Source organism: Herpailurus yagouaroundi, unplaced genomic scaffold (genome assembly GCF_014898765.1).
Source record: "Herpailurus yagouaroundi ecotype Mexico unplaced genomic scaffold, PumYag 77, whole genome shotgun sequence".
Taxonomy (NCBI): Eukaryota; Metazoa; Chordata; class Mammalia; order Carnivora; family Felidae; genus Herpailurus; species Herpailurus yagouaroundi.
Window position 1 is genome coordinate 47,874,794 of NW_024412388.1, and position 72,089 is coordinate 47,946,882.

Sequence of the window (72,089 nt, forward strand, 5' to 3'; positions counted from 1 at the left end):
ACTTTGGGCAAGGTGCTTTATTTCTGTGGACCTGTTGCCTCGTATTAGAACATAAGACTCTAAACCCGAACATTTCCAGGTCCTTTCCAGCTTGCATATTCTTTGATTTGCGGGGGATACATTTTCCGTTTTCTTTTAATATTAGGGCTCTGGCTTCAAAGAAACTTGATGTCAACTTTTCTTTACGAATCGGAGGCCTCAGACAGTAGTTTAAGGCCCATCTTAAGATGCGTTTGTAACATTTTGTAAAATCAGCTCTAACTATCTGTAGCAGAAATGGCTGGTCATTAATAAAGATTCATGTTCTCCTTCTGTAGGGTAGGATTTTGTGCAGAAGCCTATTTGGCAGTCCTTATTAAATTTTTTTTTTTTTAATTTTAGAGAAAGAGGGAGCATGAGTGAGAAAGAGGGGCAGAGGGAGAGAGAGAGAGAGAGAGAGAGGAAATCTTCAGCAGATGGCATGGGGCTCGATCCCACAACCCTGGGGTCATGACCTGAGCTGAAATCAAGATCTGGATGCTTAACTGACTGAGGCACCCACGTGCCCCTAGCAGTTCCTCTTTGCATCCAGGTGGGACCGTATGACTAGTTTTTGATAAAGAAATCAGAGTGAAAAAGATGTGCGTCCTCCAAGCCAAGGTGGTTAAATACCAAGTGTGCGTTCCCCCGTTCTTTCTCATTCCCCTTGTCCTCAAATAGATGACACTTGAGCCACGTGGAGTCATGAGAAACAGAGCCACCTGGGAAAGTACCCGGGTGCCTGAATGACCTGTTGGAGATGGGCTGCCCCGGAGAGCCACCCAATCAGAACACCTACAATGGACTTTGTGTGAGTGAGAAATAAACTTTTACTATGTTAAGACACTGAAAATTAGGGGTGGTTTGGCATAGCAGCTAGCGTTCATTATCTGAACTTACTCTCCAACTGCATGATGCTGAAATCTAATTGGGAGCATTGTATCAAAGCAAACTGATTCATCAAAGCAAGTTCTCCCTCCCTCTCTCTCTCTCTCTCTCTCTCTCTCTCTCTCTCGGGTGGAGGAGGGGTTAGGAGAGGGAGAGAGAATTCGTTTACTCAATGTTTGTTCCCTGATTAGGAAAATGGTTCTATTCTCAAAAAGGTCTTATCAAGATTTCCTTCGAACTTTGTGACACAAAATGAGCGCGAAGTAGACGATCTCTGGTTGTTCGGGGTGTGGATGGGTATAGACGCTACCATTACCTGCTGAGTCATACCTGTCAGGTGTTTTGGAACAAAACAAAGTTCACCAACTGCTGATCTGGATAAAATTACCTAAGCGGTGAAAGAGTCTTCTGAAACTTTCCAATTTGTCTGCATTTGGAAGTGACCTTGTTAACGGGGGAAGGTGGGAAAGGAATTATACCCAGTAACGGGTATCAGAGTTATTAATCATAAGTCTCGTTTTGATAGTGAGAAAAACAGGGACAAAAACAGGGTTTTTACTCAGCTGTATCTCTCTGCAAACACTGACAATATTTTATTTAAGCTAGCATCCTATGGGAAGATAATTGAGAATCAGTGATGTAGAAACACATCGGCAACAGTAGGAAAAACCATTACGGTACAAATAGGATTGTGGCACGACGCTGGTCTGGAACTATCCGCTGAGCGTGATGATGCTGGTCACAATCCGAAAATTACAGCAAATGTTTAATTAGCAAGCCTCCAGAACAGCTGTAGAGAGGAATGGACTTCCAATGAAATAAATGTCTTGTGGAATTAAAACTCTTAGGGTTTTATTGTACTTTGCCACCTAAATTATATCATTTAGGAGCCTGGAGTTTAAATTGGTTCTGTAAACAAGATGATAAATGTGGCTGTATTACTATGAGGAAAATTAGCTTATAGAAATTGAAGATTTTTCTTCAGATAGTAACAACATTGAAAGGGTACATAGATCTTGATCTGGCAGCTAAGCTTCTAGGAATCTAGTCAGAGAAATATTAAGTGTGCAAGAAAAATTATTTTTCGTAGAAAACTGGAAACCACCTAAAGTTCTTCAATTAAAAACCTGGTTGAATAAACTGCAGCAAATCTGTACCATAGAATGCTAGGTACCTCTTGCAAAGAATGAATAGGTATTTATATGCTGGTGGAGGAAGGAGTCCTCAGTGCAAGGATAGAAATTGAGGCTATATTATACGATCCTGTTGGTCCTTGTTGTTTTTCAAATTGATAGCGTAACTGAGGCCAAGGGTGCAAGATCATCTGGTTCCGGGGACCCCAAACAGACCAGGCTCGGCCACTCCCTGCTGACAAAACCCAAAGGCAGAGAGAGAGTGATGGCAAAACAAGAAAGGAAGTTATTTCTCCGGTCCAACACCAGGAAGACAGTGGACCGAAGTCACAGAGATCGTCTCCAAAGTGCTGAAAATACTTCCAGGTTTTTATTAGGAAAATGTGGGACAATGGTGGGTGGGTGGGTGCACACAGGTGGGCAGTAAAGATCAAGCCGGTCACTGTCCCCGGGTAAGTCATGAGGGCTCTTGCTGGTGTCAGGGCGGTATCTATTATTTGAGGTGGTAGGTTGCCTGCCGGGTCTTTTGCCTGAGTTAAGAGATAAGCTGCAAGAACTTCATCAAGTAGAAAGCACAGACTGAGGTCAAAATGGAGAGAGTCGAAGTCCTCTTTCTAATCCCCACTGTCAAAACACTGTTTCATTTCTACGGAAGGGAAATGGACGATGGCCATGCCTTCGGTTAGCTACTTCCCGCTGCCCGGGATGATGTAGGGATTGTGGAACGGAAGACTTTGACCAGTAGGAGAACCTCATTTCTTGCGACTCTCCTGAAAGAGACACTAGGGCATCTCCAAGCTTTCGTGAATAGCGCAGGCTGTCATTTGACAAATGCAAAGACCAAAGCAACAACCGAAAAGAAAAAGAGTAAGAAATATAGCGGGGTATATTTCCATTTGGAAAAAAAAAATCTAATGTCGCCAACCACTACAAGGATCTAGGGCTAGGACGTTTGTAGCAGTGATGTGTTTGTTTAAATCTTTCATGGCTCTATTACATTTTTGGAGTAATTTTGAATATATACGTAACATTCTGTTTGTTTTTTTTTTAATTTTTTTTAACGTTTACTTATTTTTGAGACGAGAGAGACAGAGCATGAACGGGGGAGGGTCAGAGAGAGGGAGACACAGAATCCGAAACAGGCTCCAGGCTCCGAGCTGTCAGCACAGAGCCCGACGCGGGGCTCGAACTCACGGACCGCGAGATCATGACCTGAGCCGAAGTCGGCCGCTTAACCGACTGAGCCACCCAGGCGCCCCGCAACATTCTGTTTTAACGAGGGCACAGGCCCCTCTTTGGGCTACAGTCAAGACATCGAAGACCATTTGGTTTTGAAGGACTTGTTTTCAAATTTGTGCGGCTTCCTCATTTCGGAGGGTGAGTGTGTGCTGGGCAGCCGCTGTGTGTGTGGCTAAAGCCTCTACTTGTAATTCTACATCAGTAGAGGGGGCTCCCCGGACAAATAGGGCTGAGGGAGAAGACTGTCAAGAAGGCTTCCTTGCCTGGTGTCTAGCTTTTAACAATATCGCAGTTATGAATCACTGGCAAGTGGGAGGTGACTCATCTCGGGAGATACGTGCCTCCCCAAGTACACCATCCAATCCAGTCATCCATCCACTATTTTCACGAGTCCGCGGGTAACCCCATAAAGTGGGGATATGCTCTGGCTTTTAAGGAGTGAATCTGCCGTCCCAGGCACATAGAATCTGTCAAGGTGACAGGTGAGTTACACAGTTGTTGGGAGAGTCCATCTCATTGTCCAGCTGTTGAAATAATCCTAAACCCATGGAGGCCTTTTATTATACCCACAGAGTAACAGGCATGGAGACTCTCTACACATGGGCTTTTGTGGCAATTTCTCTGAAGAAATTACCCCAAGTTGTCTACCTTAGGCAAACAACAGTCAAAGACAATTAGAACTAGAATCTAATTCCTCAAAGGTGTGTGTTATTGAAACATAATTTTTCTCTCTAAAATCACCCCCATTTCCCTCAAAGATAGCCAAATTATGACTGATTTGTTTGTAAAAAACAAGTCCAGTTTTAACAAATGTGGCCTAATTATTTACTTAAGCTCAGCAAGAATTGTGATTGACCATGTATGTTCTTTTAAAATCTGCTTTGCTGGAACTTTTCATAAGGAATTTCTGATCGGACTTTTTTTTTTTTTAATTTTTTTTTTTAACGTTAATTTATTTTTGAGACAGAGAGAGACAGAGCATGAGCAGGGGAGGGTCAGAGAGAGAGGGGGACACAGAATCTGAAACGGGCTCCAGGCTCTGAGCTGTCAGCACAGAGCCCGACGCGGGGCTTGAACTCACAGACCGCGAGATCATGACCTGAGCCGAAGTCGGCCGCCCAACCGACTGAGCCACCCAGGCGCCCCAAGATCGGACTTTTTATAGGCTCTCAAGGCCAGAAGCCACGCCAGATGCTTGCCATCAGATTTGCCTGCAATGACTGTAGATTTGCGTGAATTCCTCTCCTCAAAATATGCTGAGGTCCCCCAAATATCCTGCGGTCCCTGCACCTGCTGGGAAGTGACATTTTTATTCACCTGGTAACGCTGCTGGGAACTCTGTAAGCATGGTATTAGGCTGACATTTCCAGAGGCTCTGTTGGCTCCATAAAGTCCACCTTAGTTCCTTAAAGCTGTCAGGTCATGGTTGTCTGTGCATGCCTCTCTCAAATATGCCTTTCCAGTCAAAGCCTTGGTAATATAACCAGTGTTTCCAATGGTATCCTGTTACAAGATTCTTATTGAACTTATGGAAAGAATTATAACGGCCACGAAAGAAAGAATACTCACTAAGAGTTTCTGAATTCTAGAGGGCTCAGGTAAGGAGAAAAGTTAAGTATTTCATTTTGTTTACAAAGGGATCTTTTATCATATTGATGTAAATCATAGATATCTTAAAATAAAAATTTTCCCTAAAGCTGGACTCTGGAAGAGCAAAACTGGAGAACCAGCAATGTTTCAAACACAAGTCACAAAAACTACAGTCATCTTTCTCAATCTATTCAGTCCCACGTTACTAATTCCTGTTCTGTTTGAATGAGGCTTTCCCGTTAGTTCTGGAAATTCTTACTCAGCTGAGTTTTACCATCTTAAAGATATCAGCAGCCTGTATTTGTCAAAAGCCCTTTTCGTGAATCTCCCTGAAGATGAAACATGTTTTGCAAGAGCCTCAGAACAAGAACTAGAAATGACAAAAGACTTAAAAACAGGCCCGGTTAAAGATGTGATGAGAGTTCACTGTAACGCACTTGACAGGGAAATCCACTTATGTTTGTGACACATAACGTGTCAATAATTAGAGCGCCAAGTGACCCTAGATCTGGACATAGTGAAACCTTAGGGATTTCATATAATTTCTAGAACAGTTATAGCATTCGCCCGTACAATATAACCCAGGTAGGGTTATCATCATTTAACAATGCTTCCATGTAACTTAACATACAAAATAAAGAAGCCTGATTTGTCAAAAAGACTCTATTTACAATTTGAATCTTGGGAACTTTGTTAAAAACCTCAGAAGGCTTTAAGCACATGCTTAAATAGGATTACAGATCATTACAAAACTCAATATTTAACTAAAGTGGCAATAAGAGATTCTTTTTTTTTTTTTTTTAAGATTTATTTATTTTTGAGATAGAGAGACAGAGCATGAACAGGGGAGGGGCAGAGAGAGAGGGAGACACAGAATGGGAAGCAGGCTCCAGGCTCTGAGCCATCAGCCCAGAGCCCGACGCGGGGCTCAAACTCACGGACCGCGAGATCGTGACCTGAGCTGAAGTTGGATGCTCAACGGACTGAGCCACCCAGGCGCCCCAATAAGAGATTCTAAAGACAAATACAGAACATTACACAGTTGTTAGCAGAACTTTGCTCTTTTAGTACGGAGAAGTTTTAACTTTTTAAAGTAATCAACAACATGATAAAGGCAACATAGAACCTTTGTTTTTTGAGGGGGGCGCCTGGGTGGCTTAGTTGGTTAAGCGTCTGACTCTTGATTTTGGCGCAGGTCATGATCTCACGGTTCATGGGTTTGAGCTCCACATTGGGCTTGCACTAACAGTGTGGACCCTGCTTGGGATTCTCTCTTTCCCTCCCTCTCTCTCTCTCTCTCCCTCTCTCTCTCTCTCTCTCTCTCTCTCTCTTTCTGCCCCTTCCCCACTCTTGCATACCCTCACATTCTCTCTCTCTCTCTCTCTCTCTCAAAATAAAATAAAATAAAAACTTAAAAAAAGAGAAAATTTGGTTTTCTGGGCAGATAAAGAAAAAAACTTTGTTTACAATATCTTATCAAGAGTAGACCAATAATCTTTTTAACAAAGAGAAAAAGCAAATCCCGATCTTCAGTATATTTTTAAAAATCCATTCATATCAATCTTAGTCCTGACCATGTATAGAATTCTTTCCCAAAGATACCCCTTACAGACCTTCTACAATTTCCTTTTTCATTCATATTTTCTCCTAAGCTTTCGCTCTTCAAATAAACCAGTCTCATTTTAGGACAAAATTACTTTCTTTTCCACAAAAATGCATTCCCATTCCTCATGCCTTTCTTATCAAAAACGTGTCTTACTTTCCTTGCATACAAAGTTGCTCTATCATTTTCTAGCAGTCTTAATTACATTTATCAAAATTCCCACTCTTAGAAACCTTAGTTTCCAATGAAAACTAAGTAGTAGCCAACTGTGAACTGTCCATTACACCAGAATTCTTTAGATCAGAAGCTTACAAATGCATTTCATAATTTCTAGAAACATGTGCTTTTCCATAATAGAATCTTTCAATTAAAGCATAAAGCAGACCCCAGCATCTTTGGCTTCTCTATAATAAGAAGCCAATAGTAGATAAGTCAATATTTAGTAATTAATGTTTCAGTATTTGATCTTATTTGGCAAAGATTTAGATATCCAATGAGTTCAAACCAATTTATTACTTAACCTAGCAAAACTTCAAAGATTTAGGTTACCAAAGATGTCGAAAGCTATAAACCTTGGCATTCAACCTACTTGCTCTTAACAATTACCCATGAAAGCTTTATGAAACAGACAACATTAACTGTCCTTTTAAGTCCAACTGCAACAGATAACACATGAATTTAACTAATTCAGGTGGAAGTTGATTCTCTGAACTGTATTTGATGTTGCTAACTCCACAAGACATGCCCATCTTAATTAAACCACCAGACTTAAATTAGCTTTAATACCGATAGGTTACACCTGTGCCCAAAGTCAATCAACCTGTTACCCTACTGTCAATTTCACCTGGGCCTCCTGTGGGGAAATCTGAAATAGACAGTCTGAGGCCCTGGGCCCCTTCACGATGACTTGGGAGGCACTCTAGTTTGAACCTCATAAGGAGGTGGCGACAGCTTGGGGTGCTCTCGCTCCTCAATAGCAAGGGCATGAAGAGCAGGAGCAATGGCACGGGAGGCACGGAGGACGGTAAAGGAGCTGGCTGCGTGAGAGGCACAGGCAGTGGTGCAGACACAGGAGGAGGTGGATTCAAAGTGTGCACTAACACTCCTTGATCTCTGTCTCCTGTCTCTCCTCCTGCTTTTTCTCTGGTTGCTTTTCAGCCCTTTGCACCATTTATTCAACATACGTTCTAATCACTGTTTTGGGGGAGCAGAAGGCGTATTCCCCCATCTTCCTAGGTCAAAATTCAGAAAGGACACAAAATTCAGAAAAACACAGCTGTGACTGAATGAAGCCCAGAGTGCCTACATTTGCATTCGTTCTTCCCCAAAAGTCAGCTTCACCCACTGAACCAAATGGCTTCCCAGACAAACTAAGAGAGCCAAAAGGAACCCCGTATTTGGAGGCAACCAAATGAGAGGAAGGAATCCCAGAGAGTTATTCAGTGGCCGTCTTTCCTCTGAGCTTAACATATACGGGCCACGCAGAATTAGAATAAAAAACCATCCTCTTAGGGGTGCCTGGGTGGCTCAGCTGGTTGAGTGTCGGACTCCCGATTTCAGCCCAGGTCATGATCTCACAGTTCCTGAGTTTGAGCCCTTCATCAGGCTCTTCACTGACATTGTAGCACCTGCTTGGGATTCTCTCTCTCCCCCTCTCTGCCCCTCTCCTGTCGTGCATGTGCCCTATCAAAACAAACTTAAAACGAAACAAAAACAAGCATCTTCTTAGTTTTATAACTAAAAGTAGACCAGTCAGCTAGTACTCTGCCCGGGGGTGGGGGGAGGTGGGGTGGGGGTGGGGAGGGGATAGTTAGCATTCCCTATCTTGAACACACACAATTTCCAACAGAGATCTTCCCAAATGCATACCCTGGATTCCCGTTTACCTCACGATACCTTCACAAATTACAACACCACAGCTCCAGCTACCTGAACAAATGGGTTATGAAAACCTGAAACAAATGGTTCAAAAGAACCCAACAGCAGGGATGATGGTTTCCAGGGCGCACACCTATGGGGGCGAACTTACCAGGAGCCAAATTTCTAGCACCTGCTTACTCTGCAACTTGTTGGTTTCTCTGCTTCCCCAAATGCAGTTAAGGCAGTGGACTGATGCAGTTCAGGGCAAGTCCTCAAAACATCATAAGGTGTCAGCAGCTGCACAGGACTTCCCGGTCCTCCCCATCCATCCGGGGCAGACTAACCACGAGTTGCTGACCCTGACCTATCATAGCCACGGGCTCAGTAAAGGAATGGTTGAGCCCAGGTGCACTGCCAGGCCCAAATGCAACCGTCAGGGGTCTCTACAGTGGGGGCTGGACAAACTGAAAGTACAGCTTCTGTCTAGCTTGCCAAGAATTGCAACTGGGGCGCGGGGTGCAAGGGCACCTGGTTCTGGGTGTCCCCAACAGACCAGGCTTGGCCCCTCGCCACTGACAAAATCCAAAGGCAGAGAGACGAATGGTGGTAAAACAAGAAAATGTATTTCAGTGAGGCAACACCAAGAACCCAGTGGACAGAAGTCACAAAGATGGTCTCCAAAGTGCTGAAAATACTTAAGGTTTATATTGGGAAAATGTGGGACAATGGTGGGTGGATACAATCAGGTGGGGAGTAAAGGTCAAGTCCATCATTTTCTCCTGTTAAGTCACGTAGGGTTTTGCTGCTGTCCGGGCAGTCCCTTTTATCTGAGGGGGTAGTTTCAACCCCCATCAGGGGATGCTTTGCCTGCAGGGTCTTTTGCCTGAGTTAACAGATAAGCTGGAGAGAACTTCATCAAGGAGAAAGTAAATAAATGGAGAGAACTTTAACAAGGAGAATGTAAATAAACATTAAAAAAAAAAATCTTAAAAATGGAAGTCCTCTTTCAATAGTTTGTTTATGCTAGAAAAAAAGACTGGAAAGTTAAAGACCGTTAATGAATGAATTCTGGTTTTAAGATGAGATTTTTCTCACTTTATACCTTCTGTGTCCTTAGTTGTCTCCATGTGAATTACCTAACATCTTCACTTAAGACTCACCATTCTCGGGGCGCCTGGGTGGCGCAGTCGGTTAAGCGTCCGACTTCAGCCAGGTCACGATCTCGCGGTCCGGGAGTTCGAGCCCCGCATTGGGCTCTGGGCTGATGGCTCAGAGCCTGGAGCCTGTTTCAAATTCTGTGTCTCCCTCTCTCTCTGCCCCTGCCCCGTTCATGCTCTGTCTCTCTCTGTCCCCAAAATAAAAATAAATGTTGAAAAACAAATTAAAAAAAAAAAAAAAAAGACTCACCATTCTCTAAATATTTTCCACTCCTTGTCTCCATACCTTTGCTAAGGTCACTTCTCTCTGGAACATCCTTCCCCAAACATCATTTAACCAAATCCTGCTGGGATGTTTAAAGGTGATTTCTTCCAAGAAATCAATCTCACCACTCACACTCTAGAGAACTATTTCTTATTGCCTAAACACCTATTACCCTTGAAGTCTTTTACAGGCATTTATAATCAATTCCAGTTTGTATCCTCGCTGTTCACGTTGGTTTTATGTGTTTCCCATGTACTAGGTAATAAATAGGCTTCTTATGGGGGAAAAAAAAAATCAAAATTTACTCATCTTTGTGTCCCCTACAATGTTCAACATAATAGAAAATCAATGTTTGAATTAATGAGGCATAGTTTGCAATTCAATGTATATGATGTTAAAAATTGAGAAATACCAAATGATTCACCAGGTTTTTTTTTTTCAAAATTTTATTTATATAGAATCTTCAGAAGGTTTCCCTTTAATTTTTACCACAAGCTAAAATTTCAAAGCTTAAAATCAGGTATTTTATAATTGTCATTGTTAAGTACAGGGAGAAGAGTTCAACCATTTCGAGGAAGAGCTTTCTTAACTGTATAAACGTTAATATTTACAATATTCTTTAATACAGATTTAGACAACGTGGCATATGTAAATGTACAAAATAGTTTAAGTCATTATCTTTCATTACAGAACATTCCAAAATTCAAAGTAATAAAAGAAATTCATAAACACTAGTAACATTTGGGGAAAACAACATCAACAGGTTTATCAATAGAGTAAACTTATACATAATACACATTTTGCACATCAAATCCGCAAATTTAAAGATCTCTGATCAGTCTATTTAAATCATGATGGAATCTAAATACTATTCTATAGTTCATAGCTGAAACAAATGTTCTGTGATAACCTATGAAACAGGAGTACAAACTATGAAATCACATTTAACATTCTTCTTAAATCCTCAAAGACTACTCTAGAATACCTCAAAGACAGCACACAAGGCATTTTTCCCTGAAATTAAGGTTCTTATGAATATATTCATAAATATAGTCGAAGGAAGAAAATACAAACAACCCAGATATCCTAGGTTAATTTTACCTTCTCAGATTTAGTTTGGTATAGAGCAAGCATCTGGTATAATCATGGCTTCTCTGGGAAACTTTGACTTTCTCCTCATATTTAGGGAGCTAACATATTTATTCTCTGCCTTGTTCCAGAAGGAATTTAAGGTCGCTTAAAAGACTGAGCAAAGGCCAGAAAGCACAAATTACAGGGTAAATGGAAAAAACAAAACAAAACAGAGAAAATGGAGTTTGGAGGGAAAAGCATATATAAAACCATTTAAGGAAAGGTCAGGAATTAAAGTATATTATTCTCCACAGTGATTTTCTGGAAATATTGCAAAGTAGGGTATTAATTTGTAAGAAAACGAACTGCTGGTAAACTGGGGATATTGATCAAATTTATTAAATTTTGTATTAATCCTGATAGAGATGATGATAAAAATGTGCTTTTTCCTCTGTGCTTGGGTAAAGTAAGTTTTCCTGAATGCCATCACGTAGGACTCTGGACTTAAGTATCTGGCTACTGGTAGAGGAGAATGTAGGTTAAAAGAGAAAAAAACAAAACAAAATTTAGTTGCCCTTCCTTAATTTCTACCGAGAAACCCAACAACCGGGGTGGAATGCATGTTGATGACGTGGGGATAGGCAGCCATAGGTCAGGGGGTCAGGTGTCCATAGGTCTCTCTGTCCACAGGCAAAGCCTCAATCCTGGGGTGGCCTGCCCACATCACTTCCCGCAGGCCCAACAGCGCCCCTTGTCGGGACCCAGAGAGACCAACGGAAGCAGGCAAACTGCACGGCAGGAGGCCTGCTCAGGTGGGCTTGCTGAGCCTGCAGTCTCCCTGCTGCCCACACCGCTGCCGAAGCTCTGACCCGCTTCCAGTCTGCACATCGCAGACCTCACCCCACGCCCGTGGGGCAGCAAAGTTGTGGAGGGAAGGCGGGGGCAGCATGAGCTTCCACAAAACACGAACGGGTCTGTTTAGCTCTGCTCTTCAGGCCCGGTTTCAACAGATGCTAACCGAACCATCTTGTACCTCTGAGCTGAGAGGTAAGAAGCAGAGGGGGTGGGGATGAAGAGAAGGGCTTGAGGGAAATGAAGACATGAAAGGTGGTAGGATACGTGGCATGAGGTTCAAAACTATAGATTAAGGATCAGAACAAAAATATCTACGTGACAGCTAAAACTAATCACTGCCTTTTTTTTTTGAAAGGATGATTGTTCCTAATCAACATTCCTAAGTTTTGGTCAGGTGAGTGAACAATGAAGTGCAAATCTATAGATCTAAAGCCCCAGGAACTGCAGTGTTCTTGGCTGGGGTGAAGAAGCTGCCCCAGGGTCGGTGAGACAGGCTTTCCAGGGAGAGGCCAATGACTACCGTCTTCCCAAGGATACTCTTCAGAATACAGGCAGGGCCACCTTACTATGTATTAGGCACCATGCCTCCAGCCCACAATACCTTTAAGGCCCATAAAATGTTTTAATTTCTTTTCAATTCAGAAGGAAAAAAAATCAATCCTTTAGATTGAGGACATGTTTATATACAATATCAGATTCATTTTATACAAATGCAATTATAATGAATTTATTTTTAATTTTTTACGGAAGACATCCAAAGGTGGCAAAAGTGTCTAAGTCCTAATGTGGCTTTGAACATAGTTCAAGGATAAAATAATGGAGGAGGAAGGAGAGTCTGATCTTGTCGATCTTATTCCACTGATTTTTCTTTTTTGAAAGCTACTTTGAGATTAGATTTTAAAGAGAACTAAGTCTAATACTGGCAAAGTACTACTGTCAATTTCCACTAGCCAAGCAGGAAAAAGAAAAAAAAAAAAAGTTCATTATTTTACTGTCATTGGGCAACTGTAAGAATCAAATCAGCACGAAGAGATCTGGATGTTTTCAGGTCCGGTCTCCACTCCTGTAAACATTACCAGAGGGAGGTTTTCCTTTGGGTCTCTGCCTCCTGAATTTCCTATATTACACTGCCCCTCAACAGACTTCCTCTGTGCTTCTCCAAGGCCCTGGCTCTGACTGCCCTCAGTAGCCCAAGTCGGCAGTGAATGTGGGCACCTGCAGTTGAAAAATGTTTTAAGAATATGATAAGAGCAAAAGGAAACAGGGAGAATGAACGGAGGAGGAGGGAGAGGAAAAAAAACTACAGTAATGTTCCAAAATTACATGGTCCAAGAAAAAAAAGGGGGGGAAGAATATATACTAAAATGTTACCTGTGGTTTTCTAGATAACAGGATTTATATATTTTTGTTTTATTCATTTTGTTTTTAAAAAATATTTTATGATAAAACATACTCTATCATCAGAAAAAAAACACTCAGTAAATATCATTTAAAAAATTGTGTTCTCCAACTCTAAACTCTGAAGATTACCATCTTTGACTTCCTCACAGTATGGCTTAGGTTGGTAAATATGGTTAACTTGGCATGCAGAGGAACCGGATTTGAGAAAAGAATTGTTAACAATTTCAATTATTTTCCATCACCCGAATTCATCAATTTATACAGAAATATCAATCAAGAGCTAATTAATACCACTTTCTAGGATCTGTTCCCAATGTACAATGGGAAAAATATGTCAAAAGGAAGAGTACAAAGGAAGCAATTACTATGTTTTACTGAATCGCAGACTTTGTGTGCTTGGAAGGATAAACTAAGTCATAAAACTCAGACCCGTGGATTATAGGTGAAGGGCCTGAGGTCCAGACAGATTATGTGATTTTATCACTGTCACAGAGCAAAGCTGATAATAGAATTAGCATAAGTACTCAGGTTTCCTGATTTTTGGTCTATAGCTCTTATAAACCTCAGTCCCAAAAGTAACTGCCTTATACATTGTTTCATTGTTTATCCTAACTACCTATAGAGGAATACATTTAGACCTGCAGGGCTGTTAGGAAGGTCATTTAGACCTCAGTTACACAAGAATTTAGGCTCAGAGAAGGTCAACTGTAACCATCTCTCCACCCCCCACCTCCAAGTCACAAGGTTGAGCCAAGACCCAGGCCATCTAAAACTGGCTCGCTGCTCTCTCAAATACTGCCATATTCTTCTGTAGCTAATGATTACAACCAAAAGAGATAAAAATACAGAATCACATCCAGATAAGATGTAATAAAACTATTATTAATAAGGATGCTTGGAGAATGGGTATAAATCAGTTCTATAGCTAATAGAAATGAACTCAAATCTATTTGAGTAAACAGGCAGCATGAGTGCTAATTTTACTTGAAAATGTACTTAAATGTAAATCACAACTTTAAGTTTTGTTGGAAGAACAAAGATGATGGAAGATGATGTAAATAAGGGCTTTCAGGTTCTCAGGTTCATGCATCTGAAAATAAATTATAAATGTTTTTAATTCTTTAGAGCAGGGGTTGGACGATAATGGCCAGCAACTCGTTTTCTGTGAGGCTCATGAGGTAATACGAATGGTTTTATATTTTTAAAGGACTGTAAAAAAAATACAAAGAAGAATGTCTGATAGAGACAGTATGTGGCCTACAAACCTAAGTTATTGTCTAAATGCCCCTTTAAATAAAAAGTATGCTGACTTAAGGGGCACCTGGGTGGCTTGGTTGGTCGAGCGTCCAACTTCAGCTCAGGTCATGATCTCACGGTTTGTGGGTTCCAGCCCTGCATCAGGCTCTGTGCTGACAACTCAAGAGCCTGGAGCCTGCTTTGGATTGTGTGTCTCTTCTCTCTGCCCCTCCCCAACTTGTGCTCTGTCTCTGTCTTTCAAAAATAAAGAAATGTAAAAAAAAATTAAAAAATTAAAAAAATTAAAAAAAGAAAGTTTGCTAACTTATGTTCTACACTTAGAAAGTATATGAAACTGGGTTAGATATGTAATATACCCTGGAAGGCTTTTTTGTTTTTAAAATTAAATCTCTGATTTAATATTTAAGCAGTATTATAATTTGCCTCTTCTGAGAACAGGTAGTAGAAAAAAATCTAGTTTGAGGGTGAAGATTATTCATCTTCCAATTAAATGAGGTTTTATCACACACACTAACAGAAGTGGACATACAGCTGAAGCTAATTATTTCATGTATCTGAAATCCATACAAAATGTTTCAGATAGCTGAGAAAATGCCATATCCTGTAGTATTACTGCTATAAAATAAAATGGAAACAAATATCTATAATGGGAAAACTGGCAAGCTGATTCTCTCCTTTGGGTCTCTTATGCCTGCCCTGGCCTCCTATAGCATGTTGCTAGATTCATTAGACCACTAGTTCTCAACCATGTTATTAATTACCTCAGTGACCATCCATCCATGTCTCGTTTGCAACCATAACCAAATCTCACCAAAACACATGGAAAAAATGGAAGTGCTCCTAATGAGACACAGACCTGAAGTACCAAAAGTGGAATGACTAGTTGGGGAAGAAATAAATATGACAGATACATGCCATTTATCGACCTGAATACAACAGTACAGCAGACAGCCCTTCAGAGTCTACTGCACTGCTTACTGGCCATGGTCGGACTGTAGCACCGCAGCAGACCCTGGTTCACACAACACTCTGATAATCACTGTAGGAAAACAAGTCCGTATCTCTTTGTCACATGATTTACGTGACCAAGTTGGATTCTGTGAACTAGAGACAAAATATTAAAGGTGTGCCACTATTAGCTAAATTACAATAATTTCAAGGTTATTACTTTGAGAGTAGGATCTATTGTGTCCAGATTAGAATGCCTTACTTTAAAATAATTACATTAACAATTCCTTTGGACCCACAGCACAGTTCTCTTCAGCCACTCCGTTCTCTGGCTTGCTTTTGTAATTGGAAAGGAATAAATTTTCTATTTGAGTCAAGAATTCTTCGGCAATGAAGCAATTAGTCACGTTGCTCAGAGTTTTCCTCAGACACTCCAAGAGCTATTGGAGAGAAAAGTTTTATATTTAAAAAGGGTAAGAAGAGGGTTTGCAGTTTTAAATAAATATTTAAAAAGGGTAAGAAGAGGGTTTGCACTACTATCGTTATTGTATCCCTTTCCAAATCTTTTTCTAATAAGCAAAAGAGAAACAGTCTCCTTAAATGTGGTTGAAGACAGTTTTGTGATCAATAATCACGCACCGAGAGTGTAGGAAGTCACTGTTGAGAAATACTTGGGCTTATTCCTTTATGACTTTATATGAGGAGACACACTTGAGATTTTAAGTGTGATTTTTTTACTTTGGACAAATTTGTGACTTTGCTTCTTTTTTTAGTAGTTACATTTACAAAGCAAAGTAATCCTGTAGAACGAAAACCTATGTACATACACGGACGCTACATCAGGATGGTAGATAGAGCTGTTTCCTGAGAAACACGCACATTAACCTTCCAACGGAACAAAAAGAAAGTTTTAATACAAGGGGGTAAAAATATTAAAAAGAAACTCAGTATGTTTTAGTTTTCTCTTCTTAAATTGCTACCAAAAAAAAAAAAAAAAAAGACAGATGTTACCAGTCTATGGGTCTTTAACTCTTTATACCCATAGAAGCAAAACAAGAAGTAAAATAAAAATATTCAGGACTCTTTATTTCCTACCAGAAAGTTAAATAAAATGACACTTAAACTTAATTATTAGATTTATACTACCAATCTTAAAAACGAACAATTATTAAGGCTAAATGGAAACATGAGACTTTTGAATTTAATAAAATGAGAAAAATATTCTCCATTGTATATAATAATAATCTGCTAGGAAATTTATCAGCCAACACTGACAAATTTATTCTAAACTAGTATTACTTCTATATGCAAGTGTGGGCAACAAAATACGTTACTAATTTTCTCCTAGAAATTAATTTTAGATAGGAAACGGCAATAACAAAAATACACAGAAAATGTATCCACAAAGCATTAGGCATCATGGGAAACCACATCGAGATGAATAGCTTTAGAATCTGTGAACAATAGAACCAATTAAAATCAAGGCAGCTTACTTTCTGCAAACAAGTCAGGTCAGAATCCCGGCGGAAGATTTTATCCATAGGGACACTGCTGTTGGAAGAAATATGAAGACAAACTGATGAAACAAATACCACAAAAGAATCTGTTTTCTAATAAACTATCACTGACGCCATACATCATAATTTTATATTTAACTTGGGTTTTCTCTAAAACATCATTTAATGAGACGCGCTGCAGATGTGCGGCCACCTCAAACCACAGCACATACCTATGGGACAGTCGGTATTTTTCTATTATCCATCTTGCCTTTTCAAACACTAATCCCCACTGAGGTTCTTCTAGCATCTGCTGTACTTCAAATTTGTAAGGTAAACCTAGAAAAGCATAATGAAGCAGACTGTCATCAGCTATCGCTTCAATCCCCAATCTCCTTTTAATTACCAAGAATCCTCACAACCACAACCTGGCAGACCAGCTGAACAGCACTTTAAACACAGTGGGCATTCATTCAATATTTACTGCCTGGCTGAACCTGGCCCATCGAGCATATTAATGCTCAGCAATTAATAACAATAAAGAAGAGTACATGTACCATTTGCATGACAATTCTATGTAAGGAACGGAGGAGCAGGATGATCACATAATTTACATCCAAATCAAGAGACTTTTTGAGTGAAAGGGGGCACTGTTCAAAACGGTGACAGAACTTCGGCTAAACAGACACCGAGGTAGGCAAAAGAAGACAATTCCATCCTAGTGATTTTTATTTTCACACGGGTCATTGAGCTTACAGCAATGCTATAAGGCAGGTGCATTATTCCTACGTTAAAGATAAGGAAACGAAGGCCGAGACACGTGGAACGACCTGCTTAGACTGGTGAAGTGGAAGAGCCTGGATTTTAAGCCCCAGCAGGTCTGCCTGGCTTCTGGGCCCACACTCACTTGACCTGCCTACAGGTGCCAACCTAACCAGTCAGGGAACAGGATGAACTCTGGAAGGGCAGCAACTGCACTCCTGTCAAAATGGTCATGCTCAGTTCCAGAGACAGGAGCCCAAGGGGTGGATGCCATGTACATAGCCAGAAAGGCAAAAGACCAAAGGATGAGCCTACTTAGAAATTTTTCACATGGCCTTCAAGATCCCCCTGTAATTATATTTGCAGTGTATTAAAAGAAAAGCTGAGTTGATCTGTTAGCAGAGGGCAACACGGTAAAATTAACTGTAGAACTTATACAATGCTTACTACATGGAATGCCACTTAAATGCACTAGCTGCCAGTACTGTCCTCTATTTATTTATTTTTGGATGAGGACACAGAGCCACAGAGAGGTTAAATACCTGTTCATCAGCTTACACGTAATTACTAAGTAGAGCCAGGATCTGAACCCAGGCAGTCTGGCTCCAGTTTATGTTATTAACTTTACATTATACTGCCTCTCAACTGCGTTTTTGCCAATATTAAGACTTTTCAGGTAAATAAAATGCCAGCAAATCGAAAGGCATGAAAAAAAATGAAGGGAAACATTATGATTGTCCTTCCTTACAATATAAGCATACTCTGTCAATATGCTCTAAAATGGTCTTTTTTCCCCATTTTTTCCCAGGTGGATTTTTTTTTTTTCATTTCTCAGTTCTCCTCTATTTCATGTCTTCCCTCCAAAAACTTAAGAATAAAGCATTTGACTAGTTTTATTGCGATATTCGCTTTATTGTGGTGGTCTGGAACCAAACCTGCAGTATCTCTGTGGTACGCCTGCCTGTAACTAACATGCACGCTGCCTGGCTCTAACTTTTCTGCACAATATAACCCTTGTGCCCAGAGGCCATGGTAACACAGTAGGGACTTGAATCTAGAAGGATATCACTAAAGGAAAGAGGGAGGCCGCACTACATGGTATGTAGACAGCAATTCTCTAGTTGAGGCTGCAAAGCTTTCCATCACATAGTTTCACATAGTTGTAAATTCGTTGCTATGAAAGATTCAAAGAAACGTGGGCAGAAAGAGGATGAAGTTGTTTTTGTTGAAAACTTACGGTAAGAGCCATCTGAGCTAATTTTATCACTTATAACTAGGCAGGTAATCTGGGAATAAGGTAAAGGATTGTTCTGATTATAAGGACTAACAATCATTCCAATGAACTTGGCACCGCCTCTGGAGAAGTAACTCTACAATTCAAAGAAAAGTAAAATTAGTCTTGACTACATAAATTTAAAAATCAGTATTTACCCATAGCAACATCTTAAATAACGAATGGAGAAAAAAGGAGCACCAAAGTGTGTAAAAAACTTCACATCCAAACAGCAACTAAATGAAATATACTATATATCATTCCACACCCTAAATTTTTCAGGTCAAAATGTACTCAACCCAACCAGAAATGATCCTTAAAAATATGACCTGGCCTGAAAATCTGTATTTACCATGAATATGTCTACAAATTATTTTCACTACCCTTCACCTATAATCTTTATCAATATGGTAATAATAGCTGCCTATAGCAAAAACATACACCTATCAAACATAAAATGTTGGAACAAAAGTTTGTTTTTTCCAGAGATGCAAAATAGACTGCTTCTGGTTATTTCACTTGTACCCAGTCCCTGTACTAGTTGTTCCCATCAATTTTTAGAGGCTCTGGGAGTAATTATCACTGTCACTTAGATGGCTTGTCTGCACTAAATAGCTGATTTTCCAAATGTTTAAATAAACATATATTACCCCTGTAATCAGAAAAAATGCAAAGTTATTTCAAAACTCCAGATGTAAATAATATTAGAAATTCAATACTTCGCTAGAAATGTTAGAAGTATATTTATAGAGGGCGCTTGGGTGGCCCAGTCAGTTAAGCGTCAGACTGATTCAGCTCAGGTCATGATCTCACAGTCTGTGAGTTCGAGCCCCGCGTCGGGCTCTGTGCTGACAGCTCAGAGCCTGGAGCCTGCTTCAGATTCTGTGTCTCCCTCTCTCTCTCTGCCCCTCCCCTGCTCATGCTCTGTCTCTCAAAAATGAATAAACGTTAAAAAAAAAAAAAAAGTATATTTATATAATAGAAAGCAACGAGAGGAGAGAAAACGTGCATACATGCAAGACCTAGAGGCACACCTGGTATTTGGCTTGAGTGTCAATATCTCGTAAAGAAGGATTTGGATCAAAGGCAGGATGAGAATGATACCATCCAATTACACGATAGCCTCTCACAGCCAAGGTTTCTGAGGCCTGTGTTTGTGACACAGGATCCATCTCACACTGCAGTCCTGTACTCAGACTGTTACATGGTTCTGCTGCACAGACCTACAAAAGATTAATCCTTACATGGTTACATTGAATCCCGTTAATTCTATCACTTTAATGTTTTAGTTCTTTCATACATAGATGCAGAGGCTTTTTTTAGGCCACGTCTTTTATCCGACAGTATCACAGGCAGCCTTTAGCCAGCAAATGAATTACACTTCAAAAGTGATTCGATGTAGGAACTCAGAATCCACTTTTCCACTCAGACAAGGCCATAATAATTGTTAGTTTTCCAGGCCAGCCCATATAATACCTGCACATACAAAGTCTTTCAATGAGTCCTATTATTTATAATAATAAAGTGATGCATGCCAAGTTTCAACTATAAGGTTGCTGCATGGTTCCTGGCCTCTTAAGAGTAGTTGTAGCATTTTACTGGTGAAGGCAACGAGGAGGCGAGGCCTGGCCGTGCTCCCTCTTTCTTGATGGTAAAAGGAAACAGGTACTCAATATATGGAATATTAATTTACTCCTGGGAATATCCAGCCACACTGGCATATTCTCATTTATATCACAGGTAATTCTATTTTAATTATATCCACTGAAATCTATAAAAATATTTGGTATGGCAGCAGGACTAAATGATTTTAAAAAATATTTAAGAGCAAGAACTTACTTCAACTATCTTATCAACTTCTGAGTATCTTCCTCCTAATAGACCAATCACTTCTGCCATAGAAACATGAGCATGCTAAAAAGAAATACAAAATAGACTTAGCCCAAACATACAAATCCATCTGACAAAAAATCAGAATAAAACTCACTTATACATAGGAGAATCATTTGTAAGTACGGTAACCAGGCATAGCAGAGGAATCAGACACTAGGCTCACTACACAAAGACTTGGGATTTCAATCTATCTGCGCTGCCAGCTAAGAAGCTTTGAAGCAAACACTCAAAGATGTCATTATTTAATTTACAAAATGAAGACACCATTTGCTTTCCTCGCTCAGGACCCTAAAGATAAAAAGTAAAAGTCACTCCTGATAGTCCTACAAAAAACATCCTCTAGAAAAACATCCAAAACCAACACAGCTACTGGAGGTCTCAGTAACTTAGTGCAAACAAGAAACCTCCAAGTGGTAGGAGTTGTGCTTTGCTGCAGTTATCTAGAAGGCAGCAGACAAAGGATGCCAGGAAATTAAAACAGGGTTAATGATGATAAACAGTCTGCAAAAACTCACATTAATTTATTTTCTCTAAAATATGGAAACATGCAATTGTTTGGCTTTTCTCCAAAAGAAAAGACTTATTTTTAGACTCCTTGTAAAAGAGGATAGTTAAGATCCAAAATACACGTCTTCCATACTCTCTCTTAAGCCTGCAATAAAAATACACAAGAATAGAAATCAGAGTAAGTAAACACAATAGATTATCCTTACCAAATCCATTATTAAAAGTGCTTCTGAAGCCACTTTCACCTGAAATGGCTCCTGAAATATAAAAAAAAAAAAAAAAAAATGGGGGAGCATAAAAATAGAGATTTTATTCCTCCTCACTGGAATATCCACCCTTTTCTTCTTTACCTATCACACCAAGTTCTCATCACCAACCAAGGCTCAGCACAAATCAGAGATTTTTACAAATATTATCATTCAAAATCCTAGCATGGAGAAATTCTCTTTCATTTCCCATCTGCATCACTCATCTGACCCATAATGTACCTTGCCTCGTCCAATCTTTCACATACATATATGCCTTGCACACAAAGGAAAAGAAATACTTCCTGTCTGACAGAAGGGCATGGTTCATGGCCATTTAGTGATGCATAAATAGTACCTGCTTTTCTTCACTGAAAGAATGACAAGGTATCAGTTGGAAGGGATCAAATGAGCTGAAAAAGGAAAAAAAAATCATTTCTAATATAATCTCAATGACAAGATCAGGAAAATAACATTCATTTAAATTTGAAAATGTGTATCAATAATCTAAATCTAGATTCTCAGAAAAATACTAAGCGAGGGGAATTTCTTAGGACATCCCACATAACTCTGCTGAGTTTTGGACTTGATTTAAAAAATGGGAAATGACAGGGCCTTTGGGAGAAAGTAGTTGTTGCCTTAGTTTCTTTTAACACCCAAAGAGAAGAATGTTGTACCCACACATGTGTCCGAAACTGAAAGGTTTCAAAAAGTTTGAAGAAAATGTAAACAACTCCCTGACATGACATGGTAAAAAAAGTTTCAAGAAGAAAGTTCTCAAAAACACTTGTCAGTACGGTATCAGCACAGGGTAGGGACTCAAATATTTGTTGAATGAATGGCAATGGTTCTACTAAAGAAATCAATGTATATGAAAAGTTCAATGATAAACTTGTATTTTAAAATAAAAAAGTTAGGGGCAGGTGAGTGTCTCAGTAGGTTAAGCATCCGACTTCAGCTCAGGTCATGATCTGGCAGTTCTCTTGAGTTGGAGCCCCCACGTCAGGTTCTGTGCTGACAGCTCAGAGCCTGGAGCCTGCTTCAGATTCTGTGTCTCCCTCTCTCTCTGCACCTCCCTCACTTGCACTCTCTCTCTCTCTCTCTCAAAAAGAAACATTAAAAAAAAATGAAAAAAAAATGAGAAAGTTAAAAAAAAAGACAAAAAAAAAAAAAGAGGGGCACGTAAGCAAGGGTAGATAAAAAAGCATGTATTAATCTGAGAGCAATATTAGAAAGGCTTTGAGCAGTAAAGAACTGAAGTCTGAGGAAGATATCAAGAATAAGGTTTCTTTAGGCTATGGTCAGAGAAAGAAAAAAACAAGGAATATATGTTCATGTTAACACAACCAGAAAAGAGCAGGACTATTTAGCTCCTATTCTACCAGAGACTGTTAGTGTCAGCAATTCAGACACTTTGTACTCCAAGTGCCTAGAACAGTGCCTGATACATAGTAAGCATTTTTCCAGAAATATAAGATGAATGAAGAGGAAAGATCTTCAAGTAAAAAAGTGCTTCATCAACACGAAAAAAAAGAACACAAAGACAGCATATGTATCCCAGAGCAATGAAGAACCATGATGTGAAACCCACTGACCTTTTTGGAGGAACTGTTCAGAATGGAAAAATTATTGGAGGGCTACAAATAGGCAATTTTGGGCTTTATTTTCTTAAAGCAGACTTTGGGAGCAGAGGAATTAAATGTGAATATTGAGAAAATTCTGGAAAAGATTATTCAACAGCTGATTTTGAGCCTTTAAACAAGTGAAGAGAGGACTACGAAGGGTAATAATGGATTCATGAAAATATATGTCATGATAAGTAAATCTAAATTTCATTTTTTTTTAAATGTTTTTTTAATGTTTATTTTTGACAGAGATAGAGACAGAGCGCAAGCAAGGGTGGGCCACAGAGACAGACAGACAGACAGACAAAGAAATCTTAAGAGGCTCCACGCTCTGAGTTGTCAGCACAGAGCCAAACACGGGGCTCGAACCCACGAACCATGAGATCATGACCTGAGCCGAAGTCAGATACTTAACCGACTGAGCCACCCAGGTGCCCCTAAATTTCATTTTTGATAGAACTGATCTGCTAGAAACTAGCAGACTCATAAAGATTCAAATATATTTTGTCTGAATGTAAGCAAGACATCTACTATGATTTTTCTTCTGCACAAGATGAAAAATCATGAGTCAACTATGGCAATGTATAGCTGATGGAACAATGATGTCTGAGGCTTTCCCTTATTCCAGTTAAACATCTTAAGCAGTGATCAATGGCAGAAGAGGTAAGCTTACTGAAATGTTGACTCAAATCTACGAAGGCTAATATAAGAAAAGTGGAGCTGGATTCAGATTGTGACAAACTGGAATAATGACTTGGAAATCACAATAAATATGTCTCATGCTGAGATTCAGAAAAGCAAATGTCTGCATACTAGATAAGGAGTCCTAGCTTATGGATGACGATATTTTTTTACATAGTTTATCTTATTTTACTCTCAGAACAACTGTAGGTTTTAATTTTTCTTTTAGAGAGGGGATATATAATGTAATGTTAGCAGTATGGATTCTTAAGTCTGACTGCCTGGATTAAATCACAGCTCCATCACTAACAAGCATGAGCAAGTTTGTTTCCTCATGAATGATATTATTAACTACTGCACAGGGTGGTTATGGGGATTAAATGAGTTAATATATACAAAGTGCTTAAAGCATAGTCAACAGTCTCAGCTATTATAGTTATTATTTTATGAATGAGCACTGAAGGCTTAAGGCTTTACATAACTTACCTAGGGACTTACACTTGGTTAAACATCAGGGCTCTTTCACTGAAAATGACCTGGGGACATTTCTAGATATCTTATTTTAAAAGGGACACTGGTGAAACCATAATCTATTTCTGCATCTACAGAAAGTGAGGGTCCAGAAAACCAAGACATTTAACTTACTTGGTGACTCTTAACTGTTATGTTACAAATAACAGATTATTAAAAAAAAAAAAAACAACCACACACACACACACACACACACACACACAGAAAAATCCCCAAAAACCTTGCTAACAATCAGCACCAACCAAAGAAAGCACTAGTCGTTTCATGAGGTTACCTATTTATAATGTCTAAGGAGTTGAATGACCACCTGTTATAATAAAGGCCCCTTTACAACATATGTTGGATCCTATAGTCACTAAACCTATAAATTCAAAACTTTTGCTCAAGCTCTTCCAAACTGGTAATCAGTAAATAAAAAATCTCAAAAATTCTAGTAGCATTTAAAAAAAAATTTTTTTTAATGTTTTTATTTATGTTTTTGAGACAGAAAGAGACAGAGAGAGACAGAGCATAAGCTGGGGAGGGGCAGAGAGAGAGGGAGACACAGCATCTGAAACAGGCTCCAGGCTCTGAGCTGTCAGCACAGAGTCCGACGTGGGGCTCGAACTCATGGAGTGTGAGATCATGAACTGAGCTGAAGTCAGACACTTAACAGACTGAGCCACCCAGGCGCCCCATCTAGTAGTATTTTTAAACTTAATATGAATAATATGTTGCTAATCAGGTATTTTTTCCATACATTCCTAATCATTGGTGATAAGTTAAAAAAAATTACATGTGTAAAACACTATACCTTTTTGTTGGTCTTGGTACTTTTGAGGATTTAACAGATTTACATTTTTCCTCTTTTCTTCTCGCCAATTCCTCGGCAGAGAGATGCTAAAACAGAAAACAACCACTTGATCAACCAGTCCATCAGCCACTGACAGGCAGAATCAATAATAATAAAGAATACTCTTTAACACAATAATTAAAGGCAGGTGAGAACAGGATAGACTATGTTGATGGAGATGTACCTCCTTCTTTCTACTAACAAATTGCAATGCTAGATAATATATTAAAAAATTGTTCCAAAATCTACAGCCACACCAAACTTAAAAACCTCAGAATCACCTGAGTCCCTCCTTTTACTTATTTCCCATTTCTAGTCATCAAATCCTATTGTGTTGTTTTCTTTCCCAACAGGGAGACAGCGCAGCATAATGATAAAGAGTACAGATTCTGGAGACAGAATGCCTCGCTCTGCTACTTACTGGATGACCCTGGCCAAATTACTGAAGCTTTCTGTGCTTTAGTTTCCTTATCTTTAAAATGGGAACAAAAATAGTAATAACAGTGTCATGATGTCATCGTAACGATGCATTAATGTTTATAAAACACTAGAATAGGGTTGGACACATACATAATAAGTCCTACATAAGTACAAAATTAATCTTTTCATTCCATTTCTACTATCATTCTTACACTTTAGCCCAAATAACTAGGCACCTTTTCCAGAATATGTCTGGTATTTTCCCACATCTCTACCTTTGTTTATGCTGCTCCCTTAGCCTGGAATGCCCTCACCTACTTTTCTACATTTTGAGATTGTCCTGCTAATCCCTCAAGTCACATCTTCTGTGAAACCTTCTCTCATCACACACACCCCTTGGGGAAGACCTGACATTTCTTAAGATCAACCTTACGGAACTTAACACAGGTTTCATCTTTCCTACTAGAAACTATAGAAGTTCTTTCTAGGCAGGAATCATGCATTACTAATGTTGTGCCTAGATTAGAGATTAAGTGAGGCTAGGGACAGGGAATGGGGAAGAGAAAAAGAGGAGAACGTTTTCTTTTTGTTTTGTTTTTGTACTGAAACTCAAGAGGAAAACTAAAATTTACTGAGTAATTGGTATATGCAAGGCTTATTAAGTAACCTAGTACTAGAATCTTCATATATTTTATTCCATTTACTTCACTTAATTCTCATAACAATTCTTGGACAGAGGTATTATTCACACTCCATAAACAAAAACCTGAATTTCAGTGAGGTTAAGAAACTGCTCAAGGTAAGAAAGCCAGTAAGTACACATTCACACATTCTTTCCATTCTACTGCACTGGGTGTTCACAAATAAATTCTATAGATACAGAACTTATACACACACACACACATTCGTCACCCATGTTTCTTTTCAGAACCACAGTTTTTATTGGTGGAAATGACACTTTAGTATTTGTAATTCAATTTATGTCTAATGCTTGGGACAATATTTTAATTGGTATATCAGAACATCATTCTATAAATAAATGTTTACTGAAATGAATTAGGCATACCAACTTCCTGGCACCTTGGCAGATATTCTTGAGCTAGAGACCAGAATACAGAGAATAGACAAAATTTGGAAAATGAATCCAACTCCTAGTTAATTGCACCAATGCCTTCTATTTTGTTGTTTATTGGTGACTTCTAGACAAATTAACATGGGACGGATACACACACGCACACACAAGTGTAATATATGTGACATTAAGACATACATATATAAATGACGGAACAACTTTTAGTGATGACCTATCTGGTAAGGTCAAAGTTACCTCAAAGGTTTGTCCTTCTAAGTCTTTTGCATCACACCAATTTCCCCATGGGTCTCGGACCCTACGTCTCCTTGTGCGCTGTGATAAGATTAAAATGAAGCAAAAGGTAACAAGATTAACCTGGGGAAATCACAGCACAATACACAAAGCCAAAATGATATTTAAAAAAAAATCAGTTAATTTCTCCATTAAAATACTGTAATCCCTGATCAGCATTGCCTGACTAAATTTTATTTTATTAACTTATGTTTAATAGTTTGCACTCTGCTCAGAAATAAATCAGTAATGATTTTCTGAATTTTACCTGGATTTCTTATTGAATTTTCATTTCTTATCGCCACTTAGAAACTAAAATACTAGGACAAAAAATATTTTTAAGATTAAAAAGAACCACCAAGAAAATGACTTCCCTTTCAACCACTTGTGGTAGAAAACTTGCAAGAACGCGTAGCAAGAGGTAGAATATTAAAACTAGAAGCAAAATTACATCTCAGCCTCAGAAAGGGAAAGACTGCCTAGTGGATGCAATAAAAACAATAAAACATTATGAAATTAGTTGACAAGATAACTAATATCTAGTTTTATAAACCCCAATACTGAAGCCTTTAAAACAGACTGCTCAAGGGCGCCTGGGTGGTTCAGTCAGTTAAGTGTCCAACTCTTGATTTCGGCTCAGGTCATGATCTCATAGTTGGGAGACTGAGCCCCATGTCAGGCTCTGTGCTGGGCGTGGTGGAGGCTCCTTAAGATTCTCTCTCTCCCTCCCTCAGTTCTTCCCAGCTTGCACTCTCTCCCTCCCTTTCTCTCAAAACAAAAAAACAAACAAACAAACAAACAAGACTGGCTCAGAGGCCAGTGTTTGAGTGGCACCTTTTCCAGCAACTGTATCTAAATACATCCTTTCTTATAAAAGTAAATCTAGGTAGGCAGAAATGGTTAACAGCCTAAATACGCTAAGAAAAATGTCAACTCTATTATCTATACATTTCTTCATTTACCTCACCTATTACCAATCTACTTTATTAGTAAAACCAACGAGATCACACTATGACTCTGCCTTTTAAGAGGCTTGTAGATCACTCACCTTTAAAATAAGATTCACAAATTGTAAGACACTGTAAAACTCCCTAACTTCAAGAATTAAAAAAGAAAGGCTACAATAGTTTGGAGAGCTATTCCAAAAAGCTGAATCTTAACCTAAGACTTTTTAGCTAAACAAAGTAAGTGAAAGAAAAAGGAGCCTAGCTGTATGGCTGTAAAAGACACACTAGACTTAGAAACTGGAACCAAGAATTCTAAGACCACGCGAGCAAAGTGCGACGCTTCCGTGTCAAGTCTGCCGGCGAATTACGAGGTGCTTTTGGTTTTTGCCTTATAAACTAACATGACACTGAATAGAAACCAGAAAAGTAAATGGCTAAGGTGACATACAAGAGAAAACACGTTCTTCCACTCACTGTCCATGTGTTTAACAGGTGGCTAGAAGGGGGCACACCTTAGATGACAGGTGAACACTTACCATAGACTGCAGACGCTGTGCAAGCTGGTATGCTTCCGCCGCATCTTTTCGGTCCCTGGCTCGTGCTTTGTCAACTGGTTGTGGCCTGTTGTACACAGCCTGTTCTATTGGAATTCGGGAAAAATAAAACAGCCTATTATTTTCTGAAACTCATTCGTTCAATAGGAAGGCACACCTATACTGACTGGAAGTTGTAAGCCAATTTCTAAGTTTTGTTATACCTAAGCTTCTATCTTAATTCTGCAATTACTTGGCAGTCTCACGTAAAACTAACACTCTTAAGGAAATCTCAGTAAAATGGGATATTCAGGAAATGGGTAATTTAATTTCTAATTAAACGACTGCTAAGCTCACTTTGCTGAATTCAGAGGTCTAACACAGAAAACATGATTTCCTTTTTTTTTTTAGTGGCTGTGGAAGCTGCGAACCCTTAGTTTTCCTGAGCAGCCAGTCCCAAGATACAGTGCCTGGGGAAACAGACACCGAAATGAAAAACAGACCGCAGGGCAGACTGTAAATTCTCTCTACAAGATAAATAAATAATCTCTAATAGGAGATTTTCTGGTTAGCTGTCTTCTCAAAGACAGAACATATTCTTCTGAAACCATGGGTTACAAAGTTCTAATTACCTATCTAATTACCTTATCACAACTATGGTTATTAACTTTCTTCAAAATGTTTGTGTCAAGTTAATTCAATAAAAGTAAAAAATACATTCAAAATCATGCATATTTGAGAAAAACTAGGGTGAAAGAAACTTGCTTCCGTGAAAAATATTTTGGCACTTTTATTACATTTAAGTGTAGAGGCTCATAAATTATTTCCTTTACTTAAACACTGCTAGACAGTATTTCTAGCATTAATACAGATTTTGCATATTGAATGGGCTACTATCAGACTTTTCTTAAAATGATGTTACTTGTACTTGACAAAGAGCTTCATTGTTAAATTATTTCTCCCACTTAGAGAATATTTTTCCTTTTCATACCACCAATTTTCACTGTAGGTTACAGGAAAATGGAGCTTAACCAACAGAAATCTGTTTTACAAAAAAACTTAGTAATACAGTTATTCCATATTATAGCATCTTTCTGAATTCTGCATCTATACTAAATCTGCTTGAATTCTAACCATCAAGGAAGTTAACGGGTGCTCTAAGGATAAAAAATGTTGAGTAAAAGATGTTGTTGGGTTTTTATTTTTACCACATCCAAAATTGATTGCTCCTATCAACTCGAGGTATGTATGAATCCGTCCAATACAATTAACATCCCCACAGTTCTTCAGGCCAGGACGTACTGAGGTCTTATTTAAGTATTTCGGTTTGCATATCTCCCTAATTAAGAGATGGAAGTACAGTTATTTTGGATAAATAAAAACATGAAAAAAGATTTCTGGGGAAAACTTTTAATATTTGAAATATCTTAAAAATTTACCCCCTCTCAATCTGTAAATGTGTAGTAAAAACAATGCTAATACATAATACCCAACTGTACTTTTTCCTGAAATTACCTTTAAATGATACAATAACCTACAAGTATAATGTGATTTTTATTAACTATTATTTTTTTCCCATATGAAATGCCATAGATTCCAGTTATCCCAGGATTTTAAAGTTAGAGGTTTTGTCAACAGATCCAAATTCAAGCTTCAAGAATAAAAAGGGCACTCTGACAACATATCTAAAGTATTTGGTATTAGACTTTTCTAATTTTTAATATATTACTAAGGTTCGTCCACTTTCACTTTGCTGGGCAGTATCTTTTAATTATAAGCTACCTTATAAATGCTTGAAAGTTTTATACTGGTTTTTAATCATTAGGCCAATAAATAAGAGTAAGCACTCTCAGTGGAAAACAGAAATATTAATATTATAGAGGATTTCCAAGAAATCAAGAAATGCCCAAAGACTATGAAAAAAATACAAGGTTTACATAATATAGTTCATATTTACTGAATGTACTTATTGTACCATGGCAGATAGAGTTTAAGAGTAGTGGAGAACTTAATAATAGCAGCAAACAGTTCCCGAGTGCTTATGCCAGTACTAACAGTTACACAACCTTAATCCTCACAACAGTTCTACAAAGTAGATTTTATTATTCTTATTTTAGTATAAGGAAGCAAAAAGTCAAAGAAATTAAAGTACTTATTTGAGGAAGTTAAAGTCAAGATTTACATACAGACATTATAGACCAAGTATTCAGACATATCATGTAACAGGATTTCTTATTGAATCTTTATTTTATTCCACAAATATTTACTTTGCATCTTACATACCGGGCACTGTCTAGGCACTAAGGATACAGACATGAATATAAAGTTCCCGACTTTACATGCTAATGGGAGGATATATAGGGGCGCCTGGGTGGCTCAGTCAGTGAGGTATCTGACTTTGGCTCAGCTCATGACCTCATGGGTCATGAGGTCAAGCCCCACGTAGGGCTCTGTGCTGACAGCTCAGAGCCTGGAGCCTGCTTCAGGTTCTGTGTCTTCCTCTCTCTCTCTCTGTCCCTCCTTTGCTCTGTCTCTTTCTCTCTCTCAAAAATAAAATTAAAAAAAAATTTAATGGGAGAATATGACTAATATATATTACATATTAATATATTGCTTGTAATCTTATATTAATATATAATTAATTATATATATAGCAGTAAGTGCTAGGAAGAAACAGTAAGAAGGATAAAGGGATAGAGAGACAAACAGGCACAGACTACTTCAGAGAGGGTGTTTAGGGAAGGCCTGCCTAAGCAGAAACCAAATTTAAAATCATACATTCTACAGACATTCAGTGAGGGCAAGAAGTAATTTGTGATATGGCAGGGTATCAGAAATGCCATTGAAAAGATGAGATTTCAGTGTTTTCACTTCAGTTCAGTGTGAAAGAAAAGGAAACAAATTGCACAAATGAAGGCAAGAAAACAGGAATGAACACGGTGTAACAAGCTACCAAAAATCTGTAGCAATCTAAAAACAGTATTGATTTAATTAAAGACTGCCCAAATCGAAAGACTTTAAACAAAGCTCAGCACTAGTTTGGTGCTGAACAAACGGTAAGGCCTCTAAAGATCCCTGTTCGTGATTCATCATGCCAACTTTTCCCCTTAACAAAGAGTGCCTTTTATATTTGCTTAGAACAAGCACTGCCCTAAGCACTAGAGGTGTAACAATGAACACAACAGACAAAAGTCTGTCCACATGAAGTCTGTATTATCATGGGGAGGGAGAGGGAAGGAAGAGAAGACAATACAGAAATAAAAACGTCGTATCTTCAGTAGTAGTAAGTTCTATGAAGATAAATAGAATACAAACTAAGAGAGTGAGGGGCAGATGTGAGCTATTTTAGATAGGGTGGTCAGTGAAGTCCTCTAACTTCCCTGGAGCAGACCTGAGGGGACAACGATGCATGGTTCACCAAGATCTAGAAGGCAGCATGGGGGAAGCATTCAGGGCAGAGTGAAAAAGTCTGAGTCAAGGACCTGAGATGAAGTGAGAAAATTACAAGTCAAGACTGCAGACCCTGAAGTCACCTTCACCTAATGTGACCTGGAACAAGTTCTTTTTCCTCTCTGAGACTCATTTTTCTCATCTGTAGAATGAGGACGAGTTTGTCAGAACTGGAGATGACTTAAATACATTTAAATGCATTCGGGAGGCATTCAATAACAGTGTTAACTATCTTAAAACATTCCCATAAACAGGGGGTCAGTTGCATGTGTTTTTATGGAAAGGATCCTTTAGCTACAAACAAATCAGGTCTTTTCTTTTAAAACTTTAACTCTTCTACTTTTGTTTTTTTTTAACACCACCTCCAGTCCCCTCTTCTATTTCCGAAGAGAATAGTGTGGAGTTCCTGTTCAAAACACTTCTTTCTCCTTTCACACTGTTCTGTTAAATCACATACTCAAACAACATTTAACTGGTGTTATGACTAAGGCAAATGTCATTAGGAAACTACTGCCATATAATTTATACTATCTACATAAGTTATTCTGCCTTATTGAGAACTCAAAATTCAAACAAATGAAATTTGATTAAAGTACCATTAAGTCACTCACTGATGATTCACACAGGTAAAAAAAGTTTTTGAGTTATTATTTTGAAGTCCTTCCATTTTGGCCATTCATCCTCTTATTTCCAAAAACAAAATTAGATCTAATCTGACTGGTCTTTTTCAGTAGTGTCAATCAGGCAATGTGAAATAATGGAGGAAATGACTGACAGAGTTAGGACCTGCTCACTGGTCCTCTTTCTGTCAGTGGCTGGTTATATAATCAAAGGCAGGCCCCTAGACCTCTCCTGACCTTAGAATCTCCCAAACACAGAAAATACCACCTGCCTATTTTATAGGACTGTTGTGAGGAATCAAACAACATAGAAAAGCTTTCTGTAAACCGTTAAGTACTATGCGAATAGCAGCTGTTCCTTATATTTATTCTTTCCTTTGAGACCACCTTGCCCAGAAATTTTACTTTTAGCCATCTCAACCATCAGCAAGACAACCACGAGTCAAGAACAAAAATCTTTCTTTTCTGACAAAGCTATTTTAAAAATTAGTCAAATTAATATTGTGTGAGTACTGAAGGTTACGGACAGAATACACATGATTATTTGTTTTCCTTTGGTAATCTTCCAAGGTTATGGCAGAAGTCCTCTGTAAAGATAGCTCTATGCAATTAAGTGTCTCCAGAAGCAGTAACAACAATTATGAATGTCTGGTAATGTCTTAATTAAACTATCACGAAAAATTCAATTTGCAGAGCACTTAGGCTAATAAGGTGGGAAGTTTTTTGGTTTGCGCCCCACCCAACACTAAATAATTCAAATAAAAGGTATTGACAATTCAAAAGATGAACTTCATCTAACAGAAAATTCCTGTATCCTAATGAAGCTAGATGAAGGGATTACGTTCACATTATGTTACAAGTTCAAAGCTGAAAGCATTTATAGCAATTTAGGAAAAGGTTTCTGTAATCTAGCCACATTTAATGACACTATCCTTTTGTTACCAAAACTTTCTCTTTGTACTTACAAGTACATGATAAACTAGGAAAGACATTCTCCTTTTCAAGTTTTTTTCTTTCTGTATCTTCCTAACACTGTCCTAAGAAACTGCTTCTTAAAGCAAATTATCCCTTTTTTCCAGGACCAAATACCCTTAATGAACAGACAGATGGGATGAAATAGCTATAGATGACAATATGTACCAAAGCTTTCAAAGAAAACTTCCTTATGAGAAATTTGAAGTCTTGCCTATTAAAATATATTCATATGTTCAAGCTCTCTGCATCACTCGCAATGTAAATGACTAAAACCTCAATAGGCCTCATTAAAATACCCTAGAGTATCAGAAGTTTTAAAACGGTATCTAAAATAGAATTCTTCCTTACCACTGATCCAAAATGTAATTCCTAATTTTCAAATAGCGTTCTGGTGTTTTAGCTTGGCGCCCCTCAAAAAACTCAGGAATTGCTTGTTTTTCTTCTTCTTGAATGGTATTTCTATCTATTTCCACTTCTTGTTCTGGTGGCTTAAGCTCTTCTTCCTCATGGCTCTCCCCCTCCATTTGGCAGGAAGAATGAAAAAGCATTTCTTCATCACTCAGATCTTCCCGAACTTCACAAAGCTCTGGAAAAGGCAGCTGCCTGGCATCGTCTATTACTCCATTTCCATCATGTTTTTCACAGCTTTTCACCAGTTTATTACATTTCTGATCATTTAATTCAACTGATTTTTTGTCACTAGTGCTCTGTTTTTCAGTCCAAAATGTAATTCCTGAGCTTGAAAGTACTTCCATTTCACCCTGCTTTGTATTCTCAAAATATTCCTTGGAAGATTTAGATATGGAATCTTCCTGGTTGTAAGAAGCAATAAATTCTCCTTGACTGGTTTCACGACTTTTACTATTAGGAATGTTTAAAAAGACATCACTGCCAGGAATTTTGGGAGGAGCTTGAGAAGTCACCTCATCTGCCTCATCTGTAATGTCTACTTCTTCATCATCAGATAACTTTTCAATTTTTATAGCATTCAAGTTGGGATCAGCATGTCCCCTTAAACCTGATGGCGTCCAGGCCTTTGTGCCTTCATCTTCATTTTTAATCTGAAGACCACTGCTGCTCTTCTGATGTGGTGTTCCCTTCTCTGGACCATCTAATTTTACCTTATTAAAAATCAAGATAAAACCCCCATATTAACATTTAAAAATTTAACCACTGGTACATATATGATAAATACAATTATTAAACCGAGTACATGTCAATGGCATACCTTTATTGTGCTTTCCTTCTAAGGACTGATTCACAACTGCACTTTAAATGTAAAATATCATCATTTCAAATTTCCATAAATATATTTGACTCATTTATGGTCTGGTGATTTTATTAATCAAATAATCATGACCCATGTACAACTATACTTGTTTTTCCATTTTAAGTTTAAAACAGGAATCTGGTGTAGATCAACCAGAGAATGAACCAAAAAAACAAACAAACAAAAAAAAAAAACCTGTCATACAAAGGGATTCTTTAAGATATTAAAATATTTTTAATGGCTTAATTCTTAGAATGTCAGATACTTCCACTGATCATTTTTTATAAAGCTAAACAGCTCATTATTTAAAGGAATCTATGTCACATATCTTTATTTAGTAAATTGAAGGTAAATACAGTGATAATAGAAACAACTATTTTTCAAAGGTTCATTTAATAGAGTTCCAGCATTATACAGCTTATAATTTAAAGCATGAAATTATCTTCCATATCTGCTATTACAGACATAAATATCTAATCAAGGAAAAGAAAACAATTGTCAATGAATATAAAGGATTTAAAATAAAATCTTTACATAAATGGTTTTTGAAAAATCTTGTACATGACTGACATTCCCAAGGATGACAGCTCCTAAAAAAGAGCTTATTGTGATTCTGTATCACAATAGAACCCCAGGATCCAGTACTTGAGGTTAACTGGCTTACTGTGTAAAGAACAAAAGGGTAGGAGGAGAGAAAAACAGATGTGGACATATAGCCTGGAATAGCTTTTAACAATCTTGCTATTTACTCGAAGTCTCCTGTTTTTACGCTAAAAATTCAGACAAAATTTTATATTTCATAACATATTAATGTCTCTTTTAACATCACAGTGTATCCTTTCACCCCAAATCTTTGAGAAAGATTAACACTACAAGATGTTGTGCATGTTTGAGTCTGAGAAGCATGGAAGTGCGAATAACCAAGTTAATCTTTATTCTCTTCCATAATACCTTGGCCATGGTGGGCTGCCCTGTAAATGCTTTTGTTTGGTTAAAGACGGAGCACATGACTGATGTATAATGAATCCATTCCATTACCTACTTCCTATGCTCAAATGACACTAAGAGAAATCTTGTATACAGGGTAAAACCTATTATTTGCATTAAAAGAAAACAGCAAGTATCACTTAAGACCCTTTCAAATTCTGTATAATTGTGTTCCCAGAACTCAAGCAGAAAACATATTACAATTTTCTAAACATCAAAACTACATGGTTAAATATAGCATAGATTACTTGAAAGGATAAGGCACTAGACCATAACACTGCAACTTACTGAAGTTCTCAGATAATTTTACATAAAAATTATAAAAGTTTCACTGCTATTAAACAGATTTTAGCATCATGTTAATATTTATGGCCCCTAAGCTCTAATCATTCTTAAAAGCTACAATGCAGCCAATCTTTAAGAAGAAAGGGTATTTTCCAGGAAACAACGACTTCCAATAGCAATACTCAAAAAACTAAAGATATGCTTTCAGATTTTTGAAGATAAACATGTGTTAAGTACTTTAAGAATAAAAAATACTTTTATTACAAAAACTTCAGACACTGACTTTAATGCCTCAATTAAAAAGCTACTTTTGCTTACTAATTTTTATTGCAATTATTATTACTGACTAGGATATTTATATCCTGCTTACCTTATTTTTAAAGTACTGCCTGGCATAACTCTTAACTTGTAAAACAGTGCGACTTCCAATTAGCTTTGCAATTTTGGTCCACCTTCGGCCAAATTTAGCCTATATTATCAAAATGGAAATGAAATTGATTTTGATTAACTTAATATTCCAAGCAACTGTCACATTAAGAAAAACCTAAAAGAACAACCCATCTTTATTTTCTAAAGCACACAATGAAGTCTCATATATAGCTAAGATTCTTAAACTCATTAGAATCTAGACTTCTGAAAACTGACCAAAATGATTTAGAAAGTAGTTTTTACAGCTTTCGAGATGAAGATGCACCGCTTATATATTCCTAACCCTATGTATTCATATTGCACATTATGAGGTTCCCAACCTAAAAAACAAATGCCTCAAAAAAGGGAGGTTACATTTCCCATTTATAGAATCAACTGATTATATTCTGACACTGATTTCAAAATACCTTTTTTTTTTTTTTTTTTAAACCCAGATCCATGGGTTACAATACCCATTACCTATCCCATAGTACTTTTACTCTACATGGTATGGCAGTAAACTGACTTACAAGAATGAATCACAAATGATAGGACCTGCATCCAACAGCTTCCTGTAGCCCTGTACTGTTTAAGGCTGTGTGCCTGGGAACAATGAAGCTGTGATGGGAAAAAAAATGAGACCCGGGGGGAGATCTGGAGGTTTCTGAAGTACAGAAAGGAATGCAACATTTTTTTTAAAACTATATTTGGTGTTCTAACTTTTAAGTTTATTTTGAGAGAGGCAGAGACAGTGCAAGTGGGGGTAGGGGCAGAGAGAGAGGGAGAATCCCAAGCAGGCTCTGTGCTAATAGCATGTGGGGCTTGAACTCATGAACTGTGTGAGATCATGACCTGAGTCGAAACCAAAAGTCAGATGCTTAACTGACTGAGCCACCCAGATGCCCATGGGAATGCAGTATAATTTTAAAGCTAAAAGGAATTTTTAAGTGTCAATTCTATTACTTGACATATAAATCTTCACAGTAGTTCTACAACTCAGGTAAGCTGATCTCAGGGCCAGATTTATAGGTCACGTTACGACATTTACAGGTCATGACTTACAGTGGCAAATCATCTTCAAGACCTGACCCAAATAATAAATTAATTATATACTTATTTCTGATATTCATGAGAAAATCTGACACATGAACGTTTCTTAAAACTGAAAGTACTTTGGGGTGCCTGGTGGCCTGGTCAGTTACGATTCTGACTCTTGATTTCAGTTCAGGTCATAATCTCAGGTTCATGAATTCGAGTCCCACATCGGGCTCCGTGCTGACAGTGCAAAGCCTGCTTAGGATTCTCTCTCCCTCTCTCTGCCTCGCCCTCCCTAAAATAAATATATAAACTTAAGAAAAAAAACAAACTCAACGTACTTCTAGGATAATTCCTAGTAAGTATAAATTAAATAATTAACAACTATCTTAAATAATTTTTCTCCTAACTAACACCTAGCTGAGGGCAACTTACTGCAAAATTAGTTATATTTATTGTGGGATGAAGGCAAATGAATAACTTCGTAGCATGGAACACTTCTGGACGCAGCAAAGATCTGGACAATTGGGGCTGTAGGAGCTTAGGCATTATGAAAACTGGAGATGGTACACTAACAAGGGGAACAAAGAAAAAACTCACCAATTTCAAAATAGAGAAAAAAGAGAGCTCTATGCCCAAAAAAGGGAAAGAAAAATCTTCCTTCATCATTCAGTACCACACAATTCCTTTCCCTAAAGCCTGAGAGAATTCAGTGTATAAACAAACTATATCAACAGGTTAAAAAGGCTGGGAATACAACCAATAGTTCCATGTAGTTTTGTGGGAAAACATTCTAAGTTTAAAATATCTGTTTATGTATACAAGTAGATATCTATCTATCTATCTATAAATAAATATATATTTGCTTATATAGGGACAAAATATCTCTGGAAGCATACACAAAGAACAGATGACAATGGTTGCCTCCGGCAATGAGAACTAAGGCAGAGACAGGAGTGATAGGGGGACTTAATACCCTGTAACTTTAGATACCCTATGAATTTTGAGCCATGCAGATGAAGCCCCTATCATTACCACCAGTGTCAACAATAATCTAAAAATTTACAACCCATTATTGGGTGTGTATATGTGCGCGCGCGCACACACACACAGAGTCTTCAGTAAGGGGCAAAACACCAAAGCAATCAGCAATCTTAAATCAGTGACTAGTTAATTAAAGTTCAGTTATAAAAATGATAATCATGCAACAGAATGAAATACCAATATAAAAAACATCAACAGTACAGGATAAAAACCTCAGGAGGAGATAAAACCTTCAAGATAGTTTATTTATTTATACAAAGACATCACAGAATATATAGATGTCATGGTGATAACTGTAAAAATACAAATACATTTTATTTCCCTCATCTGCAGAAATTTTAACAATGACATTTCAATTTGCATTCATAAATCCCACATAAATATTACATAAATATCCTATATATAAGTATATATCATTTCAAAATTAGCATAATACTGGGTAACATGTTCCTTAAAGAAAAAGATACAACCTACACTTAATAGAAAAAAATTTCCAAATATTTTCGTAAAACTTTCTTCATGTTAGTAGGAGAATTTTCAGAATTAGAAACTGGCGTACTTTTTTTTTTTCTATTATGTAACCTGTGGACATTTAAATAGATCTCAGTGAAACATTCATGCAAAAGAAGTATTTCTGGTCTTCCACTACATCCACTAAAAAAATATTCGGACTGTGTGCACAATGCCAAATATCTGAATAAAAAAGAACTCAGCTCATTATGCAGACCGTTCCAAATATACAAGTTTTTTTGTTTTTCTGGGTTTTTTTCCCCCCAAGAGAAAACATCAGATAAGTATTTTCTTCCTTTTAATCTAGGTAGTTGGTGTTATGTATACAGACAGAGCTCAGTTTCCTGGGTTTTACCAATACCAAAAAAGAGTGGGGGGAGGATGAAAACTATCTAAAATATTGATCCAAATCTATTTTAATATTTTAGTAATCTAGACACGAGTTAAAAGGAATTCTCTCATGCTATACTATCAACATCGCCACTACAGAAAGACTAAAGATGTGATCATTAAAAAGAAATCTCTGGTCTCTACAAATTAACCTTATAATTCTTTTAATATTGGCTTCTAGAATTATTTTACTATAAATTAAAAATTGCACTATTTACCAGCCCTTGTTCAAACAGCTCTTTTTCTTCTATCGTCCACTTTACTGAGTAACTGGCTGGTTTTGTAGGAGAGTGTGCCCTGAAGGGAAAAAAAGGAATTGCAAAAAAAAAGTCTGAAATGGAACATTCCATATTTATGCAGCTAAAGGTTACACAGATAGCCATAGGCTAAATTCAAAACTGTGTCTAAGAGTTAAAAAGAAGAAGAAAAAGAAGGCTGCAGCCTCTACCTGGGGGCAGATTTACCCTGTCTTGTATACTTCTCTAGCCCAGGATGATAGGAGCCTCAAAAGACATAATCCTTGAGTCTGAGTGAAGATAACACTAAAAGACATCAAAGGAAGTCAATGTGGTAGCCAGCAGGCTTCCTTACACTGGACACAAAGCAGCAGACATTAATAAATTTCCAAATCCTAAAAGGTATATGAGTGTTTAAATTGGCTCCAGAAATATTATCTCTCTGATTCTTTCATGTAAATCTATGTAAACATCAAGCAAGAAAAGAAGAAACTGTGGCATTATGTTTATTACTTCTGAAACGCAGTCCCTTAAGAAATTAAAAATAAAATAGTGATGAAGCTCATTAATTTAATTCAAGCAAACCATTAATCTTTATTAACTTCTTTTTCTTTGTTTGTTGTTATTTATTCAGCGAAATACAAAAGCCAAAGTCTGCTCAGTGTTCAAACCCTTGGCAATTGTAAATCTACCCTTTGTAAGTCTACCCTTTGAGGGACCACAAACGTGAAAGGTTATAAAACAATAAATAACATCAAATTTCCTTCAATTACAGGGAAAGAATATTTATAAAATGTTAATACTTAATTTCTCTAGATAATTTTTGAAGGCCACAAATTCAAATTAAATTTTTGTTTGAAATGAGTGAAAATTAACTGACAGGACAACAGAAATCAAGCCAATTCCTAACACATTAGCAGCTTTAAAATATTTCCCCACATATCCCTAGGAAAACATCTTTTCCATAACCTCATGGAATTGCTTATGCAGGACCATAATAGAAATTCTGACATATAAATAATATCATAAAATTATCTTGTGGCATTCCAACATCTGTATAAGAAACTTTGATTTTTATATTTTTGTACAACCCAAGGTTAAGAGTTTTTCCACAGGCCAACTATAATTTTTATTTAATTCTCCCATAATTTTAGAATATAAAACATATAAGTACATACATGATTTTTGCTGATTTCTGTAGACTGCACCACATGAAAAAGAAAATAAGGGAGCTTAGGAACACATTTTTAAAAATACAGTTCATACTGTTAAGAGTATTAAAAATTAATTTTACCTCTTCATGTATTTTTTATCACCTTCCTTTTGATCGAGCCAGAAATTTTCTGGAAGTGATTTTTTAGATAAGTAATACCTGTGTAATTATTAAAGAAACTTTTTAAACAATAATAAAATCATGTAATTTTTAGGTGACTTATATTAAGTAGGCACTCATTATCATGAAAATCACACTTGAACCTTAGCTAAACTAGTTCTTCTTAAAACCCTTCCAGGTCTGCAAAAATTATGATGAAAATATACCTCACAAGGCTGTTATATGGATTAAATATTACATGTGAAATCACACAAACATAGCACCTGCACAAAATGTGTGCTACAAAAATATTAGCTTCTCCTATATTCCCTATTAGATAGAAGTGGTTAAGAGAAGAATGTAGCCTTAAATGTTTCATTTAAATAATTTTTTCTTAAAACATATGGGAAATGTAATAGATGAATTTGATTGGTTGTCCAGGATTAACTGGGGACTATGATTTCATAGTTCTAAAGGGAACAGAATTCAGGGTTGTTCTCTACCTTAATTAAAATAACTTAGGTCAAATCTGCTATGGACCCTCCCTCTCAAACTTCTTAAAACTGGCCCATTGTAATACTCTTAGATTAGTCTGAGATGTTCTTCCCTTAACAAATATGGACTCTATATCTTGTATGTCAGGAACTACGCTAGGTACTAGGAGCTGAGGACCAAGATACAAGAAAACAAACATCCCTGTCCTCTGAAAGTTCACACAGCTTTCACTCTCATTATGTTTCCGTATCTGGAAGTGAGCCAATGACCACTTAAATATTCATTGAGAATTGCAAGGTTCGATGCATTAGCCGATAGCCACATATAAAAAAAGATTGTAAAATATCTCAGTAATGTTTTTCTATTGATTAAATGTTCAAATGTTATCTTAGATATAGTGGATTAAATCAAATATCTTAATAAAATTAATTTTACCTGATTTAAATGTGGCTACTAGAAAATTTAAAATGATATATGTGCCTTGCACTATTTTTCTATTGAAAAGCAATGATCTAGGCTGTAGCTATGATGTTGGGGAAAGTAAGAGAATAAGAAAGCCTAAAAGGAGTTAACCTAGGATAATTAAAGGTACACAGACACTCTGAAATCAACATAGCAATAACTGAATAAAGGGAACAGAGGAATTCTGGCTTAACAAGGAGGTTGATATCCAAAAAATACAGATGAGAGAGTTAAAAATAACCCCATTTATCAGACTATTATTAATAATCTTTAAAAATCATAAAACCAGAAATCATTTTGTTCAATCCTTTCATTTTACATATAAGAAAACAGAGTCCCAAAGAAGTTAAATTGCCATCATCAAATTTAAACATGGACAAGAAGCTAGTGGCTAAACTGTGGATAAAGATCTATGACTTCTGAGGGAAAAAAAATCTTCAACCTGCAGTTATTTGTTTTGTGCTTTTTACTTAGATTCCTACCATGTAACATCTGTAAATTGGTGGAGTAAGAAGGGAGAACTTTTACATATTCTAATTCTGTGTCCCTGGGTAAGTTAACATCTCTGCGTTTCAGCTTCTATAACTGAAGATAAAGGCCTGGACTCAATGATCTTGGACATGGATTAAAGGTTCCAGCTGACGTAAAACATCCTATAATTTCTATTCAACATTCAGATAGTATAAAGAGTTGGTTGACAAAAGAAACTCAAACATACTGAGTCAGATCTCAAACTCTGCAGTAAAACAGAACCAAAGGAATAAAATGAGGCTTTTTTCATAGGTAGATAACACATTATGTAACTGCAGTCTGGGGCCAAACAAGATCCATCTAGTAATAACAGTGGTCTCTTTTGTAAGTCTTGCATTTACAGGTTTTTAACCCTGAGAGTTTTACTTTCCTCATGATCATTAAAGGATACTCTTCTTCCAACAACATCTTCTGAATGACAGCTCTGTTCTCTTCACTGATGGTGCTATCCAGAGTCCAAGGCTATTAAAAAATAAATATTTTTCTTTTTATTTACGCTTTTTGAAATTATCTTCTATGTCTTATTAAATGAAATACATGATACAAGGATTACAAATAATAAAAGCTACCATTTACTAAGCACAGACATATCTCTGATTCCCACGATACACTGTGAGATAGGTGTTACTACTTCACTGATGCATCCATGTTTCAAGTGGAGGAGTAGAGAGTTGGTACACAAGACTGCTGGATTCCAAGGCTCAGGCTCCTTGCCCATGTTAAAGTCATAATGGCTATCATGTACGAAAAGTTATCAGGTAGCAAGCATGTTGCTAGATATTTCACCTATTTCCAAAACTCACCACACTTTTTTCCCTTACGGCACAATCTCTCCTTAAAGGATCATACTCATTTTCAACTCTCAAAACTTAAAAAATTTCAGCTCAGGTCTCTTCTCCAGGCTCCATCTAGACTGTTATATCCAACTGTCAACTCAAAATGTCCACGTGGATATCTAGCAGGCTTCTCAAAAATTAACATATTCAAAACTCACTAACATATACCTTCACCTGCTTCTCCCGTGTTCCCAACTTTGTACCCAGCATTATTAGTCACCTACTTATTCAACCTAGGAATCATCCTGGATTCCTCCCTTTTTTCTCAATCCCATATCCGATCTACCAAGCAGTTCTATGTCCAAAACATAATTAAAATCTGACACCTCTGCCACAACCTCAGGCCATACCACCATCTACTCTTGCTTAGGTTGCCACAAATGTTTCCCAACTGGTCTCTTTGGTGCTACTCTTGCTGCATACAAACATGACAGAGCTCTGGTCTGCCTCTCCAACCCTGCCACTCCCCGCTTTCCCACTACATTCTAGATACTGGCTTTCAAACAGAGCCTCTGTGCTGCTATTCCTTCTGCCTAGAATGTTTTTCCTCAACTCTTCATGTATCTACTCCTCTTTGTTACTTGTCAACTGTCACCTTCTCAGTTTCCTTCAAAGACACCTTCATCTAAAATAGGCTCACCCCATTACTCTCAGCCATCATCTTATGTTCTTCACAGTCTGTAATTAATTAGCCTACTTATTTATCACCTGACTCCCTTTTAGAATACAAGCTTCTTGTGAGCAAGACTATGTCTCAATTATGTTTCCCCTGAACCTGTCCTAGTGTGTGGCACACAGTAAGTACTCAATAAGTAATTGCTAAGTGAAAAAAATGAACCCTGCAACGATCCCCATCTTTTAGAAGAAACTGAGGTTCAAAAATCTGGTAAGTGGTAGGGCAAGGATATATACCTAAATCTAGCTGGCTCCAAAGTTGTTTCTCAACAGGCCATTTTTCAAAGTCCAAAGAAGTTAAGACTAAGTTTCTTTTCTCTTTTTTAATGTTTATTTATTTTTTGAGAGAGAGAGAGAGAGAGAGAGAGAGAGCAAGTGGGGGAGGAGCAGAGGGAGACACAGAGTCCAAAGCAGGCTCCTGGCTTTGAGCTGTCAGCACAGAGCCCGAGCGGGGCTTGAACCCCTCAGCCGTGAGATCATGACCTGAGCCAAAGTTGGACACTTAACCTACTGAGCCACCCAGGTGCCCCTCTTTTATTTTTAAAGCAAGAAAAATGTTTCAGTATATTACCTCTGCAACTGCTGAGAACCACCAAGCAAGAAAAGAGGTACCCGGGCAATAAGTAGTAGCTTAATGCACCTGATATTTTCATAAAATACTTACAATAAGACCATTCTCAGCTCTCCATGATGAATCAAGATAGTGATCTTGTAAAACAGACGCTGTATTTTCATTGCTTCTGTAATAATTAAGAAAATGGGTAAAAAAAAAAAAAAAGGGGGGGATATTATGCCAGTTAATGAAAATAATTTACACAGCACAGTGACTGGCAGGGTATAGATGTTACGCAAATATTGTGTTCCCTTCTTCCCTTAACAAACAGATTTACCAGTGCAGAAATGCCTGCTCTATTTCTTTAACCTGTGATATATACAGTGGCGTTAAGCCACCCTATTTCAACCCCTAACCAGCTAGTCTGTTCACTTCTGTTTGCCAAGAGTAAACAACTTCAAGAGAAAACAAATACCCCGCAGCAGCAACCACAACATGCTCTATGGCTCTGAACTAACACTTCAGAGTTCTTTTGATGTGCATGCATATGAATACAGGAATTCAACTTTACAATTAATTCTTTTAGTTATATCGAAAGCATAAAGGCCATCAACAGCAGCACCACCCTCAAAGTGAAACAACAAAACAGTGGATCAAAGAACCAAAATAGAAAATACTCACAGTAAAGAGAACAGAAAACTTGATGTTTTAATAACAACTCATATAATAAAAAAAAAAAAAATTAACTTGGGTTATCTGGGGGTTTTTCTACATCCACGGGGACTAAACTGTTAATTCTCACTCCTTTCACCAAACTATTAAAAACTCTCTGAAGTCACATTGTTCACTTCTTATGCAAAAAAGCCAAACAGTTAAATTTTAGAAGGCCCAATCTAGGATATAATTAAATTTAATATTTGCTTTTTTATGTCTTGAAGTTATAGTTTCCTAGAAAATTACTGACTTTTCCCAGGCCTACTCTAGTGGTAAGAATTTTGTACCTTAGGCTGCAAAAACCTATCTACAGGTTTATACTTCTGAATCCTCAATTAGTTCTACAGTAGTTCTAATAAATTGTGGGACTAATGGATTATGTACAGTGAACTAAAAGCAATTAATTTCTCTCTGCTGTTGATGGCAAAAAGGTTTTAACTCAGGTGTTAACTGTGATTTGGTAGCATTCCAAAGGATTCTGAGACTTGTATCAGCAGAAGGAAAACTTTGCGTAAGGAAGTCTGCCAAGGGTGCAGGAGGTGGGACTAGTATCACTTCAGGTTCAATGCAGGTATCTTTTTACAGTGTTCCTCCATAAGGACTAGCAACTTCCACGCCTCTGGTGTATACATCTGGACACCTACCTGAATCTCCACAGGTAGGCATAAATTAACGTTTAAATCTTAGTTGAGAAATTCCACCCAAATCTGCTACTCTTCCATTGTTTCCTATCTCAAAACATATTAATTGCCCTAGTTTCCCAAGCCAGAAATCTGAACCTGCCCTTATTTCCTCACAATGGACATTCAATTCATTGCCAACCCTGTGGCTTCCTCCCTTTTCAAATCCAGTCCTTCCACCATATCCATGCTGACCTCTAAGGCCCTGTAGTTTCAGACCCACTTTTCCTGGGTAAGTGCCTAAGATACAGCTGACACGTCATCCACTTCCCCTTATCTTTTTCCATGTATCCCCATCTGGCCCATATGTAAGTTTTACTGTCTCTCACCCAATAAGAATGTTAGTTCTAGGAGAGCAAGGAGTTACTTTGATAACTGCTATATATGTAGGCCTTGCCATATAAAAGGTGCTCAATCAACATTTGTTGAATGAACGAACAAGATAGGTGGAACATGGGTCACCCAGGTCTATAGAGTTACGGAATGAGAATTTTATCATAAAACAAATCAGGGACTGAAGGGAACAGCATGATCAGATTTGGATGTAAGAAAGACTGATCTAACTTCAGTAAGGAATAGAAGGGGGACAAAGAGACAAGTTGAGAGTGAGTGATTATATAAATATTAAGAGAGGTGACAGTAATTTAGACCTAGGGAACAAGCAGTATGAACAGGAAGAAGTGAATAAATTTGAGAGGATACTTAGAATCAACAGACCTTTAGCAACCAACAGGACAGAAGGAGTGAAAGAAGAGAGGTAAGGAAAAGGGATAAAGTCTAGGTCTGTGCCTTGAATTACTGAGTGGATGGTGCCATTTATTGAACTAGGGAACTTGGAGAGGCAGATGGCAGGTGTGCTGGGAAAAGTTTGTAAGCTGAGATTGAGGTGCTTATGAAACATCCAAAAACAGATTCAGAGAAGTAGATAAATGGATCTAAAGCTCAGGAGAGATGTGAGTTGGTGATGGATTTGGGAAACATCAGCATGTTTTAAGGTGTAACTTGAAATAACTGTCATTTTTTTTTTATGGTAAAAAATGGTTGAACATTGGCAATATTTTACACGTTCCAATCTACCAGAGAGCAATTTTAAATCTTGAGAGATGGCATAACTAGGGGCTGCGTGGCTAGTGTTAGTTTTTGTTAGTTTTGTCTGATGACAAAACCCCATGGAACACTTTAAGGACAAGCAGAAGAAAAGGAAGATGAAAACGAAAAGGTAGAAGTAAAAGGGAAACCAAAGTTTCAATGCCCCCTTCTAACTTTGGTAGCTAGAGTTTAGCAAGTACTTAGAAGTGTGTTTTCAATTAATCCTCAACGGTTCCACAGACGTTGTCATTAGCTTTAACTACATACCTCAAGGGGCACCATTCACACTACATTCCATACGCCTGGAGCTCCAACATCAGGGAACACCACTCAGCAGAATATAATGTTAATGATGCTCCTTGGAGTTGGGTAAGGCAATGGCTCTGACCATCAGGAACCAGTAACTTTTGTAGTCCTGCTTGCATGAATCTAAGATGATCATAGATGTCACTAGCAGACCCAAGGCTCAAGCACATTAGCAAGAGAAAGGAAAGAAAAAGGCAGAAAAATTAAACACGATCAGAAAAATAAAGAACCTATGGTAAAGGGGTAGAGCCAATGCTCTCAGACATTTTGAGTTTCCGAGGCCAACTCACTTCTCTCTGGACTGCAGATAAGTATCCCTTGCTCATCACATGGACTTATTGTGACAAGTAAATTAAGTCATCCATGCAAGAGCACTTGGTCAAGATTAACTTGATCTACACAAATACGAACAATGATTGTTATTAAAGGCTCCTTACTCATCTGTACAGTTTTGCCTAATAGTTTGGGAGAGAATGACTATATGAATTTCATTACTCCTCACATTTTTATACTGCTTTAGTGTTCAGTAGAATTTTAGACCCACTATCTTAATCCCTCACTGGCAAGGTTGGTACTGTTCTCCAAAATTTACAGAGGCCCTAATATTACGTTGGACCATATGAAATTGCCATTTTTTAAGTCAAGAAATGGTCTAAGACTAGCAAATCCACATGGTTCACTCAACCTAACAGACTTCTAATGAGGCTGTTGGCATTTATAAGCAACATAACTGGCTGAGTTTAGAACCGAGGTCTTCCTATTCCTGACCTGATTCCCGACCCGTCTATGCCTCTTCCACTTCTAAAAGGTGACTGGGGAAGCACATTTTAAAAATAGTACGTATCAATTTCTTACTTGGAAAGCAAGCAGCCAAAAGGCTAGATCTCTCAAGCTGGAGATTGTTGCTTAAAACCACATTGGCCTGTTCTCCAAGAATCTGCAAGTATTAAATAGTGACCCCTCACTAGGTCCACATAGTACCTTCCACGGGGGTAAGGAGACAGTGAAGAATAAAACATTTACATAGCTTGTACTGTATGCTACAGCACATCTCATGATTACTTCATCTGATGTTCATAACAACCACATGAGGCACACACCATGACTGTCAGTTTACACATGAGCTGTCTGAAGCTCAGGCAAGTTAGATGTCTGGCCCAAGGTCACACTGCTAGCAACTGGCAAGTCCGGCCGATGCAGGAGAACCCAGAGCTGTCCTAAAGTCCTATCCCTTCAAGTCAAGCTGCCTTTCAGGAAGTTTTTCACAACTAACCCCAAGTGAAACCTATGGTCAGTAGGGATGAAACGACACGCCCAAGGTCACACGGCTTACAGCGACAGAATTAAGGATTCTAGAGCTCAGGTCCCACCCAGAGTTCGCCCTTGTTTTAGTTATTGTCCAGAGGGGGCAAGTGGGCGGATTCTGGCGAGATTCTGCGGTGGAGCTAAAGGAGGAAGGAATCTAATTGTTGCAGAGAGTGCAATGTGCTAGGCGAAGTCGGCGCCCTCGCAACATCCCGGTAAAAGGTTAAACAGCCGTCCGACACTGGCCTCAGGTCCCCGCCCGCGGAGCTCAGGTGTAGCTTACAGGCGGGATGGGCGCGGCGCCTCCCTGGCCACCAGGAGACCCTGGCCCAGCGGATGGTCTTCCGCTTCCCTGTTCCTTGCCGGACCCGCAGCCTTTCCAGGTTACTCTCCTCGCACCCGCGCTCCTCCCCATCCCAGCGACACTCGGTCTCCACGCCTCACCCTGGCTGTGCCGTGGATGGCACCACGTCCCCTTCAACATCCACATCCGCCTCTTCAGCCGCCATGATGGGACCTAAACCCATCCGTCCTCCCGAGAGATCCCGCGAGAGGTGGAAGGATTGGGGTGGGGTCTCAGGCGTCACGGGGCGGAGTTGAAGCCTCGTCCAGCCCCTTCCGTGCAGTGGAGGCGGGGCCTCCGGAGAAAAAAAGGACCACAGTAATGTGCACCTTGGTTCGTTGGACCCAGTGTGTAAAGTCCTTTGGAAGCAGTTCAGGCTTTCTTTGAAGAGATTGTGCTCTCGGACAAATTCTTGGCTCCTCACTTGTCTCATTGGTAAAATGGGAATAATGGTAAGTATCTGGAGTGCTGAAAAGTTCAAACCAGACCTGCTTTGAACAATGAAAGGTGACAACAATGAAAGACCCTTACCTGCTGCTGGTTTTCTTTTTTTCCTTTCCTTTCCTTTTCTTTTTTCTTTAAGGAAAAGGATCATTCAGCGATTATATGAAGTACTAAACAGCTTCTATTTTAAAATTCAAAAAAATGTTTAAGAATGTAACTGATTTTATAGAGATCTTTACAATTAATTAAAAATTCACATTCATAACCATTGATCTTTACAATAACCCAGTAAGGACTGGTATCATCAGTCACATTTTACAGATGAAGGAACAAGCTCAGAAAATTGAAATGACTGGGGCGCCTGGGTGGCTCAGTCGGTTAAGTGTCCGACTTCAGCTCAGGTCATGATCTCACGGTTCGTGAGTTCAAGCCCTGCGTTGGGCTCTGTGCTGACAGCTCAGAGCCTGGAGCCTGATTCGGATTCTGCGTCTCCCTCTCTCTCTCTCTGCCCCTCCCCCACTCAGGCTCTGTCTCTCTGTCTCTCTCTCTCTCTCTCACTCAAAAATGAATAAACATTAAAAAATTAAAAAAAAAGATTGAAATGACTATCAAAGGATATATAGCTAGTCAAAGACAGAGCTAGGACCAGAATCTGGGTCTTTTGACCCTTTACTGAGTGCTCACCCTCTACAAATCATGTTAGGAACTGTGAAAGATAAACACCATTTCTCTCAAATTTTGACTTCTCAAGAAATTAGATATTGGCCTTAAGTATTCATCTACCTTAGGGGCACCTGGGTGGCCCAGTGGGTTAAGTGCTGACTCTTGATTTTGGCTCAGGTCATGATCTCACCATGGTTGGTGGGTTCCAGCTCTGCATCAGGCTCCACGCTGAGCGTGGGGCCTGCTTGGACTCTCTCTCTCTCTCTCTCTCTCTCTCTCTCTCTCTCTCTCTCCCTCTGCCCCTCCCCCTGCTCATGCTCTCTCTCTCACTCAAAATAAATTAAAAAAAATTTTTTAAAGTATTCATGTACCTTAGCATTTATCAACTCATATTACTATAACTGTTTATTCACTTGTCTGCCTCTAGCTCTGAACTATGAATTCTTTAAGGACAAAGGCTTTATCTGCTAGTCTGCATACTAGTCCTTATACCACCAACATTCAGCATGGTGTCTGACACGTCATAGATGCTCAATAAATATTGAAGTGATGAATGAATGAATGAATGAATGAATGAAACAATTTAAGTGTGCTCAAGACAGCCTTCTAACTGACCCAGGCAGCCTCTCCACTGTCATACCTCCTCATGTCACTTTTTGCTAAGTTTGTACAAAGAACAGAGGACAAAATAACAAAATTTAACTGCCATATCTCTACAATTTCATAGTATGTTAAAAGAAAGTTTTTGAATTATCCTATGTTTAGATTTTTCGCATGAAAATGAACTTTTGTAATTATTCCAATCCCTGTAAATTTAGTTATTTGTAATAGCTAACACAAACATGAGAAGAACATTTTAGTTCATTATGATGCTCTGCTTCCCATAAACTGAAATCGAATGAATGTCAGAATAACTTTAGAGTAGAAAGGGAAGAGGATGACTTACAAACAGAGAGGATGGGTCATGGCTAGTATGATCACCTCCCATATCCCAGATATTGTGTAGGATAGAATCGCTTTTGGGGGGCGCCTGGGTGGCGCAGTCGGTTAAGCGTCCGACTTCAGCCAGGTCACGATCTCGCGGTCCGTGAGTTCGAGCCCCGCGTCGGGCTCTGGGCTGATGGCTCGGAGCCTGGAGCCTGTTTCTGATTCTGTGTCTCCCTCTCTCTCTGCCCCTCCCCCGTTCATGCTCTGTCTCTCTGTCTCAAAAATAAAAAAATAAAAACGTTAAAAAAAAAAAAAAAAAAAAAAGAATCGCTTTTGGGCTTCCCAGGAAATCTGCAAAGTAAATATTATCACCCCTTATCCCCCGCCCCCACCTCATTTTAGAGTCAAGGAAACCAAAATTCATAGAGTTACAGTTATACAGCTGAGTACTCGAGGTGAGATTTCAGTCCAAGTCTTTATCCCTCTATACCTCACTCTATTATATTCTAATTCACAACAAAAAGAAGAGGGTCTTTTGGAATACTATGGGAACTGGTATTTTCTCATTTGGTTTAAGAATAAATTATAACCAGATACTTTTTCTGATCTCTTTGAGGTGCTGAAGTCTAGAAGTGAGTAGAAAGTATATTTTGAAGGTTGGAAACTTATCTTGGGTTAACAAATTCTTTTTCTGTCCCCCATTAATACACTCTATTTCCTTCGTTGGTCCTAAAACAGAATTAGTAAGAGGTGCCATATCTGCAAATCCTCACAAGTGTTGTTAGAGGAACATTCAGTCAATAAAGTGTCTGTCTCACATTTTAACTACATTGTGTTTGAATCCATTGGAGAGGCAGTTTATGGCTTCGTTTCTTCCCATTTCTGGTGAAAAAAGATCACTGCATTTTTATTGAAGAAGCAAAGTATAATTGCAATATTAATCCGTAAAAAGCTAGCATGTTCGCATTCATGCTAATTAGCTCAGATTTGTAAAGTGCTTTAAAAGCAGTAACACAACTGCTCACTAATGTTATTGTTATGTTATGATCCGAGCTGTCAGCTAAATGACTGCCAGGGATTCAAAAGAGTTCCCATTTGAAAAATAAAATGGCCAGTGATCAGATAGGAGAACCACTTTATCTATACAGAGGTGAGATAATAGATGAATGCAGACATAGACTTACTTATGGGCTACACTTGGCAGGCAGTGGATAGGCTTGAATTGTTCCAGGAAAACAAGCTGCATTTTATTTTATTTTCCCTCCCCAGTTCCCTGAAATCACATAAGGTAGCTACTGAAAAAGCTGTTCTCAATATGTTGTAAGGAACGTCTGCCAATGCACTTCTTACATTTTAATTACAGTAATGTTACATCCATCTGACATTATTTGGAAGGGAAAGACAAGATGCCAATATTAATGAACTCCTACTGTGTGCCAGCCATTTTACATACATTATTTCCTTATAGCTCTTGGAAGTAGGGAATTATTATTTCCACTTACAGATGAAGTAACTGAGGTTCAGAAGAGTTGAGCAATTTACCCAAGGAACGGTAGCTTATCGTTTTTTCCTGACATCGTGCTATCTTAGGTTAGGTTCTAATAGCATCATTTAGAATTGCATTTTTTCTTCTCAGCAACCCCCACTGAAAGGATTATGCCTCTTTCTTAACAGCTCCGGGAGGATGGGTATAGCTGGCCAGGCTTGGGTCACGTGCCATCCAAGAAGCCAGGTGGACTCAATTCCACCAGCATCACGTGGAATAAGGAGGCGCGGTGGCTCCCCGAGCAAAATAAGGGTACTGTTTCCAGAGAGAGGAAGAATGGAGGCTGGGTAAGTAAAACAACAGATGCCCACTATACTGCGCTGTGTTTCAAGTCCCCTCTGTTTCCTCAGGCCCTTAGTACAATCTGTGAACAGCTACAGGCTCATGTCAGCCCTACATCGGGCAAATTACTCAACCTCTCTAGACTGTTGCTTCTTCATTTATAAAACGACCTATGAAATAATCTCCTCCAGAGGTAAAATTCTTTCATCACATTCTTATTCGTTTCATGGACACTTAGGAACATTGTTGTGGACAAAACGGGGATGGAATTGTGGAAGTTTGCATGGGGTTGTGTACGGTTGGCTGCTTAGTTAAGGACGGGCCATAAGCAAAATATTCCCTCTGCCTGGAATCGGCAACCCTTCCCCCACTCCCAGCCCATCCACATTCTGGGGCGCTCTGCCGCTCTCACCCCCTCTCTCTCTTTCCCTCTGAAAGAGCTGGTTCTGACTCAGCTTTAGTCAACTGTTGCCATTTTGGAGCTCTGGCTCAGAGTTACCAGATCTTCTGATTTTTCTTTTAGGACAAGCCAGAAATCAAGATTAATTTGTGAAAAACAATTCAAATTAACAAAAAAAAAAAAAAAAAAAAAAAAAAACAACAACACTATTGAACCAAACAAACACTTATGTGGGCTGCATCTGACCTGCAGCTCGTGACTGTTGCCCTAAATCTTTCTTTTGCACTACATGTAACACTTCAGTTGTTCTTATTTTTCACAGGTCTGAATATGGCACTAGACTAAAGTCTTCTTAAGGGCAGGGAACATGTTTCTTTTTTTCTTTTTCTTTTTTTTTTTTAACGTTTTATTTATTTTTGAGACAGAGAGACAGAGATGAACGGGGGAGGGGCAGAGAGAGAGGGAGACACAGAATCAGAAGCAGGCTCCAGGCTCTGAGCCATCAGCCCGGAGCCCGACGCGGGGCTCGGACTCAGGGACCACGAGTTCGTGACCTGAGCCGAAGTCGGATGCCCAACCGACTGAGCCACCCAGGCGCCCCTCTTTTTTTCTTTTTTAAAGAGAGAGCGTGTGCACATGCAAGTGGGAGAAGGGCAGAGAGAGAAAGAGAGAGAGAGAATCCTGAGCAGGCTCCGAGCTCAGCAGGGAGCCTGATGCAGGGCTCAATCCCATGACCCTGGAATCATGACCTGAGCTGAAATCATGAATCAGATGCTCAACCAGCTGAGCCACCCAGGTGCCCCATGTTTCTGTTCCTCTTTGCATGCCTTGCATGTAGCACAATGCCTGACACATAATAATCACTTAACGATTTTTTGTTGAATGAGTAAACCAACTACAAAGAATAAAGTCAGAGATTTTTCTTTTAGTTGAATACAGAAAACTTACTTTATAAACATGTAATCAATGGATATTTTAAATGAGAGCTATATAAATAAATATACATATATATATACACACATACATGTATATAACGGTTGCATTATGATCCTGACAAAAAGTACACATCCCAACAGAGATAGGAAAAATTATAAACTTAAATAGATTCCCAAAGTCCTTTCTTATTAGTGAAAGAGATATATGAAGATGTATGAAGTTCTATTGCCTGCCTATTTATTTTGTGCACTGCCTATACTTTTGGAGGGAATTGAGGGTAGGAAGAAGGCAAATAACCAAGTTGAAAGGAAAAGTTTATTCTGTGTTTATTCTGAAGGGCTGTTTAAGATGAAGTGTAAACCTCTCAGTTCTATAGCTCACACATGATTGAGTGTGTGTACATAAAATCCAGTCCAATGTCCTTATTGTCTAGATAGCTCACTTTCTTTCTTTTTTTTAAGAGAGGGAAACAAATCATAAGAGAATCTTTAAGGTTTATTTATTATTCACACACACACACACACACACACAGACACACACACACACACACACACACACACACACACACAGTGCAAGTGGGGAAGGGGCAGAGAGAGAGACACACACAGAATCTGAAGCAGGCTCCAGGCTCTGAGCTGTCAGCACAGAGTCTGATGCAGCGCTTGAACTCACCAGCCATGAGATCATGACCTGAGCCGAAGTTGGACACTTACCTGACTGAGCCACCCAGGCACCCCTAGGTAGCTCCCTTTCTATATGAAAAGCCAGCTTCAGTGTTGTGTCCTTTCTTATATCTTCCTGACCATCCACATAAACCCCCTCCTCTGTGACCCTATAGCCACAAGTGTATGCTTGTGTCAGAGTGCCCATAACTCTGGCCAGTAATTGTCTGTGGGCCTGCCTGTGTCCACACTAGCCTGAGACCTCCTTGAGGACAGGGATCATGTCTGTGGTATCCACACCTATCACATAGTAGGTGCCCTATCAATGTTTGGATGAATGACATGTCCTCTATATTATGAAGCATCTTGTTATCTCAAAGCTTCAAGATATTTCGTTCAATTCAGTAAATGTTTATTGAACACCTACTATGTGCCAAACACTATTCTGCATGCTTGGGATATGCCAATAAATAAAAAAGCCTAAGTTCCTACCCTGATAGAACTTATATATTAGCAGAGGGGGAAAGAAAATACACAATAGACATAATAAATTAATTATATATTTGTTAGAGGTGATTTTTTTTTTAAAGGCACAAATTTTTAAAAAAAATTTTTTTTTCAACGTTTATTTATTTTTGGGACAGAGACAGACAGAGCATGAATGGGGGAGGGGCAGAGAGAGAGGGAGACACAGAATCAGAAACAGGCTCCAGGCTCGGAGCCATCAGCCCAGAGCCCGACGCGGGGCTCGACCTCACGGACCGCGAGATCGTGACCTGGCTGAAGTCGGACGCTTAACCGACTGCGCCACCCAGGCACCCCTGTTAGAGGTGATTGAGTGCTATGGAACAAGAAAAAAAAAGTAGAGCAGGATTTGGATCCCAAGTGCTCAGAGTGGTGGAGTGGTGCAGGTTTTAAATAGGAGTTTCAGTGTAGAGCTGTTGGGAAGGTAGCATTTGAGCAGAGTCTTGCCAAGCTGAGGGAGGTGCCAAACTGATGTCAGGAGAAAGTGTTCAGGTGGAAGCAATGGCCAGCACAAAGATTCTGGGCAGGAATGTGCCTGGTGGAGGCCAGCCGGGTGGAGAAAATGAACGAAGGGAGAGTAGGAGGAGAGGAGGCCAGACAGGTAAAAGGACCACATGCTATAGAGCTTTAGGTGTCATTGTAAGGACGTTACTTTTCATTCTGAGCAAATCAAGAAGTCATTGTAGCAACCAGTGAGATTGAAGATCGATATTAGCCATGGCAACCAGTGTCATACAGATATAACCTGAGAGCACCGTGCGTCTCTCACTCTCTGCACCAGAAAGTGCACACATGCGCAGTCTAGGAAAGCAAGGGTGTTAACACCCCATGAGACAAGGAGACAACAGATCACCAATGGGGAGCAAATCCCTGTGGGATGGAGCCCCAGTTGGCCACAGAGTGGAACAGAGCAATAACTTACCCTTGCCATGACTTTCCCTCCTTTACTATTACGCTCTTTCCAGTCCTTCTTCATAATCCTTGGGACTACTTCCCAAATACATGAGTGTCTGAAGCCCTGATCTCAGGGCTTTTTTCCTCAGGAAGCCCAAGATAAGACACTGTTGTTAGACCTGGGCTTTGAAAGTTGAGCAAGAGCTTTCCAAGTGTAGAGAGAGTGAAAGTGCACTCCAGGCAAAAGAAAACAAAATGCAGAAGAGAAGACAAGGAGGCATGGATGGTACAAGAAGACAGGGTGAGGGAGTTGCAGCAAGCTGCTGTGGCCAAAGCATGGGGTGTATGGAGGACATGAGCAGGAGAAAGCCAGTGGCAAGATTTGTTCGTTGAGAGATACCTGTCGGATACACTAGACTGAAAATATTGAAAAAATGGTACCCCAACGTTGTGTTTGTTGTTTGTCCCATAAGCATTCACATGGTTCTAGGGGTGACTGGCTGGTTCAGTCAGTAGAGTGTGCAACTCTTGATCAGGGTCGTGAGTTTGAGCCCCACATTGGGCATGGAGCCTACTTAAAAAATAAAATAAAATGCTATTTAAAAAAAAAAGCATTAATAGTATTCTTCATCTCTAGGAAATCAGTGGCCCATGGACTGAGTAATAACTGTGAGCCATGCACTCAAGACAAAATTGAATATTTGGGTGAAAGACCAAATTCTGGAAACTAACACTGCTCTCAATGTGCATATTATCAGCAGGTACATAAAACAAATTTACAGCCATTTTATTGTGACCAAAGGAGAGGGGATCCTGAAAAATTTCAAGGAAGTGAAGTAAATAGAAATGAATTATGTAATACCCATTATTATTAATTAAAGTTACATAAAATAGCAGTGCATTTTCATTGTTTTGTTGTTACGAACAAAACAATTTATAAGTGCGTCTATCTTATTTACCCTTAATTACCCACTTGGACATAAGTTCTTCCAGGGACGGATGGTACATTTCGGCTTGCAAGGAAATTTTGGACCTCTTTGTTTCAGCACTATGTTCTGTCTTGTGCAATAATTATCATATTTCATCGAATCTAAATTTCATTACCATGGATAGTAGCTATTCCCTTATTTTATGTGCCATTAAGAAAGAATAAGTGGTGTCAATTATATTTTGACATATTGTGGATTGTAACTGCATCCTGATTCCAGAGATTTGAGAAAACATATCACTTAAAATTGATGCCTGCAATTTCATTCCACCCCCACCCCCCGATTGTGAATCCCAGGGTGGTGAACAGTGATTTGACTTGTTCAACCTTGATTCTTTCTAATACTTGATACAGTTCCTGATACGTGTATGGTTGATATGTGTTCAGCAAATGTTTGTTGGATGAAACAGAACAGATTTCTATGTATCCTTACCCTCCTTGGCATAGGAGAGTTCATGGGATTAAAATTTCATCATCCAGGGCACTTGTCTGGCTCAGTCAGTGGAACGCGTGACTCTTGATCTTGGGGTTGTGAGTTCAATCTCTGTGTTGGGGGTAGAGATTACTTAAAAACAAAATCTTTAAAAAGAAATTCCATCATCCACCTCAGAAACCTGCAAAGTATCATGCAATAGACCCACTACGATTCAGCATCAACAAAAATATCATATTACCATCTTTTTGTTCATACTGACTCAAGATTTAACTGTGTGATTATCCACAATGTGTTTTATGTATGTTTGTTTCAATGCCATGGATTATGTTCTATCACATTCATAAGAAAACCAAGGACTTCTTTTAAAAAAATGGTTTAGGTAAATGTGGTAGTAAAAATAATTTTGAAAGTAGAGATATTGTGTTAATTATTTACATGTGAGGGTATATTTGCACGGCCACATGCTATCCCTAACTCTTCCAACCCTTTGAAAGGATTTACTTGGATAGAAAAAAACTGGACATCAAGGAACTATTCACATACATTTTCTGTGGTTTTCATTTAAGACAGGAAGGGGTTTTTCAAGGTTTTCCACGCTTTTATTTGATTTAATTTCATGCTCACTGGAGCCCATTTCCATCACAGTCACCGACACCTTGAACTTGCTGTGATTTTCCTCTGTTAAGCAGCCCAGATGATATTCAGAAAGATTCTTGGACTCTAAGCCCCATGTCTTGGAAACAGACCTCACGGAATTAGTGAAGATTCTAGGGCATTCTTCTTACTGAGCCGGCTAAGCCTTTGAAAATATACTATGGCCACTCGGATTTGCAGCTTTAGTGGACCTGCCGTGAGGTTCCAGAGACCTTGGAGGGCTCGGTGCCTGGGGTGCAGTGGTTACACCTCATTAGCCGCAGAGCAGGGGCTGCCTTCCTCCCTTTCCCCTGTGGTCTACATCTTCCCATTCTGGCTGCGGGGTCTTGGGAAGGCAGCACAGAGTCACTGAACTGCTTCCCAGGGGAGTCCAGACAGACGCTTCCCAGGCTGCAGAGGTTTCATCTTTATTTCTCCTTTGTCTGCTCCCATAGGAGTTCAGGTGGATCCTCAGAATGGCAAAGGTGATGCTTGCTGGGGTAGACAACGAACGGTGGAGTGCAAAGTGAACTGGAGGGAATTCTGGCTTTGCATTTATTAGCAGGGTGCATCTGAAAGGTGCTTGTTCCTGAGACCCAGTTTCACCATCTGTAATGGTGGGTCGGCATCCCTACCTCAGGGGGCTGTTGGAAGGATGAAATGATATGAAGCAAAATGACCTAAAGATAAGGGAAATGGAACAGCCCAGCCCAGGGTCTGGTGCGTGGTAGGTACTTAACAAACATGGCTGCCTCGGGCTACAGTCCGTCTAGGTTATTGCTGCGTTCCATGCACACAGGGCTGGTTTGACCCTAACGCCTGCTATAGGTCTGTGCCCAAAATAGCTCCTCCTTCAAATGGGCACTAGCCTGCCTGCAAGGTGTGGCTAAGACCACCAGCTACCAGCCTTTGCCACCTGCCCAGGGAGGAGAGCTCTGTGATTTCTGGTCATCATGGCTCTGTGCTGTCAGTTGTGGCCCGAGATGAATATCATGGCCTTGTTTGCTTACTTTATATCATGCAACCCTGCCCACATTCTCCCCACTAAATGAATAAGGCAGCCAAACTTTAAAGCTGCAGAATGATTAAAAAAAAAAAAAAATCTGGGTCTCATAATTCCCTTTCAGGTTGTGCAAGCAGGAAGGTTTAAAGTCACACGAGAACGATTTAAGGGAAAAGACACACTTGTTTCTGTTCCCGGCAAACACAAGCAGCTTGTGCTTTACTGGTCTGGTTTTCTTAAATGATCTTTCTTCCAGAAGGATCCATTACCCAGAGAGAGTATCTGTGTCGGGAATCCGCCAGCAGGAAAGTGACTCAGAGCAGCTCTGGAGTTCAGACAGCCGAGAGCGCCAAGCGGGCTCTGAGGCGTGCTTCCCTCCCGAGAGAGGCCGGCTTTTGATGTGCCTTTACCATGTCGTCATGCTCTACCCCGGGACTCCAAGTGAGGAAATCCCTACTGCATTTGTTTTCTTCCCTTCAGGCAATATGACCCAGTCAACGGGTAAGGTCCCTGCTTATTCCCCGTCTTCTCTCTTCCTTGATCTTCCCTCAGCTCTTGCTCCCCCTTTCCCCATATTTCTCCTGCCTGCTCTCTTTTTGGGTAAAATCCAAAGCAACGTGTCAACTCAGAGAGACTAGCTTTCCAACCTGATCTCTTACAAACTGTGTGACCCGGAGCAAGTCACTTACCATCTTGGTATTTTTTTGAATATCTTGAAAATGGGGGAACCATATTTTTCATGCATCCAAGCATTTGCAAACCCACTTATTAATCAGGTATCTACTAAACACAATTGGATGCTAGACCCTGGACTGAAGATACAGGGGATGTGGTTATAAAGATGATTAAAATACAGTCCCTATCCACCGGGTGATCACAATAGAGTGGAGAATAACACTCTGCTCACAGTGTTGCTTCAAGAATTAAAGGAAATAATGTAGTTAGAGGTATTTTGTGAATGTATAGAATTGTCAAACCACTATGTTGTGAACCTAAAATTAATACATATCATTGTATGTCAACTATAATTCAATTAAAAAATATTTTGTGAATGAAATAGTTCATTATGGGAAGTAAAGCTTCCTTTTAGTAACTTCTAAAACTTCTAAAATTTCTGCCATCAAAATATTTCCCTTGGGTTGACCCTAGACTTTCACATTCAATATAAAGTCCTGTTGGCACATGTGAGATGAAGCTTACATGGCCATTGTCTTACATATGATGGGCATTTTCACTCTTGTGCAGAGATTTAAAGTAAAAGGGCTCATATACATGGAGATGTCTTCCTTTCTCATCGCCATGCATTGGCAGATCAAGGCTGCTGTGACAGCTCCTTCCTGGGTCACTCTGTGGCTCCCCTGGAGGGATCCAAGATGGCGACATATAAGACAGCTACCCATGTTACAGCTGAAAGTCAGCCAGCAAGGCAGAGGTAAGAGGCAAAGTGGAGGGCATGCCTCTTCCCTTTGAGAAGTTGCCCACCTCCTTCTGCTTATGTCCCATGAGCCAAAACTTAGAATTTGGTGACTCCACCTACCTTCAGAGAGGCTGGAAAATGAAGCCTTTATCCTGGGTTTCTGGCACACCCCACATCCAATCTGTCAAATGTGTCCAGTGTCCAGCTCCTTCTCACCATTTCACTGCTTTCACTATGGTCCAAAGTCCCTGTTACTCTCCTTTGGAAGACTGTGATAGGGGCCTAACTGGTACCCCTGCTTCCACTCTTGCCTTCCCCTGAAATCTTCACTCAACACAGAATGATTCATTCAGAAGTCAGATTTTTAACTCTTCTACTCAAAAACCTTCCAATGGCTCATGAGGCTCTCTCGGATGGGACTCCTGCTACCTATGACCTCCTGCTCTCTTCCCTCACCTATTCCTTTTTTTGTCACTTTTGCTCCCTTGCTGGTCCTGAGGATGGCAGACACACTCTTGTGTGGGGCATTTTCACTGGCCATTCCCTCAGCCTGGAAAGCCTACCAGCTCAGATACTTACACGACTTGCTTCCTCACCTCCAAATCTTTGCTCGAATGTCGCCTTATCATAGAAGTCTACTATGACTACCCTATTTAAAATTGCAAGCCCCGTTCCCTCTCTCTGCACTACCAATCTACTTTATCTTGTTCTACATTTTCTAATATACAGTATACTCTCATTTACTATCTTTACTATTCTTTGTGCATCTTTTTTTGTTAGCATAACAGCTCCATGAAGGTAATTTTCTTAACTGATACATCCTAACACCTAGAACTGTGCCTGGTATCTACTAGATACTCAATAAATATTCTTTAAATATAAGATTGAATGAAAAGATGGAGTCAAACACAGTTCTGATGACATCATTTGAATGTTGGATCTACTGTGTCTGAAGCAAGATCATTTCTAGACTTCTCAGCTCCATGGGTCAAATGTTAATTTATCCAAGAAAAACTGTTTATTTAATTAAATCAGTTAGAGTTAAGTTTTTGTTATTTGCAAGGCAAGAGCCCTGACCTCCACAGGGAGCTAATATAGATTGGGAAATCATGGAAGACCTCTCTGAGGAAGTGACATTTAAGCTGACATTTGAAGAATGAATAGGAACCAGACAAACAAAGTTCAGGGAAGGAGATGGACAGTGCAGGGGAAACATTCCAGGATGGTGGGAGGTGAGAGCCCTGAGGCAGGCAGGAATTGAAAGCTGTCTGTTGAGATGAAGCCAAGAGGTGGCTGAGGCCATTATAGGGGCTTTGGAAGTATCAGGAAGTGTTTTTAATGGTATTATGAGGGCAATGGAAAGCCATTTTTGGATTTTAAGGAGAAAAGTGATATGACCTAGCATATTTTTCTAAAAGATCACTTTGGGTATTGGACAGTTAATGGATTATGGTGTGTGTGTGTGTGTGTGTGTGTGTGTGTGTGTGTGTGTGTGTGTGTTTGGGGGGGGGGAGTATTGCCAAAGTGGGGGAGCCCAGGGGTCCAGATGGGAAATGGTAGTTGTTTGGACATGAGTCGATGAGAGAAGTAGATGAAATTGAGTTATATTTTAGAGGTATAATCAACAGGATTTGGTGACAGATTGTCTGTGGGGGTGAGGAAGAAGGAGGCAACAAGAATAACTCCTAGGTTTTTGGCTTGAGCGATGCTAGGATGTAGGTGTCGTTTACTGAGATGCGGAAGACTGGAGCAGGAGCAGCCTGAAGAAGAAGCCTTGGTCAGAGGCAGCCTGGCCTGATGCAAGATGCCTCTTGGCTGAGTATAGACAACGATTTCTTCCATAGTCAGGCACTAATGTCTTGAATATGCTGGACAAGCAATTTACTGCAGCACATTAAAATTCCTTTTCCATGAGGGAAAAGCAAGGACAGCACTGTGTTTGCTTCATTTGTCTCTGCAGATAATGTGGTTGTTATAAATTCCCTGAAAGCCAGAACATGGTCCCAGTTAAGAGCTGGGTGATGCTGGGATCATGGTGTTAAGGGCGGCAATTGCCCTGGAGGTGTCTTCAAGATATATTCAAGATGGACCCATACAGACCTGTATTCAAGGTATAGTTAGAGGACCCCTTGCTGGGAAGGTTAAAGAAGGCCTCCAGCATCACCTGGGGAATCTGACTAGATGGTCTCTGTGGTCCTTCCAACCTTAGGGTTCTGTGATTCAATAGGTCAGCCAATGAGAAGGGTAACAGAAAGGAAAAGCTGGAAAGGATGAAGGAGGCCCCCTGAGATTAAACAAATTACTAAGTGGTCTTTAAGGATTAATTCATGTCCTCACACTAAGGAATTTACTCCCTCAGGGTAGTCTGCACTTTTGAGCCACCTCTGCAGGCTTATTGTCTTCCCAGTATCAAAATATAAATATACAAATGAAGGTTAAAATTTTGTAGTAACATAACAGTTTTGGAGTCTAAATTTAGGATGAAGCCAAGGAAGAGCATAGAGTTTATTGTTTTTGGAATAAGCAGGTTAGTTGTAGAGCCATAAAGAGTGAAGTTTGAATACCTACTCGGTCATTTCCCAGATGTGTGCTCTTTAACAAATGACTTAACTTCTCTTGGCCTCACTTTTTCCTCATGTAAAATAGAGGAATCTGTAGTTCTTGCCCCATATGATTGTTGTGAGGACCAACTGAAATTATGAATCCTGGCATGGAATTAAATGCTCAATAAACATTAGCCTTTGAGCAGTTGGAGCTCATATGAGCTGTTTTATAAACATTTTAGAAAATATAGAAGAGTTTGAAAAAGTATTTTTTATCACTTAGAACAGAGTTAACATTTTAAGGCTTTTTTTCTATTTTGTTTTGCTCTGTTTTGTACAATTTGTGTTACATTGTTATGCTTGCATTGAATTTTGTATTCTGCTGTCATGGTCTTCTTGGGCTGTTATAACAAAATACCATAGAGGGGCGCCTGGGTGGCGCAGTCGGTTGAGCGTCCGACCTCAGCCAGGTCACGATCTCGCGGTCCGTGAGTTCGAGCCCCGCGTCGGGCTCTGGGCTGATGGCTCAGAGCCTGGAGCCTGTTTCCGATTCTGTGTCTCCCTCTCTCTCTGCCCCTCCCCTGTTCATGCTCTGTCTCTCTCTGTCCCAAAAATAAATAAACGTTGAAAAAAAAAATTAAAAAAAAAAAAAAAAAAACAAAATACCATAGGTCGAGTGGCCTGAACAACAGACATTTATTTCGCACAGTTTTAGAAGCTGGGAAGTCCAAGATCAAGGTGCTGGCAGATTTGGTGACTGGGAGAGACACTTCCTGGCTTGCAGAAGGCCACCTTATCCATGTGTCCTCATATGGCTTTTCCTTGGTTCATATTCCTGGAGATAGAGAGATGGATCATCTCTCTCTCTTCCTCTTTTCATAAAGGCACTAATCCCATCATACGGGTCCCACCCTCCTGAATTCATATAAAACTAATCACCCTTTAAAGGCTCCACCTCAAATACCATCCATCATATTGGGGACTAAGCCTTCAATCTAAGACTTTTTGGGGGGGACACAAACATTAAGCCCATAACATTTGCATTTTTTTTGTATCTTAACATTATTAGACCATTAGCATTCTTCCTATTTGTCTTTTATTGTTGTTTCCCCAATAAGGGTTTTATTATTTTTAAATTATTTTATTATTTTTATTTTTTATTTTTTTATTTATTTATTTTTTTCAACGTTTATTTATTTTTGGGACAGAGAGAGACAGAGCATGAACGGGGGAGGGGCAGAGAGAGAGGGAGACACAGAATCAGAAACAGGCTCCAGGCTCTGAGCCATCAGCCCAGAGCCCGACGCGGGGCTCGAACTCACGGACCGCGAGATTGTGACCTGGCTGAAGTCGGACGCTTAACCGACTGCGCCACCCAGGCGCCCCTTATTTTATTATTTTTAAATGTTCGGGGTGGAGTTGCTCTTTCTGTAGATATTTTCCTGTTGTGCAGTACGATAGAGAGAGGATGGAATTGAACTCATACAGACCTGTTTTCATACCTTGTTTCTGCCATTCCCTGGCTGTGTAATCTTAGGCAAGTAACTTAACCTATAGAGGCTTCTATATAGTAGGCTGCTTCACAGGGCTGTGGTGCAGCTTAACTAAGCTAATGTATATTGCAATCACCATGTTAATGCATTTTATTAGAGACTGATTTTCCACCTCCAGCAATTGTGTTGCCTAAGATTTTGTAAATAAGGTGCATGAAGGATGCAAAATGCAACGGTGAAATTTGCCTGTGAGCTGAGTCACAAAAAATGTTCAAATTTTGTGCTTAAACTCGAATACTCAGAGGAGATGGCTATCAGAGGATGGTGTCCTCAGTGCCTCTGCTTTCCTCCCTCAGAAGAATGTGTATGTGTATATGCATTTCCTTGTTGGTACACGCATTATACAGCATTGCCACTCTCTGCTCAGGTGCTCCATCACTAGATGTACTCCCTTTGAGGAAAGGGCTTACAAGGATCTCACTTACAGTTATATGTCCAGGGCTCAGCACCTGACTCGGTTCAGAGAAGCCTCCCAATAAAGACATGCTGAATGAATGACTGGATGGATGGATGGACGAATATGACTTACCATTGTCGTGGAGAGAAGGCAGAAAACCACCACATTTGCCACCTTAACAGAATTTCCATTCTCCTTCTGTGTCATGAGCAACAAGAATGATTGGAAACAATACAACAATCACTAAAAATAAATAAATAAATATTGAAGGCCCAACAGAATTTAATAAAGTGGATGCACACTGTCATCTTCCCAGGGGCTGAGGAAATTAGAAGTCATATTTGAGTCATGTACAGGATGTGATGGCAGTCTCCAGGGCTCTTTTTATCAGCTTGGCTTTGGTAGAAAGTTTTTGTCATGATCTTTGTGGGAACTAATATAAGCAAACCATCAAAAGTGTCAAGAGAAAACCAGAAACTTACTAACCACGATTATAATTGCTTTAGCTTGTTTGGAAGTTTGAAGAAATTAAACACATTATTAGCAATGTAGGCAAGAGTTCCATATCAGCAAGGGTACAGGGAAAGTAGGAAGCTGCTCCATACCTAACTATTGCCCTACAGAATGTCAGAGCTATAAGGGACATAGGGGGTCTCTCTGAAGTGCCAGTCCCAATGCTCCCCACTAGTGGTTCTAACCCAGTTGAGTCAAAGAGAAGGAGGTCAAAATACCAGATCAAGACTGGAGAAAGTAACCTCAGCATGAAGCCAAATTGGCTTCCACTCACTTACCTACCCAGTCATAGACAGGCAAGATCAGTGAGGCAAGCAGCCTCCTCCCCACCCACCCCAGAACGGGCACTCAAATCACAGAGGAGACGGAAGAGAATGCTCATAGATCACAGAATGCGAAACGAGGGGTGGCCATGTGAGAAGAACAACCTTAAACACTTTACTCCTGGCCAGTACAAGATTGTGGACTAATGCAGTTTAAATTATTGGCAAACCAGCAACCACTCATAAGTTAGGAATAGGCGGAAAGACCAGGAGTTGTACTCCAGCAGACTGTTTTTGGCCATCTACTGCTGCTTAGCAAACCATCCCATAATGCAGTGGCTAAAACAACAATACAGTATTTTTTCTCATAGTTCTGCCTGTTGACGGCCTTAACTGGGTGGTTCTTGCTTAGAGTTTTTCACGTGGCTATTGTCAGAGATAATGGCTGGCATTGGACTCATCAGAAGACTTCTTCATTCATGTCTGGCACGTGGGCCAGCTGGGAACTAGCTGGGCATCTCTCCTCCACTGCCTTCTCTAGCTTGGGCTCCTCGAAGCATGGAGAACAGAGGAATCAGAAACTTACATGGCAGATGGCTTCCTCCACTGCAAGATTTCCAAGAAGCCCAGGTGAAAACTGCAAGGTTTCCTATGACCTAGCTTTGTAGGTCCTAGAACATGACTTCTGCTACATGCTGTGGTCAAGCAAGTAACTAAGCCCAGCTCAGATTCAAGGGGAGGGGATCTAGATTCCACCTCTCAGTGAGGAGGATAGCAAAACATTTGTGACCATCTTTAATTTTTACTTCTCAGAAGTTCCTTCCTGGGAACAGGAGGGCAGGGAGATGGAAGCTAACAATTATTGAAATACTCTATGTCAAGGGCACACTGCAAGTATCACTCCTCATTCTCACAAAGACCCAGCAAAGTTCAGTGTTACTATCCCCGTTTTACTAGTGAGGAAGCTGAGGCCCAGAAAGTGACTCTCAGGCAGTAGGCAGCGGAGTGAAAGACCAAACACAGTTAGGCCTATTTCCAAAATTTCTGTTCCTTCTGCTACACTACACTATCATACATACATTTGTTTTGAATCTCTCACTTTATGGAAGAGAAAACTGAGGGTACCTTAAATGCCTGTCTCCCTCTCTCTCTGTCCCTCCCCTGCTCGTGCTCTGTCTCTCTCTCTCAAAAATAAATAAACATAAAAAAATTAAAAAGTAGATACTGCGACACATCTACGTTTTAAGATGTACTCCATTAGTTGTTCTCAAACTGTGATGAAGGGCCAGTATTTAAAAAAAAAAATGTTTTATCTACTTCAAACTGATACTTTTGTAAAATATAATAAAACGGTTGCTGTAATGGGCAGTTGGGATAAAGGTTCCCAAAAGGTTACTCTTACTTTTTTTTTTAATGTGTTTTTTTTTTTAATGTGGAGAGAGAGAGAGGGAGACACAGAATCTGAAGCAGGCTCCAGGCTCTGAGCTGTCAGTACAGAGCCCCACATGGGACTCGAACCCACAGACCATGAGATCATGACCCGAGCCAAAGTTGGACGCTTAACTGACTGAGCCACCCAGGCGACCCAACTCTTACTTTTTTTAATGTTTATTTTGAAAGAGAGAGGGAGAGAGAGAGAGAGAGAGAGAGAGAGCGAGCACACAGGGGAGGGGCAGAGAGAGAGGGAGACAGAGAATCCCAAGTGCAGAGCCTGATGTGGGTATCGATCCCATGAACCGTGAAGTCATGCCCTGAGCAGAAAACAAGAGTCAGACGCTTAACGGACTGAGCCATCCAGGCACCCCAGTTACTATTACTTTTTGTACGTAACTGACAGAGGACAAGAAAGTTTGTAGATGAGCTCTGGTGGGTGGATCCCATTTTGAGTAGCACTGTATTAGATCAATTAATGTTCACAACCCTATCAGGTAGGTATTATTCAGAGTACCCATATTATAGGTCAGGAAGCTGAGGCACTGAGAGATTTAGGAATTTCCCAGTGCTCTGCTTCAGATCCAAGCATTTTGGCACTGTCCATGCAACCCTCTTGGCTGTAATGGATGCAGAATAAGATTTATAGTACCTCTAGAACATGAGCAGTCCGTTGGAAGAAATGGATAAATAATAGGCTAATTACTTTTTTATCTTGATAAAATTTTTATCATTGAGTAAAAATTTAGGGACAAGACTGTCACCCCGTTGAAATTGCCCTCAGCTCCAGCTTTTCAGGAATGCTCTCATTTTATCTCCACACAAACAGCGCACGTCTTGAAACCATGCAAGCCTCCAGTTCCTCATTCTGTCTGACTCTTAACCGGCCCTCATTTTGAAGAGGCCTGGGGGATGGGGGGCAATGACACTTCTTATCTCCAAGTTCAGCATCTTTTCGAGGACCATTTGCACCCCTCCTGAAGGAGTGCGGAGGGACATGACAAGTACTTAATTAGCGCATCTGTTCCCATGTCTGCTCGGTGAGCAGCCTGCGATCACAAACAACTCATTTAGGGGCACGTCAGTCTCTCCCCAAGAGGTACCACCCCCACACCATTTGTGGACCACACACTCTGGTGTGTGAATCACCTCCTAGGATGAGTGTCTGTTGACTCACTACTTGAGAGAGCTTCCTATTGAAGCAGCAGTTGCGCTAAAGCCTTGGAAAGAGAGAAAAACAACTTTTGAAGGAAATGAACAGTGTCCCTTTGTCAGCTGTGAAGCCATTATAGCTGGAGATGGGCCTCACTTCCCATTGGCAACAGCATCCACGTTTCTGCAGGCTCCTGAGGCCCGGGCCTGCCACAGCTCAAGGGGCAGCTTCCTGAGTGTCTCCAGTGGTGCCATTCAGAGGCTCTGAGACTGAATATTTAAGGGAGACATTTATTGAGCACTTACTGTATGCCAGGCACTGTATGAAATAATCAACATACACTATTATATTTTGTTCTTAAAACAAACAATAATGTGAGGTAGATGCAATTATGATTTCTACTTTGCAATTGATTTAAACTGAGGCATGGAGTGGTTAAGAACCTATCAAAAGTCAGAGAGCTGGAAAAGAGGAAGAAACAAGGCATTTTGGCTCTAGAGTGCTTGCTCTCAAGTGCTGAGCCTTAGTGAGCATTCAGCATTGGCACAGGTGCCTCATCACCCGAGAATTCTTCCACATTTATTGAATGCCTGCTTTTGCCTCACTTAAGCTACAGAGTGATGCAGAGAACATGGCATCACACTGGTCTGAGGACTTTGACCTTCATAGCATCAGTACGCCCACCTTGTGTTGGGATCCAACATCCTCCTTACAGAAGCTAGGGGAAGAACCAAAAAGACAGTGGATCAAAAACACCCTTTGCGGGCCTGGCTCATGGTAAATTCTCAACACATATCACTCAACCGTCCTTTTTCAAGACACACACGAGAAACTCAAAGCATGTGTAGCTGTATGAACAATATAGACACATGATAAACACTTTGGGAGCGATTAGAAGTCTAGTGGAAGCATGTTGCGTTTTAGGATAATGCAAATGGGAATTGTGATGAGCTTATAATTTTATGTGTCCTATCTAAGTTAGCCCTAAGAATCCTGTGAATTTGGTTTTATTTTGCCCACTCAATAGGTGAGGACACTCTGTGTACATGGTACCAAAGAAGAAAGTATATTCTGTGAGAGGTAGAACTTTGACATGCATAATTGTAGACTTTGTTTACTGGGTATCTACTATATGCTAGGTATGTTAATACACTCCACTGAGGTCTCACAATGGAAATTATCACTCACAATTTGTAGTGAGGAAACCGAAGCTAAGGGATATTAGGAGGCTTGCCTAAGGACTGAAATCTAGCATGTGTCAAAACTTATTTTGAGTCAATTGTATCTAAGCAGGCTTAGTATCATTTTGAAGTTTGTTTCAAGGTGTCCATATTATCTGCCCTTTGAGCACATTTTATGTTGTTTAGTCCTCCAGATATGTCATGATGAAAATAAAATTCAAGTATTTCTGGGTTTCTTCTGGAAAACAGGCTTGAGAGTAAAGGTGGTGGCTGAACACATCTGTGAATGCCAAGGCCAAGAGATTGACAATGGGTGAAATGCTTCACAAGCCACATTTGGTGCATCAGCCAAGGCTGACTCAGGCACAGGGAGAAGGTGTAGGACTGGTGGAATGATGAGAGTTCCATCTTTTCAGTTGGTTCAGTTGGTTGCAAGTTTTCTGAACCTCACTGCCCAGCTTTGGTCAACCCTAAGTATGGATCCCTCCAGCACAGTGATACACAAGCTTGGCGAACATGTTTGACCCAGACAAAATCCAGAAATTGGATGGAGTTAAAGTGCTGGCTCATCCGTTATAGCTGAGATTTTGTGTCATCAGATATATTTGCTATCCAACCTATGACATGTGCCACATGGGCAGCAGTTTGAGACGTTCAGTGAAGTTGAACATGAGGCTTGGTGCTGTTACCAGGTTGAATTGCCTGCAGAGATATGCTTCCCCCCATGGAAAATGACACCTGGGTTTGGCGAAATAATTTTTCTTTCTTGTTTTACTTACCATCTAATAGATCAAAAGTTTACAAGAAGACTCTTGGGACACCCTTCCACTATATGTGTGAGAGTCTGGATTTGAACCCAGGTCTGTGTGACTCTAAATGCCTGTGTTTGTCTTACATAGCTTTGCTCTTCTCTGACAATGTGGTGTTTAAGCTGAGTTGTGACACATGAAAAGGCACTTTTCCAGATGGATTAAGAGGCAAAGGGCCTTGTAAACCGAGGGCACAGAACATATATGAACAAGACCCTGGAGTTATGGGCTGAAGTGCCAAGACGATGTAAGGTTACACAGATAATGTAAGGGAGGACTTGCTCTCTGAAGTGTTTGAGAAGCACCTGGGTGGCTCAGTCAGTTAAGTGACTTCTGTTCAGGTCGTAATCTCCTGGTTTGTGAGTTTGAGCCCCGCATTGGGCTCTGTGCTGTCAGATCCTCTGTCCGCCTCTCTCACTCTGCCCTCCCCCTTTCTCTCTCTCAAAAACAAATAAAAACATAAAAAAAAAATAAGGGTTTGAATCCATTGAAATATGTTACTTTCCATTAATTCATTCATTTGGTAATTCAAAACATGTGTATTGAGTGTCTCCTATATGCCAGGTAACATTAGAATTAGAATTGAATTAGAATTGGAAATAACTAGAAACCTTTGTCAGAATATCACTGCTCCTTATATATAGAATTTCTTCTCCTTTTAAACAAACAAGTCTATAAAATGTTATCTCATAGGCAAACTAGCAGCAAAAGTCTTCTTTGAATGAAGCTGGTCTTTGAGTGAAATAAACCATGAATATTTATAATAGATTAAAGGCAAGCACATAAAATGAATATAAGCAGAAAGAAATCACAATACCTTTGGGCTGGGAAGGATCTTGGTTCTTGGGTGGTTCAACTTGTTTATTCTGCTGAAGCCCAGAGATGAAAGTAACCACTCAAAGTCTCTTAATCACCTGTACTGGCTCCATTCTCACTGCCAGGGTCTTACTTCAAAGTCTCATCAATTTATTTTTTAATTTTATTGATTTACTCTGAGAGAGTGAGCAAGAGAGGGGCAGAGAGAGAGAGAGAGAGAGAGAGAGAGAGAGAGAGAGAGAGAAAGGGAGAGAGAATCCCTAGCAGGCTCCGCGCTGACAGTGTGGATGTGGGGCTCGACCTCATGAAGAACTGTGAGATCATGACCTGAGCTGAAATCAAGAGTTGGATGCTTAACCAACTGAGCCACCCAGGAACCCCTATGTCTCATCAATTTTTACCTGGATTATTTCAATAGCCTTCTTCTTCTTCTTCTTCTTCTTCTTCTTCTTCTTCTTCTTCTTCTTCTAATGTTTATTTATTTTGAGAGAGAGACAGAGAGATGAGTGGGAGGGGCAGAGAGAGAGAGAGAGAAAGAGAGAGAGATAGAAAGAATCCCCAGCAGGCTCTGTGTTCTCAGCGTGAAGCCCAACACAAGGCTCGATAACATGAACTGTGAGATCATGACCTGAGCCGAAATCAAGAGTTAGGTGCCTGGGGCACCTGGGTGGCTCAGTTGGTTGAGCATCTGACTTTGGCTCAGGTCTGATCTCACTGTTTCTGAGTTCAAGCCCCGCATCGGGTTCTGTGCTGACAACTCGGAGACTGGA

The 72,089-nt window shown here is 39.5% G+C and overlaps 1 protein-coding gene across 7 annotated transcripts; it reads right to left on the reverse strand.

Annotated features, from left to right (window-relative positions):
• Positions 1-14,716: 14,716 nt before the first annotated feature.
• On the reverse strand, positions 14,717-49,111 carry MYSM1 (Myb like, SWIRM and MPN domains 1). Of its 7 annotated transcripts, XM_040470403.1 has the most exons (21): positions 49,006-49,111; positions 44,579-44,654; positions 42,795-42,865; positions 40,898-40,975; positions 40,782-40,805; positions 39,586-39,664; positions 36,351-36,449; positions 33,787-34,559; positions 29,602-29,732; positions 28,397-28,500; positions 26,878-26,955; positions 25,092-25,177; positions 21,820-21,874; positions 21,423-21,473; positions 20,656-20,730; positions 19,851-20,039; positions 18,781-18,913; positions 17,015-17,120; positions 16,779-16,836; positions 15,548-15,725; positions 14,717-15,441 (listed from the first exon to the last, which is right to left on the reverse strand). In XM_040470403.1, the coding sequence occupies exons 1-20, from the start codon at positions 49,086-49,088 to the stop codon at positions 15,558-15,560; spliced, it is 2,517 nt and encodes an 838-aa protein (XP_040326337.1). In that variant the 5' UTR covers positions 49,089-49,111; the 3' UTR covers positions 14,717-15,441; positions 15,548-15,557. The 7 variants fall into 7 exon arrangements, with proteins under 7 accessions (XP_040326337.1, XP_040326338.1, XP_040326335.1 ...); XM_040470404.1 differs by having other exon boundaries at positions 14,717-15,725; positions 16,779-16,833; XM_040470401.1 differs by having other exon boundaries at positions 14,717-15,725.
• Between the last annotated feature and the right edge of the window lie 22,978 nt (positions 49,112-72,089).

What these genes read in the sequence shown, in the direction of transcription:
- MYSM1 (XM_040470403.1), bottom strand. Translation starts at nt 49,088, where the DNA reads ATGGGTTTAGGTCCCATCATGGCGGCTGAAGAGGCGGATGTGGATGTT. An exon ending in CACAGCGTCTGCAGTCTATG is followed by an intron (nt 26,956 to 28,396) that starts GTAAGTGTTCAC and finishes ATCTTATCACAG; the next exon opens with CGCACAAGGAGACGTAGGGT. An exon ending in CACTTTTAATAATGGATTTG is followed by an intron (nt 20,731 to 21,422) that starts GTAAGGATAATC and finishes ATTTCTTTTTAG; the next exon opens with CATGCTCATGTTTCTATGGC.